Source organism: Ranitomeya imitator, chromosome 10 (assembly GCF_032444005.1).
Source record: "Ranitomeya imitator isolate aRanImi1 chromosome 10, aRanImi1.pri, whole genome shotgun sequence".
Lineage (NCBI taxonomy): Eukaryota > Metazoa > Chordata > Amphibia > Anura > Dendrobatidae > Ranitomeya > Ranitomeya imitator.
The window spans coordinates 6,304,133-6,365,080 of NC_091291.1; the positions used below are offsets into that span (position 1 = coordinate 6,304,133).

Here is a 60,948-nt window from a genome sequence, read left to right on the forward strand (position 1 = left end):
AGGCGAACACAACAGTGCTCAGACCCCTAAACCATGGCCAGAGCACTTTCCTGTGATGGAAAAGGACGGGACTTGGACACTTTTCTGTGGGCATTTGAGAAAGCCTGCAGACATTACCGGCTGCCTGGGAACCAATGGGCCCGATACCTGACCCCAGGGCTAAAAGGCAAAGCTCTGGAGGTGTTTGCTTCTCTCCCGCCAAACCAAGATGAAGACTATGAGGCCATCAAGCAGGCCCTGATAAAGTAGCAGCTTACACCTGAGGTTTACCGTAGAAAATTCCAGAACCTCCAACGTGGCCCACACGACAGCTATGGCGATGTGGTGCATGGACTCAGAACCCGCTTTAACCAATGGATCCAAGGACTGTCAGTGACCACCTTTGCACAGCTGCGAGACCTGATGATCAAAGATCAGTTCTTACATCTTTGCCCAGCTGAGGTGCAACAGTTCATGATGGACAGAGAACCCAAAGACGTGACGAAAGCAGCGCAGATTGCTGATGCTTATGGGACCAACCGTAAATCGGAGGTGTGGAAGCCAGTCAACACCAGCTGGAGAGGGGGTAAGCCTGCATCTAACGCCAGTACCCCTGCCAGCCAACACACCAGAGGCCCTGTCCCCCTTGCCAACAGCACCAAGCCTATCACCGACCTTCGCCAGTGTTTTTTCTGCAAGCGGACTGGTCATATCAGCGCCCACTGTCCAGAGAAGCAGAAGAACCCCCCAGCCAAGGCCCCGGGGCATAATGCAGCAGTTCTTTTGGTGGGTGGGGCAGTTGGGAAGGTGTGTGACAACATGCAGCACGTCACCATAGGGGGCCGGGTCGCTACCGGCCTCAAGGACACCAGGGCTGAACGAACCCTCATCCGACCCGAACTGGCAGCCCCTGAAGAGATTATTCTGGGAAAAACCCTAACTGTCACCGGGATTGGGGGCATCCGCTGTCCCCTGCCAAAAGCCCAGGTGTATATAGATTGGGGTGCCGGGAGCAGAGTGAAGGAAGTGGAGCTGTCCGATAACTTGCCCACTGATGTTTTATTGGGGACTGATTTGGGGAGGATGGTTGCATATTATGTCCCTGACTCCCCTCCCCTCCCCGCTAGAATGCTGATGATAGCAATGGGAAATTGCATGTGTTATCGTGTTATCTGACAATGCTTTACCGGGTAATGATGTACATGATAACCATTTTTCTGAAAAGCCGAGCGTAATATTGATGATGTTGATGATGAAGATATGCATATTTTACCTGCTATCCATTTATTTCCTAAATGATGTGTTCACAGGTGCAGGAGTGCTCAGCCACGTCACTCTGCGAGTTGGGACAGCTGAGGAACCCCTAACAGGAGCCAGTGATGGTGCTAAGGGAAATGGGGAGATGCATGGGAACCGTGCGGAAGGTGATGCTGTGCAACTGACCAGTGCCACAGAGGAAGGTAACTGCCCCATTAGTAGCACTGCTTCTGGAATATTGGGGGTGGATGGGGAGGTAGAACCCATAGCAGCGCCGGCTGTGTCTTTGGAAATCCCCAGGGAGACAGTCTACGTAGCTGCTGTCACCCGCAGTCAGAGTGCCCGGAACGCAGATAACGTTCTGCCTTCTGGACCCTCCTAAGTCACAAGTGTGACTGAACCAGAGATGGACCCAGAGCAGGTCCCAGAAGGTTCCCGTGGGGAAGGGACCCTGATGTCGCTTCTGGCTTCCCCTAGCCAGGAGTTCCAGGCTGCTCTGCACTCAGATGCGAGCCTGGAGAGTTTGAGACACCTCGCTGAGATGCCCACCTCCATGACTGATAAGGAGAGGGTGTCTGGGAACAAGGGAGATTGTATCGGGAGACTGTACCCGGAACATCCCAAAAGGAGTGGTTGAGGGAAAGACAGCTCGTCGTCCCAGACCAATTCCGGGGTGAGTTGCGGATTGCCCATGAGATCCTGCTGTCTGGACACTTGGGGATCAGCAAAACCAAGGCCTGGCTGTCTCAACACTTCTATTGGCCCAAGATAGGGACAGATGTGACAAACTACTGCCGCTCCTGTGTCACCTGTCAAAGAGCGGGGAAGGCAGGGCCTGCTATTAAGGCTCCCCTGATCCCTTTGCCGGTGATAGAGGAGCCTTCCCAGAGAATCGCGGTGGACATTGTGGGCCCTCTGGCCGTCCCCAGCAGCTCTGGAAAGCAATACGTCCTCACCGTGGTAGAATAATCTACCCGGTACCCAGAGGCAGTGGCTCTGGCCTCAACTAGGGCAGATAAGGTGGCGGATGCCCTGTTGGCCATCTTTTCACGTGTAGGATTTTCCAGGGAGATGCTTACCGATCAAGGGACCCAATTCATGTCTCGCCTAATGGAGGCTCTCTATAAGAGAATGCAGGTGAAGCGTCTGGTATCGAGTGCATATCACCCACAGACCAATGGCTTGTGTGAGCGCTTCACCGGTACCCTCAAAAAGATGCTAAGCATGCTGGTTGAGACCCAAGGACGCGACTGGGAGCGGTACCTCCCACACCTGCTGTTCGCTTACCGAGAGGTTCCGCAGGCTTCAACGAGGTTCTCCCCCTTTGAGCTCCTGTACGGCAGGCGAGTCCGGGGACCCCTTGGGTTGGTAAGGGAATCCTGGGGAGAGGAGCCGAACCCTTCTGAAGTGTCCATAGTGGAGTATGTCATGCGCTTCCGTGACAAGATGCCGACCTTGACGCAGTTGGTGCATGACAACATGACGCTGGCTCAGGCTGATCAGAAGCACTGGTACGACCAGAACGCCTGGGAGCGGACCTACCACATGGGTCAAAAGGTGTGGTGCTGGTCCCCATACCAAAGGATAAGCTTCAGGCAGCCTGGGAAGGCCCATACGTCTTCCACCAACAGCTCAACCCAGTCACCTACATGGTCACGCTTAACCACGCTCGAATTAGGCGAAAGGCCTTTCATGTCAATATGATGAAGGCTCATCATGAACTTGAAGCCTACATCCTACCGGTCTGCAGCCTGCCTGAAGACAGGGAGGAAGACCCCCTCCTGGACATGCTGGCCCAAGCCAAGGCCGGTGGGTGCATCAAGGACATGGTGCTAAGCACCCTGTTAACCGAACCTCAGTGGTGGCAGTTGCAGACCATGCTGGAACCCTTCCTGGCCGTGTTCTCCAACGGACCTGGAGGGACTGAATTGGCGGTCCACGAGGTGGACATCGGGAATGATGCCCCACTACGGCGAACACCCTATCGGATCACCGACGAGGTGCAGCAGACTATGCGCCAGGAGAACGATGAGATGTTAAAGCTGGGGGTGATTCAATGGTCAAAGAGCGCGTAGGCCTCACTTGTAGTTCTCAAGCCAAAGAAGGATCGGACCACTCTGTCCTGCGTGGACTACAGGGGGCTCTACGCCATTACAGCCTCTGACGCGCACCCAATGCCGCGCATCAAGGAGCTGCTTGAGCGGTTAGCAGGTGCAGAATATCTGACGATAATGGATCTGAGTCGGGAATACTGGCAGATTCCCCTGAGCCCCGAGGCGCAGAAGTCCGCCTTTATCACACCCTTCGGCATGAAGAATGCCCCTGCCACTTTCCAGGGGATGGTCAACCACCTGCTTCAGTGACTGGAGAAGTACACATTGGCGTATATGGATGACATTGCCGTATATGGATGACATTGCCATCTTCAGTTCCTCCTGGAACGAACACATGCAGCATCTTCAGGAGGTGCTCAGGCAAATTCACCAAGCTGGTCTGACCATCAAGCCAGGGAAGTGCCAGATGGGCATGAGAGAGGTCCACTACCTGGGGCACCGGGTAGGTGGGAATTCCATAAGGCCAGAGCCTGGGAAAGTGGCCCACCCCCAGGACCAAGAAGCAGGTGATGTACTTCCTGGGTACTGCAGGATACTATAGGCGCTTCACACAGAACTATAGTAGCCTGGCAAAACCCTCGACGGACCTCACCAGAAAGAAGCTACCCCAAATAGTCGACTGGACCGATGGCTGTGAGGGGACCTTCCAGGCGTTGAAAACTGACCTGTGCAACTCTCCCGTGTTAAAAGCAGTCGACCGTTCCTGGTGCAGACCGACGCCAGCAAGTTTGGCCTCGGTGCAGGATCTAAGGCTCAGGGCACCTGGCTGAGACTGCATGCACTGAGCCAAGTGGAAAGTCATGCACCAGCTGCAAATGACCTCACAACCCGCGGACAGCTTCACAGCAGCAGCCAGGGACCGCACATGAGGAAGGATGAACAACCTGCCAGAGCGGTGTTAACCAAAGCATCACTGCTCACCACTCCACTCACTCGCTACAATAAAGGATCCCAATTACACCTTTTACTCGGTGTGATTAGAAACAATAAAGGCAATCTGGGAAAAGCAATACACCACAGACTAGTTCTGGCTCATTAGCATATAACTAAGGGAGCAAAAAAAGTTTTTTTAACAGTACAGAAGCATTTGTATGACATCAAGCTCCCTAAGCTAGAAGATCGTTGGGTACAGCCGGGACCAGCTGCTTCGAAAGCATCACCAAACCAGGGATTCAAGCTTCAGGAGGCTAATTTGCATATTCCAGGTGCCTTCTGGGAGAAGCGAAGTCTCCCTAAGCTAGAAGATCGTTGGGTACAGCCGGGACCAGCTGCTTCGAAAGCATCACCAAACCGGCCTGTAGGACATTATTGCAAGAGAGCTTGGCTGAGTAGATTACACAAGAAGGAAAACACACAGCAAGTCAGCAGGATCTAGGAGCAACATGGCAGATGTGACAACCTACATGGTGAGCTGCAGCATGTGCTACATGTTCACAGATCGACCAGAAGAAGAATCCAATTTCACCTGTCAGAAGTGTAGACTAGTGGCCCTTTTAGAAGAAAAGGTGCGGGGTCTGGAAGAAAGAATAGCAACTTTGAAACTCATCAAAGAGAATGAAGACTTTCTAGACAGAACAGAAGCATCTCTACTGGTCACAGAAGGTGAAAAAAGTGTCAGAGAACCTCCAAAAGCAGATGAGTGGAAGCATGTGACCAAAAGAAGCAAGAAGACCATGGAGAAATCACCAACCACACAACTGAAGAACCGATATCAAATCTTTGTAGAGGATGAAGATGGCACACTTAAGAATGAAGCAATACCAGCAAGCAAAAAAGAAAAGGGCACACAGCAACAAGTGACAGCAAAAAGTACAGCCAAGAAGCAACGAAGAGTCGTGGTGGTGGGAGACTCACTACTGAGAGGCACAGAAGCAGCCATCTGCAGACCGGACATAACTGCAAGAGAAGTATGCTGCCTTCCAGGTGCGATGATCAAGGATGTGACCGATAGGATACCAAAGCTCTTCAGCTCCAAGGACGTCCACCCATTTCTTCTGATACATGTTGGCACCAATGACACGGCAAGGAAGGACCTACCGACAATCTGCAAGGACTTTGAAGAGTTGGGGAAGAAAGTAAAGGAACTGGATGCACAGGTAGTTTTTTCTTCTATCCTTCCAGTAGATGGGCATGGCACCAGGAGATGGAACAGGATCCTTGATGCAAACAACTGGCTAAGACGATGGTGCAGACAACAAGGATTCGGATTCCTGGACCACGGTGTGAATTACTTGTACGATGGACTCCTCGCCAGAGACGGACTACACCTCAACAAACCTGGGAAACACACATTCGCCAGAAGACTCGCTACACTCATCAGGAGGGCGTTAAACTAGAAGAAGAGGGGACGGGAAGAAAAACATTAGACTTGAACAAAGAAGACCCAGGAAAACATACTCAGAAGGGAGGTAAGAACATTTCTAAAACAATCCACAGTGAGGAGATTGGAACAAAACAAAATCCTCTAAACTGCATGCTCGCAAACGCCAGAAGCCTGACAAACAAGATGGAAGAACTAGAAGCAGAAATATCTACAGGTAACTTTGACATAGTGGGAATAACCGAGACATGGTTAGATGAAAGCTATGACTGGGCAGTTAACTTACAGGGTTACAGTCTGTTTAGAAAGGATCGTAAAAATCGGAGAGGAGGAGGGGTTTGTCTCTATGTAAAGTCTTGTCTAAAGTCCACTTTAAGGGAGGATATTAGCGAAGGGAATGAGGATGTCGAGTCCATATGGGTTGAAATTCATGGAGGGAAAAATGGTAACAAAATTCTCATTGGGGTCTGTTACAAACCCCCAAATATAACAGAAAGCATGGAAAGTCTACTTCTAAAGCAGATAGATGAAGCTGCAACCCATAATGAGGTCCTGGTTATGGGGGACTTTAACTACCCGGATATTAACTGGGAAACAGAAACCTGTGAAACCCATAAAGGCAACAGGTTTCTGCTAATAACCAAGAAAAATTATCTTTCACAATTGGTGCAGAATCCAACCAGAGGAGCAGCACTTTTAGACCTAATACTATCTAATAGACCTGACAGAATAACAAATCTGCAGGTGGTTGGGCATTTAGGAAATAGCGACCACAATATTGTGCAGTTTCACCTGTCTTTCACTAGGGGGACTTGTCAGGGAGTCACAAAAACATTGAAGTTTAGGAAGGCAAAGTTTGAACAGCTTAGAGATGCCCTTAATCTGGTAGACTGGGACAATATCCTCAGAAATGAGAATACAGATAATAAATGGGAAATGTTTAAGAACATCCTAAATAGGCAGTGTAAGCGGTTTATACCTTGTGGGAATAAAAGGACTAGAAATAGGAAAAACCCAATGTGGCTAAACAAAGAAGTAAGACAGGCAATTAACAGTAAAAAGAAAGCATTTGCACTACTAAAGCAGGATGGCACCACTGAAGCTCTAAAAAAACTATAGGGAGAAAAATACTTTATCTAAAAAACTAATTAAAGCTGCCAAAAAGGAAACAGAGAAGCACATTGCTAAGGAGAGTAAAACTAATCCCAAACTGTTCTTCAACTATATCAATAGTAAAAGAATAAAAACTGAAAATGTAGGCCCCTTAAAAAATAGTGAGGAAAGAATGGTTGTAGATGACGAGGAAAAAGCTAACATATTAAACACCTTCTTCTCCACGGTATTCACGGTGGAAAATGAAATGCTAGGTGAAATCCCAAGAAACAATGAAAACCCTATATTAAGGGTCACCAATCTAACCCAAGAAGAGGTGCGAAACCGGCTAAATAAGATTAAAATAGATAAATCTCCGGGTCCGGATGGCATACACCCACGAGTACTAAGAGAACTAAGTAATGTAATAGATAAACCATTATTTCTTATTTTTAGTGACTCTATAGCGACAGGGTCTGTTCCACAGGACTGGCGCATAGCAAATGTGGTGCCAATATTCAAAAAGGGCTCTAAAAGTGAACCTGGAAATTATAGGCCAGTAAGTCTAACCTCTATTGTTGGTAAAATATTTGAAGGGTTTCTGAGGGATGTTATTCTGGATTATCTCAATGAGAATAACTGTTTAACTCCATATCAGCATGGGTTTATGAGAAATCGCTCCTGTCAAACCAATCTAATCAGTTTTTATGAAGAGGTAAGCTATAGGCTGGACCACGGTGAGTCATTGGACGTGGTATATCTCGATTTTTCCAAAGCGTTTGATACCGTGCCGCACAAGAGGTTGGTACACAAAATGAGAATGCTTGGTCTGGGGGAAAATGTGTGTAAATGGGTTAGTAACTGGCTTAGTGATAGAAAGCAGAGGGTGGTTATAAATGGTATAGTCTCTAACTGGGTCGCTGTGACCAGTGGGGTACCGCAGGGGTCAGTATTGGGACCTGTTCTCTTCAACATATTCATTAATGATCTGGTAGAAGGTTTACACAGTAAAATATCGATATTTGCAGATGATACAAAACTATGTAAAGCAGTTAATACAAGAGAAGATAGTATTCTGCTACAGATGGATCTGGATAAGTTGGAAACTTGGGCTGAAAGGTGGCAGATGAGGTTTAACAATGATAAATGTAAGGTTATACACATGGGAAGAGGGAATCAATATGACCATTACACACTGAACGGGAAACCACTGGGTAAATCTGACAGGGAGAAGGACTTGGGGATCCTAGTTAATGATAAACTTACCTGGAGCAGCCAGTGCCAGGCAGCAGCTGCCAAGGCAAACAGGATCATGGGGTGCATTAAAAGAGGTCTAGATACACATGATGAGAGCATTATACTGCCTCTGTACAAATCCCTAGTTAGACCGCACATGGAGTACTGTGTCCAGTTTTGGGCACCGGTGCTCAGGAAGGATATAATGGAACTAGAGAGAGTACAAAGGAGGGCAACAAAATTAATAAAGGGGATGGGAGAACTACAATACCCAGATAGATTAGCGAAATTAGGATTATTTAGTCTAGAAAAAAGACGACTGAGGGGCGATCTAATAACCATGTATAAGTATATAAGGGGACAATACAAATATCTCGCTGAGGATCTGTTTATACCAAGGAAGGTGACGGGCACAAGGGGGCATTCTTTGCGTCTGGAGGAGAGAAGGTTTTTCCACCAACATAGAAGAGGATTCTTTACTGTTAGGGCAGTGAGAATCTGGAATTGCTTGCCTGAGGAGGTGGTGATGGCGAACTCAGTCGAGGGGTTCAAGAGAGGCCTGGATGTCTTCCTGGAGCAGAACAATATTGTATCATACAATTATTAGGTTCTGTAGAAGGACGTAGATCTGGGGATTTATTATGATGGAATATAGGCTGAACTGGATGGACAAATGTCTTTTTTCGGCCTTACTAACTATGTTACTATGTTACTATGTTACACATACAGAGCTCTCAGCTGCAGTTTCCACTGCCTGCCAACACAGGCTGGAATTCTAAGCCACTTTTTCTCCCTTCCCCCTGCTACAGTGGGGCAAAAAAGTATTTAGTCAGTCAGCAATAGTGCAAGTTCCACCACTTAAAAAGATGAGAGGCGTCTGTAATTTACATCATAGGTAGACCTCAACTATGGGAGACAAACTGAGAAAAAAAAATCCAGAAAATCACAGTCTGTTTTTTTAACATTTTATTTGCATATTATGGTGGAAAATAAGTATTTGGTCAGAAACAAAATTTCATCTCAATACTTTGTAATATATCCTTTGTTGGCAATGACAGAGGTCAAACGTTTTCTGTAAGTCTTCACAAGGTTGCCACACACTGTTGTTGGTATGTTGGCCCATTCCTCCATGCAGATCTCCTCTAGAGCAGTGATGTTTTTGGCTTTTCGTTTGGCAACACGGACTTTCAACTCCCTCCAAAGGTTTTCTATAGGGTTGAGATCTGGAGACTGGCTAGGCCACTCCAGGACCTTGAAATGCTTCTTACGAAGCCACTCCTTCGTTGCCCTGGCGGTGTGCTTTGGATCATTGTCATGTTGAAAGACCCAGCCACGTTTCATCTTCAATGCCCTTGCTGATGGAAGGAGGTTTGCACTCAAAATCTCACGATACATGGCCCCATTCATTCTTTCATGTACCCGGATCAGTTGTCCTGGCCCCTTTGCAGAGAAACAGCCCCAAAGCATGATGTTTCCACCACCATGCTTTACAGTAGGTATGGTGTTTGATGGATGCAACTCAGTATTCTTTTTCCTCCAAACACGACAAGTTGTGTTTAGCAGCTGCCAAGGCAAACAGGATCATGGGGTGCATTAACCCCTTCCCGACCCATGACGCCACGTAGGCGTCATGAAAGTCGGTGCCATTCCGACCCATGACGCCTATGCGGCGTCATGGAAAGATCGCGTCCCTGCAGATCGGGTGAAAGGGTTAACTCCCATTTCACCCGATCTGCAGGGACAGGGGGAGTGGTAGTTTAGCCCAGGGGGGGTGGCTTCACCCCCTCGTGGCTACGATCGCTCTGATTGGCTGTTGAAAGTGAAACCGCCAATCAGAGCGATTTGTAATATTTCACCCATTATAACGGGTGAAATATTACAATCCAGCCATGGCCGATGCTGAAATATCATCGGCCATGGCTGGAAATACTAGTGTGCCCCCACCCCACCCCACCGATCGCCCCCCCACCCCCCCGATCTGGCCGGTACACTGCTCCGGCTCCCCTCCGTCCAGTGCTCCGCTCCCCCCCGTGCTCGTGTCCGCTCCCCCCGTGCTCCAATCACCCCCCCGTGCTCCAATCACCCCCCCTGCACTCCGATCCACCCCCCCCCCGTGCTCCGTTCCACCCCCCCGTGCTCCATTCCAGCCCCCCCGTGCTCCGTTCCACGCCCCCCGCGCTCCGTTCCACCCCTCCCGCGCTCCGATTCCCCCCCCCCGTGCTCCGATCCCCCCCCCCGTGGTCCCCCCCCCACCCTATCATACTTACCGATCCAGCCGTGGTCCCGTCCGTCTTCTCCAGGGCGCCGCCATCTTCCAAAATGGCGGGCGCATGTGCAGTGCGCCCGCCGAATCTGCCGGCCGGCAGATTCGTTCCAAAGTGCATTTTGATCACTGAGATATAATCTATCTCAGTGATCAAAATAAAAAAAATAATAAATGACCCCCCCCCTTTGTCACCCCCATAGGTAGGGACAATAAAAAAATAAAGAAATTTTTTTTTTCCACTAATGTTAGAATAGGGTTAGGGTTAGGGGTAGGGTTAGGGGTAGGGTTAGGGTTAGGGTTAGGGGTAGGGGTAGGGTTAGGGGTAGGGTTAGGGTTAGGGTTAGGGTTAGGGCTAGGGTTAGGGGTAGGGTTAGGGGTAGGGTTAGGGTTAGGGGTAGGGTTAGGGTTAGGAATGTGCACACGTATTCTGGTCCTCTGCGGATTTTTCCGCTGCGGATTTGATAAATCCGCAGTGCTAAACCGCTGCGGATTTATGGCGGATTTACCGCGTTTTTTTCTGCGCATTTCACTGCGGTTTTACAATTGCGATTTTCTATTGGAGCAGTTGTAAAACCGCTGCGGAATCCGCACAAAGAAGTGACATGCAGCGGAATGTAAACCGCTGCGTTTCCGTGCAGTTTTTCCGCAGCATGTGTACAGCGATTTTTGTTTCCCATAGGTTTACATTGAACTGTACACTCATGGGAAACTGCTGCGGATCCGCAGCGTGTGCACATACCTTTAGAATTAGGCTATGTGCACACGGTGCGGATTTGGCTGCGGATCCGCAGCAGTGTTCCATCAGGTTTACAGTACCATGTAAACATATGGAAAACCAAATCCGCTGTGCCCATGGTGCGGAAAATACCGCGCGGGAACGCTGCGTTGTATTTTCCGCAGCATGTCAATTCTTTGTGCGGATTCCGCAGCGTTTTACACCTGTTCCTCAATAGGAATCCGCAGGTGAAATCCGCACAAAAAACACTGGAAATCCGCGGAAAATCCGCAGGTAAAACACAGTGCCTTTTACCCGCCGATTTTTCAAAAATGGTGCGGAAATATCTCACACGAATCCGCAACGTGGGCACATAGCCTTAGGGTTAGGGTTGGAATTAGGGTTGTGGTTAGGGTTAGGGGTGTGTTGGGGTTAGTGTTGTGGTTAGGGGTGTGTTGGGGTTAGGGTTGTGATTAGGATTATGGCTACAGTTGGGATTAGGGTTAGGGGTGTGTTGGGGTTAGTGTTGTGATTACGGTTATGGCTACAGTTGGGATTAGGGTTAGGGGTGTGTTGGGGTTAGTGTTGGAGTTAGAATTGAGGGGTTACCACTGTTTAGGCACATCAGGGGTCTCCAAACGCAACATGGCGCCACCATTGATTCCAGCCAATCTCGTATTCAAAAAGTCAAATGGTGCTCCCTCACTTCCGAGCCCTGACGTGTGCCCAAACAGTGGTTTACCCCCACATATGGGGTACCAGCATACTCAGGACAAACTGCGCAACAATTACTGGGGTCCAATTTCTCCTGTTACCCTTGTGAATCTAAAAAAATGCTTGCTAAAACATAATTTTTGAGGAAAGAAAAATGATTTTTTATTTTCACGGCTCTGCGTTGTAAACGTCTGTGAAGCACTTGGGGGTTCAAAGTGCTCACCACATATCTAGATAAGTTCCTTGGGGGGTCTAGTTTCTAAAATGGGGTCACTTGTGGGGGGTCTCTACTGTTTAGGCACACCAGGGGCTCTGCAAACGCAACGTGACACCCGCAGACCATTCCATCAAAGTCTGCATTTCAAAAGTCACTACTTCACTTCCGAGCCCCGGCATGTGCCCAAACAGTGATTTACCCCCACATATGGGGTATCAGCGTACTCAGGAGAAACTGGACAACAACTTTTGGGGTCAAATTTCTCCTGTTACCCTTGGGAAAATAAAAAATTGCAGGCTAAAAGATCATTTTTGAGAAAATAATTTTTTTTTTTATTTTCATGGCTCTGCGTTATAAACTTCTGTGAAGCACTTGGGGGTTCAAAGTCCTCACCACACATCTAGATTAGTTCCTTTGGGGGTCTAGTTTCCAAAATGGTGTCATTTCTGGGGGATCTCCAATGTTTAAGCACACAGGGGCTCTCCAAACGTGACATGGTGTCCGCTAATGATTGGAGCTAATTTTCCATTTAAAAAGCCAAATGGCGTGCCATCCCTTCCGAGCCCTGCCGTGCGCCCAAACAGTGGTTTACCCCCACATATGGGGTATCAGCGTACTCAGGACAAACTGGACAACAATATTTGGGGTCCAATTTCTCCCATTATCCTTGTCAAAATAGGAAATTCCAGGCTAAAAAATCATTTTTGAGGAAAGAAAAATTATTTTTTATTTTCATGGCTCTGCGTTATAAACTTCTGTGAAGCACCTGGGGGTTTAAAGTGCTCAATATGCATCTAGATAAGTTCCTTGGGGGGTCTAGTTTCCAAAATGGGGTCACTTGTGGGGGAGCTCCAATGTTTAGGCACACAGGGGGCTCTCCAAACGCGACATGGTGTCCGCTAACAATTGGAGCTAATTTTCCATTCAAAAAGTCAAATGGCGCGCCTTCCCTTCCGAGCCCTGCCGTGTGCCCAAACAGTGGTTTACCCCCACATATGAGGTATCGGCGTATTCGGGAGAAATTGCCCAACAAATTTTATGATCCATTTTATCCTACTGCCCATGTGAAAATGAAAAAATTGAGGCGAAAATAATTTTTTTGTGAAAAAAAAGTACTTTTTCATTTTTACAGATCAATTTGTGAAGCACCTGAGGGTTTAAAGTGCTCACTAGGCATCTAAATAAGTTCCTTGGGGGGTCTAGTTTCCAAAATGGGGTCACTTGTGGGGGAGCGCCAATGTTTAGGCACACAGGAGCTATCCAAACGCGACATGGTGTCCGCTAACGATGGAAATAATTTTTCATTCAAAAAGTCAAATGGCGCTCCTTCCCTTCCGAGCCTTACCATGTGCCCAAACAGTGGTTTACCCCCACATGTGAGGTATTGGTGTACTCAGGAGAAATTGCCCAACACATTTTAGGATCCATTTTATCCTGTTGCCCATGTGAAAATGAAAAAATTGAGGCTAAAAGAATTTTTTTGTGAAAAAAAAGTACTTTTTCATTTTTACGGATCAATTTGTGAAGCACCTGGGGGTTCAAAGTGCTCACTATGCATCTAGATAAGTTCCTTGGGGCGTCTAGTTTCCAAAATGGGGTCACTTGTGGGGGAGCTCCAATTTTTAGGCACACGGGGGCTCTCCAAACGTGACATGGTGTCCGCTAAAGAGTGGAGCCAATTTTTGATTCAAAAAGTCAAATGGCGCTCCTTCCCTTCCAAGCCCTGCCGTGCGCCCAAACAGTGGTTTACCCCCACATATGAGGTATCAGCGTACTCAGGACAAATTGGACAACAACTTTCGTGGTTCAGTTTCTCCTTTTACCATTGGGAAAATAAAAAAATTGTTGCTAAAAGATAATTTTTGTGACTAAAAAGTTAAATGTTCATTTTTTCCTTCCATGTTGCTTCTGCTGCTGTGAAGCACCTGAAGGGTTAATAAACTTCTTGAATGTGGTTTTGAGTACCTTGAGGGGTGCAGTTTTTAGAATGGTGTCACTTTTGGGTATTTTCAGCCATATAGACCCCTCAAACTGACTTCAAATGTGAGGTGGTCCCTAAAAAAAATGGTTTTGTAAATTTCGTTGTAAAAATGACAAATCGCTGGTCGAATTTTAACCCTTATAACTTCCTAGCAAAAAAAAATTTTGTTTCCAAAATTGTGCTGATGTAAAGTAAACATGTGGGAAATGTTATTTATTAACTATTTTGTGTCACATATCTCTCTGGTTTAACAGAATAAAAATTCAAAATGTGAAAATTGCGAAATTTTCAAAATTTTCGCCAAATTTCCGTGTTTATCACAAATAAATGCAGAATTTATTGACCTAAATTTACCACTAACATGAAGCCCAATATGTCACGAAAAAACAATCTCAGAACCGCTAGGATCCGTTGAAGCGTTCCTGAGTTATTACCTCATAAAGGGACACTGGTCAGAATTGCAAAAAACGGCAAGGTCTTTAAGGTCAAAATAGGCTGGGTCTTGAAGGGGTTAAAAGAGGTCTGGATACACATGATGAGAGCATTATACTGCCTCTGTACAAATCCCTAGTTAGACCGCACATGGAGTACTGTGTCCAGTTTTGGGCACCGGTGCTCAGGAAGGATATAATGGAACTAGAGAGAGTACAAAGGAGGGCAACAAAATTAATAAAGGGGATGGGAGAACTACAATACCCAGATAGATTAGCGAAATTAGGATTATTTAGTCTAGAAAAAAGACGACTGAGGGGCGATCTAATAACCATGTATAAGTATATAAGGGGACAATACAAATATCTCGCTGAGGATCTGTTTATACCAAGGAAGGTGACGGGCACAAGGGGGCATTCTTTGCGTCTGGAGGAGAGGTTTTTCCACCAACATAGAAGAGGATTCTTTACTGTTAGGGCAGTGAGAATCTGGAATTGCTTGCCTGAGGAGGTGGTGATGGCGAACTCAGTCGAGGGGTTCAAGAGAGGCCTGGATGTCTTCCTGGAGCAGAACAATATTGTATCATACAATTATTAGGTTCTGTAGAAGGACGTAGATCTGGGGATTTATTATGATGGAATATAGGCTGAACTGGATGGACAAATGTCTTTTTTCGGCCTTACTATGTTACTATGTTACTATGTTACCAAACAGTTCTAGTTTGGTTTCATCAGACCATAGGACATTCTCCCAAAACTCCTCTGGATCATCCAAATGCTCTCTAGCAAACTTCAGATGGGCCCGGACATGTACTGGCTTAAGCAGTGGGACACATCTGGCACTGCAGGATCTGAGTCCATGGTGGCGTAGTGTGTTACTTATTGTAGGCCTTGTTACATTGGTCCCAGCTCTCTGCAGTTCATTCACTAGGTCCCCCCGCATGGTTCTGGGATTTTTGCTCACCGTTCTTGTGATCATTCTGACCCCACGGGGTGGGATTTTGTGTGGAGCCCCAGATCGAGGGAGATTATCAGTGGTCTTGTATGTCTTCCATTTTCTAATTATTGCTCCCACTGTTGATTTCTTCACTCCAAGCTGGTTGGCTATTGCAGATTCAGTCTTCCCAGCCTGGTGCAGGGCTACAATTTTGTTTCTGGTGTCCTTTGACAGCTCTTTGGTCTTCACCATAGTGGAGTTTGGAGTCAGACTGTTTGAGGGTGTGCACAGGTGTCTTTTTATACTGATAACAAGTTTAAACAGGTGCCATTACTACAGGTAATGAGTGGAGGAAAGAGGAGACTCTTAAAGAAGAAGTTACAGGTCTGTGAGAGCCAGAAATCTTGATTGTTTGTTTCTGACCAAATACTTATTTTCCACCATAATATGCAAAAAAAATGATAAAAAAACAGACAATGTGATTTTCTGGATTTTTTTTTCTCAGTTTGTCTCCCATAGTTGAGGTCTACCTATGATGTAAATTACAGACGCCTCTCATCTTTTTAAGTGGTGGAACTTGCACTATTGCTGACTGACTAAATACTTTTTTGCCCCACTGTATATAGCCGTAGTGTGAAGAATTTATATGGCCCTGTGCTGCGAAAGCCATCTCTCCCTCATTCTCCCTCCCGCCTAATACCGGCCCAAACTGGTACAGCCCCGTTCCAGAAGTTAAAAGTTCTTACAAAGTTATGTATACTGGCACCGATCCGGGCTAGAGATATAAAGTTTATATATTCCGGATGTCCATGGAGAGATCTATAGCTCACTGAAATCGTTAGGAGCTAAGGGTATGTTCACACGCTGCGGTTTTTGCTGCGGATCCGCAGCGGATTTGACGCTGCGGATCCGCATCAGTTTTCCATGTGGTGTACAGTACAATGTAACCCTATGGAAAACAAAACCCGCTGTGCACATGATCCTGAATTTCCCTTAAAAAACCGCGCGGAAACGCTGCGGAAAAAAAGAAGTACCATGTCAATTCTTTTTGCGGATTCCGCAGCGGTTTTCAGCCTGCACCAATAGGAAAGTGCAGTTGAAAACCCGCAGAGGAATCCGCAGAAGAAACCGCATGAAAATCCGCAGTGAAAACCGCATTGATTTTGCACTGCGGATTTTCAAAAACAGCTGCGGAAAAATCCGCAGGGAAATCAGGAACGTGTGAACATACCCTAAACCTGAGTTGTAAGGAGCAGATTTCTCCATTAGCGGGTCATGTATCTATGCCGTGTTTATACTTAAAAGAACCCCTCTGATGTGGTTAACATCCTGATCATGGTATCGTTCTCATGTTAGGTTCATCCAGCGAGTTAGAGTTATGACAAACCATTTCTATACCTAAGAAAGGGGAGTATTCAGCCTCTGAGTGAGGCCACCACAGGGGGAGTGTCTTGGTTTTGGGCACGGAGATAACCGAATGAGCTTGTTTTCACTAGTCTTTGTCCTGAGTCCAGCTGCGAGCAAGATGTGTGATATGCATCTAGATGTGTGCCCATCCTCCACAGCAGACTGTCAGCCATGAGATGAACGAAATATGTGTTTTTCAACTTTAATCCCATTTTATTTGTAATTGTACTCTACTTACGACTTGTCTACTATTATAATACCCTTTATACTTCTGTAAACACTGCCTACATTTTTTTTGGAGTAAAATATATAAAATTACTAGCTTTGTCTCTCCTTGCTCTATAACGAACGGTCACGTCCTCTGAAGTGAATTACGCTACTAAGTGTGTTTGGGAGGCTTTGTAGCAACGGCGGCGTTGATAATTATTGTTCCTGCCTGAGTGGGAGTAGTTACATCGCCCTCGCTGCAGTGTGCCCATTAGTTAGTACAAAGTAAGGAAGCCTTTCTGGCGACTAACAATCCTATGTGAAGTAACCGGTCTGACCTGAGAGTTAGGGGGGCGCCAGAGAGCTTCAAGTTCCAAACCGGAACTGGGAATTTGGGCAACTAAACAACCCAGTCGTGTGAGTCGTGGGGAAGATAAGGGTAGCCTCCCTGCGAGTCCTGACAACAAGTATGTACACAGTGACTGCACTAGCAGAATAGTGAGTGCAGCTCTGGGGTATAATACAGGATGTAACTCATGATCAGTAATAATCTTTATTTTTTATATAGCGCTAACATATTCCGCAGCGCTTTACAGTTTTTGCACACCTTATCCTTACTGTCCCCATTGGGGCTCACAATCTAGAATCCCTATCAGTATGTCTTTGGAGTGTGGGAGGAAACCGGAGTACCCGGAGGAAACCCACACAAACACGGAGAGAACATACAAACTCTTTGCAGATGTTGTCCTGGGTGGGATTAGAACCCAGGACCCCAGCGCTGCAAGGCTGCTGTGCTAACCACGGAGCCACCGTGCTAATGTATGTACACTGACTCCACCAGCAGAATATTGGGTGCAGCTCTGGAGTATTATAGGATGTAACTATAAGTATATATAGGATGTAACTCAGGATCAGTAATGTATGTACACCAGCAGAATAGTGAGTGCAGCTCTGGAGTATAATACAGGATATAACTCAGAATTAGTAATGTATGTACACTGACTGTACCAGCAGAATATTGAGTGCAGCCCTGGAGTATAATACAGTATGTGACCCCAGGATCAGTAATGTAATGTATGTACACAGTGACTGCACCAGCAGAATATCCTGGTAATATTGGATGTAGTTCAGGATTGAGTCTTCAATGTTTAGTGAGTTTTAGTAGCAGATCTATAAATAATAAATATATAGCACCATTAATTCCATGGTGCTGTACATGTGAAAAGGGGTTACATACTGTGTTATAGATATCGTTAACAGTAAACAAATTTACAATGACAGACTGGTACAGAGGGGAGAGGACCCTGTCCTTGCGGACTTACATTCTTCAGGATAATGGGGAAGAGACAGGAGGTCGGTGTGCTGCAGCTCAGGTAGTGTTGAGGCGGCAGCTCCGGCAGTTGATGAGGCTCCGTCTGAAGGAGCTGAGGATGGTGGATAATCGGACGTGCTGAGGCGTGGAATTCCAGAGGATGGGGAATATTCGGGAGAAGTCTTGGAGGCGGTTGGGTGAGGAGCGGATAAGTGTGGAGGAGAGTAGGAGGTCTTGGGAGGATCGAAGATTACGTGAGGGAAGATATCGGGAGATTAGTTCAGAGATATAGGGAGGGGACAGGTTGTGGATGGCTTTGTAGGTCAGTGTTAGTAGCTTGAACTGGATTCATTGGGGAATTGGGAGCCAGTTGAGGGATTTGCAGAGGGGAGCAGGGGAGTAGCGAGGAGAGAGGTGGATTAGTCGGGCAGCAGAGTTGAAGACAGGCTGGAGTGATGCTAGGGAGTTAGCAGGGAGGCCACAGAGCAGGGTGTTGCAGTAATCGAGGTGGGAGATGATGAGGGCATGCACAAGAGTTTTAGTAGATTGTGGGCTGAGGAAGGGACGGATTCTGGCAATATTTTTGAATTCGAGGCGACAGGGGGTGGCAACAATTAGGACGTGTGGTTTGAAGAACAGGGCAGAGTCTAGAGTTACCCCGAGGCAGCGGATTTCAGGTGCAGGAAAGAGCAGGGTGTTGTTTACCATAATAGATAGATCAGGTAGGGGGAATACGCGAGATGGGGGAAAGATGAGCTTAGTTTTGTCTACATTGAGTTTTAGGAAGCGAGAGGTGAAGAAGGAGGATTTGGCTGATAGACACTCCGGGATTCTGGACAGCAGAGAGGTGACATCTGGGCCAGAGAGATAGATCTGAGTGTTATCAGCATAGAGGTGGTACTGGAAGCCATGGGACTTTATGAGTTGTCCTAGGCCAAGGGTATAGATGGAAAAAAGTAGGGGCCCTAGGACAGAGCCTTGAGGGACTCCAACAGATATGGGGAAGGTTGAGGAGGGAGTGGGAAACGCTAAATTTGTGGTCGGAAAGGTATGAGGCAATCCAGGACAGGGCAAGGTCTTTGATGCCGAGGGAAGAAAGAATCTGTAGCAGTAGGCAGTGATCGACTGTATCGAAAGCAGAGGACAGATCAAGAAGGAGGAGGATGGAAAACTGTCTGTTAGCTTTGGCTAGAAGTCATTAGTAATTTTGGTCAGAGCAGTTTCGGTGGAGTGGTGGGGGCGGAAGCCAGATTGGAGGTTGTCAAGTAGAGAGTTAGAGGAGAGGTGGGAGGAAAGTGGACTGTGGACATGCAGCTCAAGGAGTTTGGAAGCAAACGGGAGCAGTGATATGGGGCGATAGCTGGGCATAGCAGTTGGGTCAAGGTTAGCTTTTTTGAGGATGGGTGTGATGGTGGCATGTTTGAAGGCAGAGGGGAAGGTACCAGAAGATAACGATAGGTTGAAGAGATGGGTTAGGGCTGGAATGAGCATGTTAGTGAGGTTGGGGAGCAGGTGGGAAGGGATGGAGTCAAGTGCGCAGGTGGTGAGGTGTGATTTGGAAAGTAGGCGAGTAAGTTCTCCTTCAGTGATGTTGGAGAGGGAGGTTATTAGGGAAGGGCAGAGGTCTGGTATATGGGGTGGTTGGGGTGGTGAAACAGTAAAGGTTTGCCTTGTTTGGTCGATCTTGTTTTTGAAGTAGGTGGCAAAGTCCTCAGAAGAGATGAGGGGAGTTGGAGGTGGCAGTGGTGGGCGGAGGAGGAGAGATAAATGTGCTGAACAGTTGTTTTGGGTTGTAGGATAGTGAAGATACAAGGTTAGTGACATAGGTCTGTTTAGCAGAAGGCACAGAAGACTTTTTACTAGGCACTGCTCCTGATAGCCAGTTTCCTACTCCACACTGATGAGGGGCAAAAACCCCGAAACAGCTGTCTGTGGATGGATACCATGCTTGGCATAGGTGGTTTTCCTTTATTGGATGTTTTCCTTTATTGGATGCTGCCCTTCCCTTGGTTGTTCCTTCCCGGGGAAAGGCCTGGCTATTCACTGCCTGCGTTGAGAAACACGTGATGGAGTCTCCGCAGCTCCTCTACATGTTTAGCAGAAGTGAGGGCTAGTTTGAAGGCAAGTGTCATATTTATTTTATACTCTTATTGTCTGTATATTCTGACACCTTCATTCCTTTAAGTGCAATAAAGGAGTCCACAATAGCTGAAGAATTTTGGCATTTATTTAAAGTTTTTTTTTTCTTTGCTTCTGTTAACAAGAGATAAAAAGTACCACATCCTATGAATCAGACGCCTGCCCCGGGGGGATCTACATGGCATCGCTCAGCAATAGCGCATAGTCCCCCCGAGAGAACACATTATATAACATGTATGGTTCTGTGACTGTTGTAGTTTAGAATGAAAAAAAATATAATAATGGAGAGAACATAATACAAAAGGAAGAACCTCTACAATATAAGAACTGTACAAAACCCGACTCCACAAACCAGACGAGCCCGGTCATATGGGATACCTCATCCATCTGGCTTCAGGAATGTGTGGAGATGCCCCCCATACAGCCCCTTATTTCTGCCACTCCACACACATCTGGTCAGACAGAAGGACCTAGGACGCCTATTGCTACAATTTTTAATCGTCTCCGCCACTTTGTAGCAGATGCAAACTCAGACGACAAATGCATCCGATCAAGACAGAAGAGGAAAAACGCCTCACAAATATAGATCAAGTCATTGATTTCCGCTCTTCCATTCTCCAGTGTCAGTCTACACAGATTGGCTTTTACACCCAGATTTTTCACATTTTTTTTCTAGTTCCACCACATACACTAGGTGGCGCTGGTGCACAGTGAATGGGCTTTTATCTAAAAAGGAACATTCAACCATCTGTATTATTAACCCATTGGGGATTCTCAGCAAATGTCACCGGAGCCGATCGCATCTATCCCCAGCCGGGACGGCGAGCAGATCTCAGCGTGAAACATCGAATATCGCCAATACTAAATCAGAATTTCCTTAAAGCGAATCTGCAAGTAAGAATTTGCCAAGGAAATGAGATTGAGCAGAGTAAGGAACTGGGAACAATTGTAACGATTCCCATTTTGCTCGCTTGTGCTCAAAGTCTTATTTCAGTCATCTGCACCTTGGGCTTGTGAGTGCACGGTGGGCTTGTTCCGTGCTCTTGGGGTCCGCAGCTCTTCCCAACTCTGTGGCGTCCTGAGCGAGGAGAGGACGTCAGACAGCTCAATCCTCAGTCTCTACGGCCATCGAGCAGAGGATCGAGGACCACGCGAGCGCCCATCGATACACCCACAAGAGACCAATGTCAGGGCAGAGTCACTGCGGAGAGGAATCCCTGGAAATGTTTTACCCTGCGCCACTTCTGGTCCCCTAGTGACATTCCTACTGACTGTTTCCCTTGATGAGTGAATGGGCCGATCTTTCTCGCTTCGTTTTCATGCCTCTTATGGAGATACAACTGGGACGAAAACTGAACAGAGAACAATATATTTTAATATTTTTTTTTTTCCTTTTTAAAAAAGTTTTTTTTAATAAAAATAGAATATACAGATTTTGAGTTTATAAATAGATAACAATGAATCTCCCCGGACTACAGATACCCATCACATCCTCTTCTACCCCCTCTATAGTCAAAGCTCTGCTCGTAGCATGCAAAGTAAGACCCTCCGCCACCCGGACCCTATATACACTCCCCCCGCTGCTTACAGGAGGGGGGAGACCCAACATTAACCTCTGGAAATATTGGGGATTTCTTTAGTAGGACAAGTAATGCTCGCAGGAGCACTAAATTTAATGACACTTTCAACCTATTTAGAGGGGCGCCTGTCACTTGTAAGTGGCACAACCTCAAGACCCCATTAGGGACGGTGCCTATTCCCCCCACACCTGTGACTCCTAGGACCACTTTTGGACCCCATCATCACCCTGTTGGTGCCAGGCTTGTCCGCCTTACTAGTGACTAGTTCCCTTTAAATACATTGAAAACAAAGTTCTGAGTGAAAGTGCAGTAACCAGTGTCCAGGAATGGGTTATTTGCCAGTGTCCAGGAATTGGCTATTTGCCAGTAGCATTTTTCTCTACAATAAATATCCATAAATTGGGATCTTTCCCTTAAGAACAAAAAAGTTTAGGAGGGAACTTTAGGGCCTATAATTAGTTTTTATCAGCTTCACATCCATCTAGCGTCCCACTATAATTCTTTTACGGTTGTCAGAGAAGAACCCATCCTGCCCCTATAAAAAGTGTAATAAAACCGTCCTTACAATAGTCTATAAAATGTGTCAATGTGACACGACTATTCCGATAGGAAATACAAAAGAAGTATGTACAGTCTGCTGATACAGAGAAGTCAAAAATGACTCGTAACCCAGCAGGTATTTGGTACGACGTAGAAAAGACGAGGACCCTGGGGTCTATGTACAGAGGCGCCTCGTCGACAAGCTGTGTATATTGGAGCCTCCAGCAGGGGGCAGCGGAGGCACGTGGGGGAGGAGAAGCTTCTGATCAAGCAGAACACCGATGTGGACTCGCAGGCAGAATCCCAGCAAATAATGCAACGGTGGAGAAAGGCGCGACGCAACAACTGACCACCGGATGGCGCCATCTCTACACGCATTAAATGTGGATTTATCCTGGAAGATGACAAGTCTGCTCTGTAGGACGACATCTACTGTAGAGACAGAGCGCCGCTCACAGGTCAGATCATTGCGCTGCGCCATAACAGAAGTAGCCGAGGACGGGCAGAACACAAAAGGTGCAAAACACAAAGCTTCATTCTGGAATACTCGGTTATATAAGCCGCAAACTAAGGCAAAACCACTAGAAATCCTAGAAAAACAAGAAGTCAGAAGGCCACCGAGGTCTGAATAAATTAGAAAATACGACTATACACAGAAATGGCTTCCAAGTATTACAATATATGAGCGCTGCGGCTGCGGATACAGGGTCACACAGCGCCTGTGCATGATAGGGAAGGAAGCGGGGGGACAGTCATGGGGCCAAACAGTGGCTCCAGGTGCTGGGATCAGTCTGAACGCCGGCTTAACAACTGTTGTGGAACTACAAGTCCCAGAGGAACTGGGAGCCCGAAACTGCAATAAACAGGAAGGAAGGGGGGGGGGGGTGTAGGGGCAGTCTGATACAGCAATGAACACGGGAGTCTGGAGACACCATCCCTTTACTTGTGATATAAGGAAACTCTGCTACTTTCTATCCAAATAGATATAATTGTAGCAAACCCTCAGCTCTCAGAAGACAGTTTGCAGCTTCTGCCTGTAAGCAGGTATGCTCTCGCTCACCGACAGTAAGGAAAGATCAATAAAATATAAGAAAGTGATACAAAAAGTATATTACAAGGCTGCAGAGGTTTTCCTTACATTGACTGGTCACTGGCCCTCTATGGACCATAGCCCCCTGCCTAGTGAGTAATCTGCTCCCCGATGCACCGGCCAGGCCTTGTATGGTCAATATACCCCCTGTCCAGTGAGTGATCTGCTCCCCCGATGCACCGACCAGGCCCTTTATGGTCTATAACCCCTGTCCAGTGAGTAATCTGCTCCCCCGATGCACCGGCCAGGCCCTCTATGGTCTATAACCCCCTGTCCAGTGAGTGATCTGCTCCCCCGATGCACCGACCAGGCCCTTTATGGTCTATAACCCCTGTCCAGTGAGTAATCTGCTCCCCCGATGCACCGGCCAGGCCCTTTATAGTCTATAACCCCTGTCCAGTGAGTAATCTGCTCCCCCGATGCACCGGCCAGACCCTCTATGGTCTATAACCCCCTGTCCAGTGAGTGATCTGCTCCCCCGATGCACCGGCCAGGCCCTCTATGGTCTATAACCCCCTGTCCAGTGAGTGATCTGCTTCCCCGATGCACCGGCCAGGCGCAGGAACATTCATACTAAATAAGGCAAAAGTATTGCATAGTCCATCACACGGTGCCGCGTTCTCCTGCCGCTGTCACCCCGGTGACTGTCCAGCCGCCATCTTCACCAGCATCATGACTAACATGATTATTTTGGTTTGTTGCTCAATTTTAAACAAGTGCTTTAAAGGAATCCCTAGAGCCAAATGTGGTAAAGTCCGTGACTGCGGCCCGTGGCCCCGGAAACACAACCGTGACCGTATTCATTTATCTGCTGCTATAAGTGCTGTGAATTACAGTGCACCTCAATCTCGACACACGAGACGGCGGAGCGCCCGACACCGGCCCTCCGTGTGGGCAATGGGTGCACACCGGCCAAGATGCGTTATCCGTGGCATCATCCAGGCGGCTCGGAGCGGGGAAGGCACATTTCATACAGCACGGGGTGTTAGTCTTCTAGAGTTTTTTTTCCTCTTCTATTTGCAGGGTTTTCTGTAGAAGAATAGACATTTACAGCACCAAATCATGAGGGAGGGGAGATCTGAAGGGAAGATCTGAAGGGGCCTTGGAAACCCTCTGATCAAGGTCTCTGATTTATCCGAATAAAAAAAAAAGGTCCATCTGCCGTCACTTATCAGCTGATGGCGCTGTCTCCGTCTGCGTCTTTCTCAAACTCATCCTGCATCTCGTCCGAGTTCCCTGAGTCGCTGCTGGCCACGGAGCTGGTGGACGGAGAGTTCCTGCAAGAAACCGGGAGAGGAGCTTGTGAGGATCAGACTGAGCAGTGTACGGTAAGTGACCGGTTTACAGGCCGGACATCCGTCCAAGAGGCAAGTCACAGGGGTCTCTGCTCTTTGGGGGGCTACAAACAAAGCAGGTATGTAGCAGTGTTTGGCTAGTGCGGACCTGCAGGTAATAACTGTCCGGACACTGCGGGTGCAGGACGCCCCGAAATATGCCGAGAGGAACCTCCAGTGACCCACCTGCCGGCCGATCCCTTTATAAGCCTTCGACACGTCTCCATCTGCACGTCCAGACCCCTCTTCATGCTGCACATTTCCATGTACTCGTGGAGGTGCCGGTTCATGTCGCTCTTTGCATTCGCCAATTCCAGCTGTAAAGGACGGAGATCAGGAGACATTACTGCTAGAAGCGCAGGTTACACAATAAGTGATGTACAGGAGCTACAAATGTGTTTATGCCATTCTCACAATGCAGAAAATAGGAGGCGATAAAAGACAACCCTCAGCAAAAAGAAAAAAACCTGAAAATGTTGTAACTACCAGGGGGCGCCAGAAGGGGGCGCTGTATACCACGGTGAAATCACCCTCTGCAGACAGAAAGGGAAGCCGCAGAGGCCGTATAGTGATATTATGGCAGGAGGAATCTCTGAGCTTTGCTTTGGACAATTGGTAAATTACTGCCGACTTCAATATCACACAAAGCGATTACTCCATTATAGAACGAGAAAAAAAAAAAAAATGGACAATGAATATTCGCTCACTAGAACTCGTCCTCAGATCTCATTGCTGCCATGAAGTGAATCATCTGCTTGCTCTGGGGTTACCATGGCAACAGCTGGAGGCTACCCTGATGCGTATTTAGTGTTAGATGTCCCTTATTAGTGGAAGTGGAGGCCACGTCACAGGTCGCCCATGGGGAGGATCCTATTGATGCTGCGGCGGTAACCCAGAGACAGAGGAGACCGACCCCAGCGATGAGCGGCCATTATAGGGACAGGGCTTTGTTTTAGGGTTGGTCTCTTAGGCAACATCCCAAAATCACTTATTCGGATGATGACCAACATGGACGACCTCGTACCTCGATCTGGTCAATGGTTTCCTGATATTCTTTGTCTCTCGTCTTCAGAAAAGTTTCCGTCTCCTGGATTAAACTGCCCAAACTTTCCTCCTGCAAAAGTGACAATGGGGGATCAAATGGGGGAAGAATCAATGAGCGGCAGCGACTGTGCAGAAAGTAACTCCGTACTGGAAAATGTGATCGGACCCAACGGGGGAGCTGGATCCGCAGATGCCGGACCAGACGGGGGAACTGGATCCGCAGACACTGGACCTGACGGGGGGAACTGGATCCACAGACGCCGGACCCGACGGGGGAACTGGATCCGCAGACGCCGGACCAGACGAGGGAGCGGGATCCGCAGACGGTGGAACTGGATCCGCAGACACTGGACCTGACGGGGGGAACTGGATCCACAGACGCCGGACCCGACGGGGGAACTGGATCCGCAGACGCCGGACCAGACGAGGGAGCGGGATCCGCAGACGGGGGAACTGGATCCGCAGACACTGGACCTGACGGGGGGAACTGGATCCGCAGATGCCGGACCCGACGGGGGAACTGGATCCGCAGACGCCGGACCCGACGAGGGAGCGGAATCCGCAGACGGGGGAACTGGATCCGCAGACACTGGACCCGACGAGGGAGCTGGCTCCGCAGACGCCGGACCCGACGGGGAGGCTGGATTGGTAATACAGACAGTCGTACTGACCTCACAAAAAAAGACCAATTTGAAAGGTTTTTTAGGAATTACCTCTACCATGCTCACAACCCTAGTGGGAGAGCCTTCCAGGCAGAAGCGCACTTATAAGTCGGACACTCCAGCGAGCAGAAATAACAATGAAAATTTGGAGTTCATGTCCATAAATAATAGCAAAATTTTTTTATTAGTATCAAAAGTTACAACCAGAAACATAACGCTACAAACACATCATATTTGAGTAACATCAAACATAAACAAGACAGAGGGATGATGGTAGCAAAAAGATGGAAACAACACCACGAGGATGCACCTAATACCGAAAAATCCTTTTCCTAAAGTGCATAGTGCAATTTAATAGCTGGGCCTAGGACTGAAGCATTGTAATGCTTTCATAATGAATTATATCAATTACTGTACCAAGTGTGTCGAGCCCTGCGCAAAGGCTCCACAAACCGTTAATCAAGATACACTGTTACATAACCATACGTTTCTAATCCTTACCCAGACAGCGGTAAATAGGATGCTACACGCGGTGGCCCCTTTTCCGGACCCGACGGGGGAACTGGATCCGCAGACGCCGGACCAGACGAGGGAGCGGGATCCGCAGACGGGGGAACTGGATCCGCAGACACTGGACCTGACGGGGGGAACTGGATCCGCAGACGCCGGACCCGACGGGGGAACTGGATCCGCAGACGCCGGACCCGACGAGGGAGCGGAATCCGCAGACGGGGGAACTGGATCCGCAGACACTGGACCCGACGAGGGAGCTGGCTCCGCAGACGCCGGACCCGACGGGGAGGCTGGATTGGTAATACAGACAGTCGTACTGACCTCTCCTCCTGCTTGATGGACCTCGATGGACGGGTTACAGTTGGTGAAATCTTCCCACAGTAACAACGTGTCCTCGTTTTCTTCCCAGGTCAGACTGTCACAGTCGTCGTCAAAGTCGTACGTCTCCCGCCTGTTGGAGACAAAGGAGCAGAATGAAGGAAAAAAAAAAATAAGTACAAGGATCAATGGCTGCAAGGTGAAAAATGCCTGACCTCAGCCTGGTCCAGATCTGGCCACCAGGTGGCGATATAACACTAAACATGTGTAAGAATGGAGGGCGATGTGACCCCAGGAATCTGAATGGGAAATATTGGAGGGATTTTTTGTGTCTTCTCAGCAAAAATGAATGTGTCCTGGGTGGGATGCACCATGGAGGAGCCGGGAATGTGATGACTCCAGCGAGGAAATATGCGTCCTGGTTTATGCTGCTAACATTACAGTAACCTGCACATTCCTCTTCCCGTTCTCACAGCAGATGGGTCGTTGCAATGTCAGACGCCCCTGCTGCGAGTTATCTGCACGACTGACCGGTGACTGAAGCCCGAGTTATGGCAGTGGCATCACCCAGGACCTGCTGCGGGCACCGTGCGACCTACGCTGGATGCACAGAACCTCGCGCCTCGCTGAGGTCAATACTCCGCCGTCCTGACCATGGTGCAGACCAGTAATCACTCCGGCAGACCCCCGCACCACCTTGGCCACAGTCGAGTTGGACCATAAATATGACAGATAAGCGCAGCGGACGGATTGGGGCGGAGGTACATTACGTGGTCTTCCAGCTTTGCTCGGCATTCTTCATATTCGCCCCCTCCCCCTCCAGACTTGGCCCGGACCTCTAGGACGTCCGCCAGTCATATCCTTTTCCCAGGAAAACAATCTGGAATTGTGCTAAAGGCAGGAAGCGGCGCTGCTTAACGTGGGGAATAAAGGATGTTCACATCGCTCCGTGCCATGGCGCATTGCCGAGACTGAGGAGCGTCTGGGGTTTCGGGTCCATTTCGGACATCCCAGGTTCTTGCACATTGGCTCTTCAGCCAGTCATGTGTATGGTGCGCTCCATTAAGGAGGATTCTCACTATTGGGGTGCAGTCAGACGGCCATGTAAGTCAGACAGCATTACCCGGACTGGCCGGCGGCTCTACCGAGTGTGATCGCTGCACAGACATAGGATGCCCAGGCCAGGAGAGCCGCCAGCCAGTCTGATCCATACGGCCACCTGAATAGAAACGACACCCAAGAGAGGTCTCAACTGTTAGGACCCCCAGCGATCCCCAGAATGAAGTCTGAGTCCCTAGCACCGATGTTGGTCAGACTGGACTGAGGATTGGGGGGGCATTATCACATACTGAGGATTGGGGGGGGGGGCATTATCACATACATATAACCCCCTGTCGGTGACGTCGGACTTACAATTGGTTGAACATTCGCTTCATCTCATCCGTTATATTGACGGAGCAGCTGACTTCCTCGTCCGAGAAGCGTCCGGCGTCCCCGTCCTGCTCAGAGATGTCGTCTTCTGTCGTCAGCTTCCGCTCTTTCTTTTTAGACACCGTTCCCACCTTAAGGGAGAGAGAATTTAGCAGCCCGCCGTTAATGAGCGTCCTTGATGTGGAGACCCCCCCACATGTACCAGTGCAGCAGAATAATGCATGAAGCTGCAGGGTGGGCCACACAGCACATTCAATGGCAGCCTGCAGCCGGGCTATGCATGCAGTGCACAGCAGGATGTATGAGACAGCAAGCCCTGCCTGCCGGGACCACCTGCCTGCCGGGACCACCACTGCCAAAGAGAGACACCAAGACAAGGTGGACAGAGACCAGAAGAAGCCCTATAACAGAAGCCACAGAGGGGCCGACAGAGCTCACTGAAGAGGAGTCCATCCACCACCACTAGATCTGACACTGACTGGGGTCATGTTATACCAGAAGTACATGGGGGGCTGCATGAGAAGATCGGGGGGATAGAGAAGGAGAGCCGAGGCTCGGTCACCTGAAACATCTTGGATACGTCTTCAGAATTGCGCTGCTGTGCTACATCACACAGCTTGGCAGTGATATCAATCCGCCGGCAGATATCCATGTCCACCTTCATAGCCTTTTCCTGGATCTTTGAGTCGAGATCAGTCATCGGCTGCGGGGGACATTGTACATTATCTTCTCCAGTAATAACGGCATCACACACACACCTCCCCTCTTACGCTACAGACCCCCGGATCAAACACCCCCGGATATTCATCTAGAGCTCGGACCATTCATTCACGTCATGACGGTGTATAATTCACATTCAGAGCTGCATTCAGAGTTCTGCTGGGTTCCAGCTACCAGGGAATTGCGGGGTCTTAAAATGGGCTGTCCAGTACTTGAAACGGGGCATAAGTATCACAGTGGGGGTCCAACACCGGGCACCCCAGCTTACCCTCAACATCCAAGTACTGGACAAGCCCTTTAAAGAGGTAGTCCAATAGTCAGAAGGTCCTCTTAGAAGGGACCCTGCCCAGAACCAGAGCGACTACCGTTCTGGCGGACCCACAATGGCCTTGTGTTACACAGACGGCTGCTATAGTGGAATGGCCACCATGTACCGCCACACAAAGCCCGACTGACTGCAGCGAGCAGGACCACAGCAATCCGCTAACTGCCCCGGGGGCTTCTATATGACAGAGGTAAAATGAGCCAGAAAACCCCTTTAAGGGAATTTATCCCAAGTTTTGAAAACTGGAAGACTGATAAATCCAAACGTCGACCTGTCGTCCTGCAGTGATGAGGCCACCAACTCCTCATGTGACCAGTGCAGCCAGTGATCGGCTGCAGCAGTCAGGTGAGTAATTGGTACCATTTACTGCAGGACGGATTGGCAGGAAGCAATGCCCGAAGTATCAAGTCATTTTCCTGATCAGAAATCCCTCAGTGACCGCTCATACTGCGGTGAATGGAGCACGAGACTATAACTCGCAGCCCCCTGTATCTGTAATACTGGACGAGGGGTCCGTCCAGCCTTATGTTCAGCGTCGGCCCGATGCGCAGCGTTTCACAGCCGGGGATAAAATGTGAAGTGCCCATAAACAACAACCTCGATGGCCGCAGTCGGCTCCTGGGATCGGCACTCGCAAGATGAACCGGCGTCTATAGAGGCAGACCCTCCAATAAACTACTGTACTCGGACAGATGGAGGGAGCGCACGAGTCCGTCCTGTGGTGACCCCGTCCCCCCGACATCATGGCCGTCACCGGAGAGGGGCCGCGTCACATCTCCCTCCATCTACAGCCCGGCACCTTCCTAAAATACGGATCAAGGGCTCCGCTCGCCGATAATGAACGATGACAGAACGCCGATCAGCTGGTTACAATGGATCCGAGCAAGGTCGCCATAACGGACGGTGTACGTGGAGTCACCAACAAGATGAGCCGACAATCTGGGAGGATTATTTTGCATCTCCCCCAGGTAATCCCCCCGCCGGCCGGTGTCTGAGCCTCAGCCTTGGATGACTCCACTAACCTTACATAGGCAAGAGGAGACGGGAGAAAAAAGGAGGAACCAACGGGGGAACGGCCGGGACGTGGAGACAATGGCACCTTGTTTGGGATAATCCGACCATTAACTCATTCAGTGCTGCGGACTGGTGGGAAGCCCCCTATACAGGAAGAATCTGATCTGGCCCCCGACCGTTTCCCATAATCGGCTTGTAGGGAGATAACGCAGCAGACGGACATTTCCTGCACCAGACTCCGATTACGGCTCAGGAGCCGACGCATTATTCATGGTTTTGTTTCTCTTGGCGAGGACCTAATATGGCTGCAGCCATCATCTGGAGCTCGGCCCCGTGAGAACTGGTTAACTACATCGTGGCCATGAGAGATTCCAGCAATATCTGCAGATGAGGGGGATTAGAACCCCTGTTATTAGCCACAAGACGGGGGGGGAAAAGCCTCTGTAAAGACCCCAGCCAGGCACACAATGTGAGGATTTACAAGAAACAAGTGACAGAGGGGGCCGCCGGCCGTTACCCACCAACCGTAGCCGACACTAAAGAGAAGCCCGAAGATTAGTAATGGCCTCTAATCTCTCATCATAAAGCACATGTATATTGGGGGGTCCGCTGACCGGTACGAGGGGTAAGACCCAAGGAGATGATGTGCAGCCAGAGGCACCGGACAGTCTTATTCCCCTGTCCCCTTTAGCGGCACATGAAGGCGAGGCGGACCCCCGTCTACACAGTATGATGGGCTTTAGATAAAGGTCAGCAGTTCCATAGACTCCGGCCTGTCCTATCTGCTGGAAAATAAATATTACTACAGAAGCTCTGCAACTTTCTAATGACTATTTCAAGTGCAATTCCTTCTTTCCTCATGTGAAAAACTTCTCAAAGCCTCAATCTTATGCGCTTCCGGTCTACGGTTATGAAAGAAAGATCCAATTCACTGACTGCTAGCAGAGCGGGATGTTGGAAAGCTTCTGCACTGCTCAGTGTATGATAATTCCCCAATGTGAAGCTGCGGCTCGTAGCTTTAGCTGCTGCCTGCAATGACACAGGTCGTAGGTTCCATCCCTGATGGAACAGAGACCATTTTTTTTTTTTTTTTCAACCTGCATAAATATAAAAAATACAAATCTGTTGCCTTCCAACATCATTCACCTTGTAACCTCAGAGGCCATTGTGTAGAACAACTCAAGCCTGTTTTTGCGGAGATTTTATTAAAAAGTGTGCGGCTTCTTTTCTTTACTGTAAGGTAACTACTGGGAAACCCATCTATCAAACAGGACCTGGCAATTGCTCAAAAAAATGGAGTTAACTTCTAAAATAACATAGCCTGAGCTCCCCTAATTATGTCACTCTTTTCAATTTTGTTCTGTGTTGCTCCATTGCAGAGATATTCACATTTGTTGCTTAAAAGTGCAGCATGTGAAATCTCTGCTTGTCTGGGGCCATTCATCCATCCCTTTTAGATGCTGCCAATCACATGAGAGATAGGCTGCTAGATCTGCTAAGCGGTGATCGGCAGCATCTGGGAGGGATGGGTTAAAGCGCACGGCCCAAATAAACTGAAGAAATGCCCAGTTGCACTGTAAGCAGAGATTTCACATATTGCATTCCAAAACAACAAATGCAAATATCTTTGCAGTGGAGCATCGCAGAGCAAAAAACGGAAAAAAGTGGCAGAATCTGGGGAGCTCAGATGTTTTTATGAGACGCTTCACTCTTTTTGAGAAAATATAAGTCCTCTTTAATTACTGCAGTTTCTCTTAATGAGTATTGGATTTCACGGTGAAGTAGCGACTGTAACGGATTTATGGTGATTCTGGAGTGGCAGTGCCAAATAATCCAGAAGACGACATTCAGCTCAAATGCTCCAACCTGTAACCAAACTACATGACAGTTGGACGTGCAGACCCTTCATGCATGTGCCATCGGTTAGTCACAGCAAACAGTGTTACTTCCCAGGATCTCCCACAGCAAACCTGAAACCAAGGTGCAATCAGCCGATCAGTCAGGAATTTTACAAACAGCCCATTCATGTGCCGCACTGGCTGATGGAGAAGCGGGGAGAGTGGTCTTTGCAACCACTGCCGGGGAGGGGGTGACCAGTACAGCCGCACGCACGGGTCAGTATCTCACACAGAGGAAGCGGTGAGGGTTAAACATTCCGCAGTGGTCGCATTATGGGAAAAGCTTCATGTTGGCACTTACATCACTCATCAGACCCTTGAAGACCACCAGCTCTGACTTCAGCCTCTCAATCTTCTCGTTGAGTTCATCGTGGACATTATAAGCTTCTTGTGCCTCCTGGAAAACAGAGGAGCCATAAAGATTGTGCTAGTCTGTGTGCGGGGGGGGGGGGGGGGGGGGGGGGCGCCTCAGCTGGGACCCCAGATCTTACCTCCTGAAGGGTCTCCACCATTGATTCCAGACTTGTCCTCTTCGCCAGCTCTTCCTCCCACCTGCAAAAGGACAATCATAACATCAGAAGACTGGAAGCAATGAAGAAAGAATCTTTGGTCAGAAAGTATCAGGAGCGATTTATCAGCCCAGTACCGATATATAGAGATGAGGCCGCTGGCTTCCTGTTAGCTCTCAGGCTGCGACCCCTGATCGGCCAATATTTGCATTACTCCAAAAGTTGGATTCTCAATCTAGGCAGGCAAACCGGACTCAGCCCAGACCAGTCACCCAGCAGCTGTCACTCCACGGCTAACTGCTGACCAAGCCGGGGTCCGGGACAACTGCTCCCAGCGGAGTTATGGGCTTTATACCCACTTATTACTGTCTGAACAGCTCAGAAATAACCAAGCGCCTCTCAGAAGTCACCAAGAACTTATATGGGCAAAAACTAGAAGGAACGTCTATAGAGAAATGTCTTGACTACTAGGAACGCCAATGTCTGACAACCAGATCTTGGTCGAAGGCCAGTGTCAGAAAAAAAAAGTCAGACATGTTGGATTGCAGCATGCCCAATCCTTTTGTTCTTAAAGGAGACAGGCCAAGGACATCACATACATGGAGAACCAATAAGTCTGGGGAAAGAAGACCATAGCCGGCCATCACACCATCGATCGTGTGATAAAGTGCTACCCAGATGGCGGTATATAATTACACGAGACGCCAGTGTGCGACGGATCTATGAACGCCCATGGTTAGAAGCGCTCTCGGATGCTAAACTGAGTCTTCACTTGAGCCCTTTTATCATTCTCATGCACCAGAGGGCTCAGGATGTGCAAGACTTAAGGATCAGGTCTGCACCCAGGACATGGAATTGCATCGGGACACAGGAGAGTAAAACTTGGGGTCATCTCCAGTATTGATGCTGTGATTTATAAAGGGAGGGGGCATCACTGAATGGTCGCGGACGACTATACACACCCACATTTTCCGCTCTCCTATTCTGGTCCAGATTCGGTTTCAGAGAAAATACTAAATTTAGAAAAGTCTTTCACTGACACGAAACAAGATGAAGCGATCTCTCGGCTCAGCTCCTGGATGGCGGCCAATGCCCGGGAGGGCAGCAGTCTTCATATTGCGGCATCTGAAATATGGCTCTATTTTAGCTGCATTCCCGGCACTTTATGAGCAAATGATTTTAACAGAGGGGAGATTGGTGCAGCGCTGCTGTGCGATCATCACAGCTCATCCGTGCATCATTGCACCGACCTCCGAACATGGCTCAGACCCGCAGAATCCAAAACCATGTCCGCTCCCAATAAGCAGTCAGTGTATACTGGCTCTCCCTACAGAATACTAATAGACTACAGCCAAGCTGCAGTGGAAAGCATGGGGGATATCCTGTGCCTATAGACTGTGCAGACAAATGGCCGCCTCAGGTAGGACGCGTGTTAGTGCAACAACCTGCACACAAATCGGATATTAAATGTCAGCAGAGTTACCAGATACGAGAACGTGCCGAACCCCACAAGGAGTGTCGCAGCCACACAACATTCACTGACGAGCAGATTTAATTATAGTTAATAAAGGATGATCAGCGGCTCAAGTATGTGATGGGACATTCCTGCCGCTCGTGACTAACCCCCAGCAAGATGCACCTTGTTCACACGATACATAGTGTGCTGGAATGTGAGCCGTCAGGACGAAGCACTTCCCAAACAGAGAGGAACACAAAGTAACAACGATCATAACAGAGCACAGCTGGGAACAAGAAACCGGAGGCGGCCCCAATATAGAGACCAAGTATCACCTGTACAGACCCCCGAGGCACCGCAGATACAGAACACTAACGATATTACACTGCAGAGCTGCACTCACCGTAATGTAATGTATGCACACACTGACTGCACCAGCAGAATAGTGAGTGCAGCTCTGGAGTATAATACAGGATGTAACTCAGGATCAGTAATGTAATGTATGTACACAGTGACTGCACCAGCAGAATAGTGAGTGCAGCTCTGGGGTATAATACAGGACGTAACTCAGGATCAGTAATGTATGTACACAGTGACTGCACCAGCAGAATAGTGAGTGCAGCTCTGGAGTATAATACAGGATGTAACTCAGGATCAGTAATGTAATGTATGTACACAGTGACTGCACCAGCAGAATAGTGAGTGCAGCTCTGGAGTATAATACAGGATGTAACTCAGGATCAGTAATGTAATGTATGTACACAGTGACTGCACCAGCAGAATAGTGAGTGCAGCTCTGGGGTATAATACAGGAGGTAACTCAGGGTCAGTAATGTAATGTATGTACACAGTGACTGCACCAGCAGAATAGTGAGTGCAGCTCTGGAGTATAATACAGGATGTAACTCAGGATCAGTAATGTAATGTATGTACACAGTGACTGCACCAGCAGAATAGTGAGTACAGCTCTGGAGTATAATACAGGATGTAACTCAGGATCAGTAATGTAATGTATGTACACAGTGACTGCACCAGCAGAATAGTGAGTGCAGCTCTGGAGTATAATACAGGATGTAACTCAGGATCAGTAATGTAATGTATGTACACAGTGACTGCACCAGCAGAATAGTGAGTGCAGCTCTGGGGTATAATACAGGACGTAACTCAGGATCAGTAATGTATGTACACAGTGACTGCACCAGCAGAATAGTGAGTGCAGCTCTGGAGTATAATACAGGATGTAACTCAGGATCAGTAATGTAATGTATGTACACAGTGACTGCACCAGCAGAATAGTGAGTGCAGCTCTGGAGTATAATACAGGATGTAACTCAGGATCAGTAATGTAATGTATGTACACAGTGGCTGCACCAGCAGAATAGTGAGTGCAGCTCTGGAATATAATACAGGATGAAACTCAGGATCAGTAATGAAATGTATGTACACAGTGACTGCACCAGCAGAATAGTGAGTGCAGCTCTGGAATATAATACAGGATGTAACTCAGGATCAGTAATGTATGTACACAGTGACTGCACCAGCAGAATAGTGAGTGCAGCTCTGGGGTATAATACAGGATGTAACTCAGGATCAGTAATGTATGTACACTGACTGCACCAGCAGAATAGTGAGTGCAGCTCTGGAGTATAATACAGGATGTAACTCAGGATCAGTAATGTATGTACACTGACTGCACCAGCAGAATAGTGAGTGCAGCTCTGGGGTATAATACAGGAGGTAACTCAGGATCAGTAATGTAATGTATGTACACAGTGACTGCACCAGCAGAATAGTGAGTGCAGCTCTGGGGTATAATACAGTGTTGTTCATTGCTTTCCTATCGGACAGTAAGGTATAAGGTCACATACGGCAGTCTATAAGCGTCTGCCAGTCTTTGTATGGCACTCGGCAGTCTTGTAATTACAGGCCGTCTGAGTGCTGAGCGGCCAGATGCTGAATTTTAATCCAAGCTGCATTTCCTGGCCGTTGTCCAAAGGAAGCATTAAACGGATAAAACCGACCCTCCGCCCTCCTCGCCTGCTGTAAATCACTGCTCAGCAAGTGCACCTGGCCTGACAATGGCGGACTGGGAATATGACCTACCTGTGCAGTCACAGCATAAGAGGGCAGCGTGGCACGGGAGATTAACCACTTCTTTGCCCTCCAGCAAGAGATTCCCAGGGAATAGACTAGACTTGATCAGTGCAGAGTTTAGGCTAGGATTATCTGGGGGTGGGGTGGGGGAGGGCACATATATTTGCAGATTTACTTTTTCTTTATTTCTGTAGTGTTGGTGAACAACAAGTCTTCTCAAGAAGTCTTCTCAAGAACAGAAGGACAATGCCCGGCATCCGGACGAACCAGTCTATATAAGGGCCGGGGCTCTGCTCACATTCCTGCCCCGGGATATTTACCAGACAGCTGGTGCTGTCCCAGCCATGATCCCAAGAGGACGACCACCATGAAGAGGGAAAACGTAACTATTAGGGGCGAAAGACGCACAATCCGCCATGGGATAAAGGGACCGCCATGGGGTAAAGGGACCGCCATGGGGTCCGAACCCTCCTACTCTCTTACATGTATGGGCCCCAGTGGCAAGAAGGTTTAGACATCACTCAATCATTTTGTTCCTCCATCTGAGGAGTAACCACAGCACATTGTATGTACATGCACAGTCAGCTGAATGGAGCATGCAGTACTCTCGAATACTTTCCTGCACAGATTTACTCTCCACTTCGGTGTCATTATAACACAAAGCTCGGGGATAATGGAGACAAATGATGTAATCCATTAAGGAGAACGGAATGAATAGGGGTTTACACACGACTTCAAAGTTTGTCTGTGCCGAGAGCCGAGGAGATTTATGGGGATTTGGAGCTGACAAGGTGTCGGTCGCACCCAATGTAACACACCCCGGTGATGTCAGAGCGCGGCGGCGGATTCCCGATCAGTCCTGGCTCCAGATCGCACTGTCCATAATTATCACCCTACGTTTCCCAATGGCGGTTTCCTCCGGGCACAGAAAGGATTCCCCCACTTCCCCGTGATCTGACCTGTCACTCAGCATTACAATTCCTGCAGCATGACGTCGGCTACGAGCGCCACCGGCAGATATCACATTTGGCGTCTCCCTATCAGTCACACGACTTGCGTTCGCCACTTGCTTTCAGTGAATAGGAACATTCAATATTTACATTCACAGACTGAGAACAATGTATCAGGGCAGGTAAAAAGCAACGGAGTAGAGCAGACCTGGACCAAGTGCGGCAGGGGCCACATCCCACCAGGGACAAAGACAGCCGAAGGGCTGAAAACTCTGCCCACAGCCGCACCGTGCCCTCCGCAATCCCACCATCAGCTGTATCCTGAGGATGCACACCGCCCTGTATACAAATGATGAGGACGGTGGACGACTCCTTCAGCACGTCACTACATTGAGTCCAGTATATGAAATCAGAGACTAAAGCAGAGCACAGGGGGGACGGAATCGAGGGGAGTAGGTGTTTTTTTTCTCTTAAAATGTGTATGGGATGTATGCCTGTATATTGGGGGCTGCGCAGGGGCCCATGCTGCATATAGAGAGCCGCGAAGGGGCTCACGCTGCATATAGAGGACCATGTGGAGGCTCACAGCATATAGAGGGCCATGTGGAGGCTCACACTGCATATAGAGGGCCGTGAGGGGGCTCACACTGCATATAGAGGGCCATGTGGAGGCTCACACAGCATATAGAGGGCCATGTGGAGGCTCACACAGCATATAGAGGGCCATGTGGAGGCTCACACAGCATATAGAGGGCCATGTGGAGGCTCACACAGCATATAGGAGGGCCGCGAGGGGGCTCACACTGCATATAGAGGGCCGCGAAGGGGCTCACGCTGCATATAGAGGACCATGTGGAGGCTCACAGCATATAGAGGGCCATGTGGAGGCTCACGCTGCATATAGAGGACCATGTGGAGGCTCACACTGCATATAGAGGGCCATGTGGAGGTTCACACTGCATATAGAGGGCCATGTGGAGGCTCACACTGCATATAGAGGGCCATGTGGAGGCTCACACTGCATATAGGAGGGCCATGTGGAGGCTCACTGCATATAGGAGGGCCATGTGGAGGCTCACACTGCATATAGGAGGGCCATGTGGAGGCTCACACTGCATATAGGTGGGCCATGTGGAGGCTCACACTGCATATAGAGGGCCATGTGGAGGCTCACACTGCATATAGAGGGCCATGTGGAGGCTCACACTGCATATAGGAGGGCCATGTGGAGGCTCACACTGCATATAGAGGGCCATGTGGAGGCTCACACTGCATATAGGAGGGCCATGTGGAGGCTCACACTGCATATAGAGGGCCATGTGGAGGCTCACAGTGCATATAGAGGGCCATGTGGAGGCTCACACTGCATATAGAGGGCCATGTGGAGGCTCACGCTGCATATAGAGGGCCATGTGGAGGCTCACACTGCATATAGGAGGGCCACGTGGAGGCTCACACTGCATATAGAGGGCCATGTGGAGGCTCACACTGCATATAGGAGGGCCATGTGGAGGCTCACACTGCATATAGAGGGCCGTGAGGGGGCTCACTACATATTGGGGCCCATGTGGGGGTTCACGCAGCACATAGGGGGCTTTCAGCATACTTATTTCTGCTCAATATTAAGTCATTCAATATATTAATATTGAGCAGAATTAATTTCAGCCTATTGGTTCGGCCTCCACAATAGTCACAGTCTCTTATGGCGCCTCAGGAACATTAACCATCCCTGGTTTAGAGGATTGCCCCACTGGATATAACCAACGCACCCTCAGCTGTGAGAAGCCTTCGGTCACCTGTAGGTTCTTTAGCCTCTTGATATAAACAATAAAGGCTCCTGGGCATTAACAGCAAGCAGAGATCTTGCATGAAAGTGTACAAATCGCAGAGGTTTTTTGATGACTAATCTCTAGAAGACAGAACTTTGGTTGGATTCGCTCACTCTGGTTGTCTTGGTTATAAATACATGGTGGTGAGGGTACGACAACCCCCACCCCCCTGCAGAAACCACTTCCTCCCAGTTCATCGCTGCACAGAAACCAGTAATTTCCTCCACATCTGAAATGCTCAGTTATTATGAGCTTTATCAGGTGCGCGCCGGTCACCAACAGCTCTGGGGATATATACAGACCCCCACTGTGTAGGGAGAGTCGCTCCGAGATCTGACAATTTGGCTGCACATTGGGCCTGCTCAGAGCTGACGGTGCGTTACAGTGGGTCAGAAGTAAAAAGGCTCCTTAGTTACTATAGAATTTGGATTATGACACCCAATAGAGAGGAGCTGATAGAAGTGCTGATCCCTCCAATGCGCAGCGGAATACGCCAGCGACAAATGATACATTGTGACGAGTATCAGCTTTTCAGCAGGACAGCCTGAATGTAGCAGTAAATGCTAGAATTTCATGACAGCAAGCAGTGATCCTGAAAACAAAGGAATATACACTGCTCAAAAAAATAAAGGGAACACTAAAATCCCACATCCTAGATATCACTGAATGAAATATTCCAGTTGTAAATCTTTAATCATTACATAGTGGAATGTGTTGAGAACAATAAAACATAAAAATGATCAATGTAAATCACAACTAATATCCCACAGAGGTCTGGAGTTGGAATGATGCTTAAAATCAAAGTGGAAAATGAAGTTACAGGCTGATCCAACTTCAGTGGAAATGCCTCAAGACAAGGAAATGATGCTCAGTAGTGTGTGTGGCCTCCACGTGCCGGTATGACCTCCCTACAACGCCTGGGCATGCTCCTCATGAGGCGGCAGATGGTCTCCTGAGGGATCTCCTCCCACAACTGGACTAAAGCATCCGCCAACTCCTGGACAGTCTGTGGTGCAACGTGATGTTGGTGGATTGAGCAATACCTGATGTCCCAGATGTGTTCAATTGGATCCAGGTCTGGGGAACGGGCGGCCAGTCCATAGCTTCAATGCCTTCATCTTGCAGGAACTGCTGACACCCTCCAGCCACATGAGGTCTGGCATTGTCCTGCATTAGGAGGAACCTAGGGCCAACCGAACCAGCATATGGTCTCACAAGGGGTCTGAGGATCTCATCTCGGTACCTAATGGCAGTCAGGCTGCCTCTGGCGAGCACATGGAGGGCTGTGCGGCCCTTCAAAGAAATGCCACCCCACACCATTACTGACCCCCTGCCAAACTGGTCATGCTGAAGGATGTTGCAGGCAGCAGATCGCTCTCCACGGCGTCTCCAGACTCTGTCACGTCTGTCACATGGGCTCAGTGTGAACATGCTTTCATCTGTGAAGAGCACAGGGCGCCAGTGGTGAATTTGCCAATCCTGGTGCCAAACTGTCCTGCACGGTGTTGGGCTGTGAGCACAACCTCCATCTGTGGACGTCGGGCACTCAGACCATCCTCATGGAGTCAGTTTCTAAGGCTAGGGTCACATTGCGTTAGTGCAATCCGTTTAGCGCTAGCGGATTGCGCTAACGCAATGTTTTCTATGGGGCTGCGGTCGGGGGTCGCGGTAACGTCCCCGCTCTCGCAGATCCCAAGCAAGCAAGCAGGCACGTCCGCGGCACGCCAGGAATCACCGGCGCGTCGCTAGCGCGTGCCGAACATGGCACGCGCTAGTGAAGCGCGTTCCCATTAGCGTGAATGGGCGCGTTAACGGCCGCGTTGCATGGCGTTAATTTCGCCGTGCAACGCTGTCCGTTTAACGCGGTCCCATAACGCAATGGGAACCCAGCCTAACCGTTTGTGCACACACATGCACATTTTTGGCCTGCTGGAGGTCACTTTGCAGGGCTCTGGCAGTGCTCCTCCTGTTCCTCCTTGCACAAAGGCGGAGGTAGCGGTCCTGCTGCTGGGTTGTTGCCCTCCTACGGCCCCTCCACGTCTCCTGGTGTACTGGCCTGTCTCCTGGTAGCTCCTCCAGTCTCTGGACAGTACGCTGACAGACACAGCAAACCTTCTTGACAGCTCACATTGATGTGCCATCCTGGATGAGCTGCACTACCTGAGCCACTTGTATGGGTTGTAGCGTCCGTCTCATGCTACCACGAGTGTGAAAGCGCAACCAACATTCAAAAGTGACCAAAACATCAGCCAGAAAGCATTGGTACTGAGATGTGGTCTGTGGTCCCCACCATGCTCCTTTATTGAGGGTGTCTTGATAATCACCAATAATTCCCATCTGTTGACTATTCCATCTGCACAACAGTATGTGAGATTGATTGTCAATCAGTGCTGCTCCTAAGTGGACAGTCTGATTTCACAGAAGTTTGATTTACTTAGGAGTTATATTCTGCTGTTTAAGTGTTCCCTTTATTTTATTTTTTTTGAGAGGTGTACATAAGCAAAAATAAATAAATATCATCCAAGGATTCATCCTTACTTCCAGGGACGTTTTATAAAACAATTTGTAAAAAGGTGGGAAATTGGGGAAATCGCAGAACACAGGAAGCCGACTGCAGCCATAATGCATCACGCCGAAGCGACAGATGTGGAAATGTTCGGGAGATTCTTCCACACGATGATGTTCCATGAGGTGGATCCACAAATATGCAGCCGGCTGGTTTCTATACGTGGGATCCAGGAAAACACGATGTCAGGAGTTTACATTGACGTACAGTGCCGGTACATTGTCCAGCTCCTCCGCGTGCGGTGTACAGAGCGCTGCCTGGCAACAAGGCCGCCGACAACAGGTCTGCGTTCATCAGACAAGGCTGCGAGCTAAAGCACAGAGTACCATAAAGAGCCCCGGTGCCATACCAGGTGCAGCCTGCGGAGGCGCTGTTTGATAGAAATCTGCATGTAATCCTGGACAGCTCCTTTACATAAAATCAGACACTGATAATGCTGATACTATCCCTATAAGAAATCAGTTTCCCTATATAATCTATAGTCCCATAATCGGCTCCAGGACCTGATGTCAGCGCCGACATGAGTCTCCCGACTTTATAAGCATTGGGGTGTGTGCAGGCACGTCCCGCCGCCTCTCCTCGCCCGCAGGCCGTCTACAAACTTTCTGCTAAATTGAAACGTAAGTAATTGAGCAGCGATTAATCACTAAGTGTTTGGAGCAGATTGTGTTACTTTATGGAGCAATCAACTTTTGGGATGATCCAAGGGCGATGAGGCCCCCGGCGAGAGCCATGAGGCCCCCCCCCGGCACGAGCCATGAGGGGCCCCCCCCCGGCACGAGCCATGAGGGCCCCCCCCCCGGCACGAGTCATGAGGCCCCCCCCCGGCACGAGCCATGAGGGGCCCCCCCCCGGCACGAGCCATGAGGGGCCCCCCCCCCCGGCACGAGCCATGAGGGCCCCCCCCCCGGCACGAGCCATGAGGGGCCCCCCCCCGGCACGAGCCATGAGGGGCCCCCCCCCCCGGCACGAGCCATGAGGGGCCCCCCCGGCACGAGCCATGAGGGGCCCCCCCCGGCACGAGCCATGAGGGGCCCCCCCCGGCACGAGCCATGAGGGGCCCCCCCCGGCACGAGCCATGAGGGGCCCCCCCCGGCACGAGCCATGAGGGGCCCCCCCGGCACGAGCCATGAGGGGCCCCCCCCGGCACGAGCCATGAGGGGCCCCCCCGGCACGAGCCATGAGGGGCCCCCCCCGGCACGAGCCATGAGGGGCCCCCCCCGGCACGAGCCATGAGGGGCCCCCCCCCCGGCACGAGCCATGAGGGCCCCCCCCCGGCACGAGCCATGAGGGCCCCCCCCCCCGGCACGAGCCATGAGGGGCCCCCCCCCCCCGGCACGAGCCATGAGGGGCCCCCCCCCCGGCACGAGCCATGAGGGGCCCCCCCCGGCACGAGCCATGAGGCCCCACTGCACAGTATGAGGCTTTGGATGTGACTGGAGTAGGAATCCTGGCTGCTTCAGCATCTTTCCAGAGTAAGCCCAATTGTGGAAGATTAAAGATGCAGCTCTGGATGTGACTAGAGCAGACGAGTCCGGCGAGGTCCGTACATTACACGCAGGCGCTCGGTGTCTCAGCTGCAGCCCATGAATAATGCAGCACTGATGATGGCGGCTGCAGCTCTCCTGATCAATAATGGTTTGTCTGTGTAGAGCCATTAGTGGAAGGTGCACAGGTCCGATGCTCAGGACCCCCTGATATTCGGCTTCATACCGAGCAGCACAATGTGCCAGTGTCCAAGTCATGAAAGTGATCTCCGGGCGATGGCGGAACGAGAGCTAAAACTATCCGGAAATTAACAGATTTAGCGCAAAGCTGAGGAGCTTAACTACCGTAACTGAGCCATCACCAAAAGGAGCAAACCCCCCCGGAACGCAAGGACACACACGGCCCCCTTCAGTCAGGGTGTCAGAAAGTTGGGCGACAACCCATGCGGCCATTATCACTTTTAGACGGGTTGTCATCCAGACTTTCCATAAGAGAAGAATCAGGATGGACCTGCATCCATGGGGCGGACCCCCTTAGGTATATAAGGCCACCATGAATGAATGAGTTGGGTGGGATCCTTCGCACGCACCAGAACAAGACTGGGCAGGGGATAAATTCTCTTCAGACCACCAGTGAACAGGATGGAGGATGATAAAAATAATCACATTTCCCCCCCAGGTTCCTATTCCCTCTGTCGGAGGAGCGGCCCCCCAAACATGATATCACATGTACACTACAAAGGGCTGAACGAGGAGCCCCCTGCCCCGCAGCCATATGACAAAAGCTTCATTTACTGAGAAAGAGGGATCAAAAAGATGCAAGCCCCCCCACCCACCTCAACTGGGGAGACCATTAATGTCCTCCAAATCCAGCAAGCAGCTGCAGGCTGCGCTGTCAGCGGGCGAGCGATGGAGGGCAGCGGCACAAAGCGGCTCTGCAGTAAGGGTTACTGTATATATAACCGCAGCGTTCTGCAGCTTTGTGCTTCTTCATCGCTGCTTGCTGTCAGTGAACGGCACCATTTATTTTTATATATTCACACATCCACATGCAGAAAAACGGATCAGTCTCCGGTCCGTGACACTCAGCGCATGTCCTAATATCGGACGGAGACCATTAAAGACTATGGGAGTCGGCGGAAACCAGATGACACATCCGAGCTTCATACATTTTAACAAATCCATTGTTAAGAATTGATGAATATAAACATGTCCTGGGTGCAACTAGAACAACACCCGAGAGAAGAGAAGGAAGGGCCATGTCTATTTCTGGTAGGTGATTGCTACATTGTATCCAGTCTGGAGAATCCTCAGACAACACCCGCACACTGATACCATGTGTCGGGAAAAGCAACAACGTATCAGGACAGAAGGATCCAGACATTATTCCCTCCACACGGGAAAAGCAACAACGTATCAGGACAGAAGGATCCAGACACTATTCCCTCCACACGGGAAAAGCAACAACGTATCAGGACAGAAGGATCCAGACATTATTCCCTCCACACAGGAAAAGCAACAACGTATCAGGACAGAAGGATCCAGACATTATTCCCTCCACACGGGAAAAGCAACAACGTATCAGGACAGAAGGATCCAGACATTATTCCCTCCACACGGGAAAAGCAACAACGTATCAGGACAGAAGGATCCAGACATTATTCCCTCCACACGGGAAAAGCAACAACGTATCAGGACAGAAGGATCCAGACACTATTCCCTCCACACGGGAAAAGCAACAACGTATCAGGACAGAAGGATCCAGACACTATTCCCTCCACACGGGAAAAGCAACAACGTATCAGGACAGAAGGATCCAGACACTATTCCCTCCACACGGGAAAAGCAACAACGTATCAGGACAGAAGGATCCAGACATTATTCCCTCCACACAGGAAAAACAACAACGTATCAGGACAGAAGGATCCAGACATTCCCTCCACACGGGAAAAGCAACAATGTATCAGGACAGAAGGATCCAGACATTATTCCCTCCACACGGGAAAAGCAACAATGTATCAGGACAGAAGGATCCAGACATTATTCCCTCCACACAGGAAAAGCAACAACGTATCAGGACAGAAGGATCCAGACATTATTCCCTCCACACAGGAGATTACTAGATGTCAATCTCATGAATGCCAGATTATTCACAACATGCAGATAATGCTAAAGGAGAAAATACGCAGAAACCTGGGAATTGTAGTCCCACAACAGGGAGAAAATTACAGTTGTTCATGTAACGCAACATTTACATTTATTCCTTGGTTGAAATCAAATCCCACAAAATATCCAGTTAGTGAGGACCGACCGCAGCACGACACGAACGGCGGGATAAATGGCGGCCACTGACCGCACGGATATGTGGTTCAGTCACATTCTTCAGTATTTGGCCGCCATTTCACATTAGGAAGACAAACGCGTCGGGTGTTGTGTTATTAATATGGCTTGACATGCCGCAATAAAGGTTTTCGATCTTCTCTTGTGGGTTTGGCCCGCCGGAGTGAATCCCCCTCTTTTCCACTGTAACATAAACCAGTCACCACTTCTGTACCATCACCTGCTGATGTGAATACTGACCGTGTGAACGAGGCCCTATGGAAAGTGACGACTCTTGATCTCTCCGGGATTCTTGCTGTCAGGAGACGTCTGATCACATCGGGAACATAGAGACCCTGCGATCATCATCCTGGAGTCACCGGACGTCTGGTCACTTCCTGACGCTGTGTCCCCCTCTGATCAGACGCTTCTTTGTCATCTCTGACTTAGAAGACCGCATGGCTCGGCTGCAGCCATCTTGGCCACATACAAGGGGCCGCTCCGGTGTCCTCTGAGAGCTGCTGAAAGACGGACAGTGACTTCCCATCTACAGCAATGAACACCACATGATAGTCTGCTAAACTGAATAATTCCTCCTCCACACTGATCTGTAAGGAGTTATAGTCCAGATTCTGCAGGCAATCCGAGCTGGCAGAGCTGCAGTGTAAAGCATGGAAGAGCCACCATTGAGGAGGCAGGAGGTGGAGCACAGACCTCCCCGGACTCCCTGGAATCGACGCACGTCACAGCCAAATCCTAATGAAACCAAGTAAAAAAAAAACAGTGAGAAAAGGATCTAGCAGAGAGGGAACGCCGCGGGCCGTACACAGGGACGTCCCCTTTAAGGATCATTGTGTCACATTAACACTAGCGGCACGATGTGATCACCATGTGACAACATCTGAAGGTGCAGCTGACAACTTTGTATGCCGTGTGACTCAAAACACAAAAACACCGTCCCCCAACCATAGAAATATCTGATAAAAACCAATCATGGGGACTTGCGGGATCCATTGTGATCAGCCACATACGGTAAATGTTATACACAAATCCATTAATCGCATACCTGCAGGACAAATAATAAGTGAATGTTATGGACAACATTGTGGCTCAGTGGTTAGCAGCACAGTGGCTCAGTGGTTAGCACTCGCCTGGCAACACTGGAGCAATGGGCTTTAATCCCACCAAAAACCACCTGCGGGGAGTTTGTATGTTCTCCCCGTGTTTGTGGGGGTTTCTGCAGACATCGTGATGGGGACAGTGATGATCAAGCACAAAGTGCTGTGGAATATGATGGCGCTATGTAAGCCAAGCATAACAGTAATGTTAGCCGAGGGTCTCACCTAGACCCCACACCGATCACGAGAATGGGGTCCGCCAGTAAATGGAGCAGTGGTCGCCATCACTGCACTTCTCCTGATCGGCACAGGTTGTAATCCGCCAGCCCCACCGATCACACATCGATAATCCTGGGAAAACGCGTTATAATATCCCTTTAAGGCTGCACATACACATCCCCTATAGATATTGCTGACGTAGACTCATTCCAAGCTTTGATTTTTACAAAAAGAAAAATGAAGAAAGTCAAGTGAAGAAAAACAAACAAACCAGCAAGTCGTCAGAATGTGGCCGGCAGATAAGTCGGATGTTTTTCCAGGGCAGAATGCGAGTTCAGGTATCCGGCCCCACCACACCCCATACACAGGTACGCCCGCCCGGGTCACCGCTCCTGTCCCCGGGATGTGGGGGACGCAGCCACAGTGAATGTCGGGGTCACAGCTCCTGTCCCCGGGATGTGGGGGACGCAGCCACAGCGAATGTCGGGGTCACAGCTCCTGTCCCCGGGATGGTGGGGGACGCAGTCACAGCGAATGTCGGGGTCACCGCTCCTGTCCCCGGGATGTGGGGGACGCAGCCACAGCGAATGTCAGGGTCACCGCTCCTGTCCCCGGGATGGTGGGGGAGACGCAGCCATAGTGAATGTCAGGGTCATCGCTCCTGTCCCCGGGATGGTGGGGGAGACGCAGCCACAGTGAATGTCGGGGTCACCGCTCCTGTCCCCGGGATGGTGGGAGACGCAGCCACAGTGAATGTCGGGGTCACCGCTCCTGTCCCCGGGATGGTGGGGGAGACGCAGCCACAGTGAATGTCAGGGTCACCGCTCCTGTCCCCGGGATGGTGGGGGAGACGCAGCCACAGTGAATGTCGTGGTCACCGCTTCTGTCCCCGGGATGGTGGGGGACGCAGCAGTGAATGTCGGGGTCACCGCTCCTGTCCCCGGGATGTGGGGGACGCAGCCACAGTGAATGTCGGGGTCACCGCTTCTGTCCCCGGGATGGTGGGAGACGCAGCCACAGTGAATGTCTGGGTCACCGCTTCTGTCCCCGGGATGGTGGGAGACGCAGCCACAGTGAATGTCGGGGTCACCGCTTCTGTCCCCGGGATGGTGGGGGAGACGCAGCCACAGTGAATGTCGGGGTCACCACTCCTGTCCCCGGGATGGTGGGGGACGCAGCAGTGAATGTCGGGGTCACCACTCCTGTCCCCGGGATGGTGGGGGACGCAGCAGTGAATGTCGGAGTCACCGCTCCTGTCCCCGGGATGTGGGGGAGACGCAGCCACAGTGAATGTCGGGGTCACCGCTCCTGTCCCCGGGATGGTGGGGGAGACGCAGCCACAGTGAATGTCGGGGTCACCGCTCCTGTCCCCGGGATGGTGGGAGACACAGCCACAGTGAATGTCGGGGTCACCGCTTCTGTCCCCGGGATGGTGGGAGACACAGCCACAGTGAATGTCGGGGTCACCGCTCCTGTCCCCGGGATGGTGGGAGACACAGCCACAGTGAATGTCGGGGTCACCGCTCCTGTCCCCGGGATGGTGGGGGAGACGCAGCCACAGTGAATGTCGGGGTCACCACTCCTGTCCCCGGGATGGTGGGGGACGCAGCAGTGAATGTCGGGGTCACCACTCCTGTCCCCGGGATGGTGGGGGACGCAGCAGTGAATGTCGGAGTCACCGCTCCTGTCCCCGGGATGTGGGGGAGACGCAGCCACAGTGAATGTCGGGGTCACCGCTCCTGTCCCCGGGATGGTGGGGGAGACGCAGCCACAGTGAATGTCGGGGTCACCGCTCCTGTCCCCGGGATGGTGGGAGACACAGCCACAGTGAATGTCGGGGCCCCGACACCAGATCTGTCTGGGAATCCGGCAATAAAGCGAATTCCACAAGACAAAGGGCCTAAAGTTCAGCCAGAAAGACACAGAAAGGAGAAAGTCTGTGATTCTCGGCATTCAGAAGACTCAATGGGGCAGAGCAAGACGGGGAACAGTCACCCACCGATGACATCGCCATGGCGATCATAAACATTTGTGTACACGGTGCAATCAGTCCTCAACAAATGTAACAAAATGTAGCAAAATGTCACATGTTCAACCAATACCAGGGTGTCTCCGCCCTAGGACCACCCCACCCGCGGGGGCACTGCAGCTTTAAGGCGCTCTGACCTGACTGCTAATTCCTGACAATTGCGCTGACACAGGGAAACCACTGAGCCCGTGTCACTCTGCAATGCTGCAATCTCACCGCCGCCTTCATACACAGAGGGGGCTCCGTGCCAGGGCCGAGAACAATGTCGGGACTCGAGAAGAAAGGAACACAGGCCAATTAGTTATTAATTACCCCGGATCAGCAGCCCCGGCCGTAACGAGGGTCAGGACAGGCCCGGAGGGTCGGACAAGGCGATACATCCATAGAGGGCGAATCAAGATGGACGCATTAATGGGGGAGACGCTCATGGACGTATTACAGGGAAGATTCACAGTGATGGGGGGACAGTCCATGGTAGCGGATGCTGGAAAACGCACATACAAGTGCACAAGGGAGAGAAGCCGGAAACGCCGCCGCACTGCAGACATACATCAGTGGTGGGGGGTTGGGGGGCCCTCTCGTGACCCCTAAGTGACTTCGCTCAGCCCTGTTTACTTACATAAGGATGTTTGGACATTTCAGGGGCAACGGCCTCAATACAATCCCCAGAATAAGGGAATGACCCAGAGGTGAAACTGCACGAGGAACCTCCATAGAAGCAAAGAAGGATGAATAGAACCTAAAAGTACAAGGTGTAATCCTGAGGGATCACTGAAGACGGCAGAGGCGACCCCCGGACGGTGGAGGAGGCGCAGCCACAATGAGCCGCGACTCCGGTAACCACAGGGCCGAGGGAAAGCAGCATCAGATCTGACCATTTATTACAGCGTAACTGGAGGGGGAACTTTCTCCTTCATAAATCTGTAATACAGGTGAAAATAAGAAACTTTGTAACACATCCGATCGGAGAATCTGCTCCTTTCTACTTCAGTAATAAACGTTAAATACTCAGTTTACAGGAGATATCTGTCCAGTGAAGGCGAATTGTTACATTACTAAGAGATGACAGTTAGTGCTGATAAGATTCTATGCGGAAAGGGGGAGGAGCTACAGACAGCTCCTCCCTTCTACGTAGAATCTAACCAGCACCAACCGTCATCGCTGGACAGATTCACCTGTAAACTGAGTATTTTGGAAATTAAATATCAGCTCTGAAAAAAAGATTTCTCTGATACTAAAAAAAAAAAAAAGCTTCTTATTTTCACATGTACAATAGATTTATGAGATCAACATTAAAATGACGTTACTCAGTGATCACCGCTGATCAGTCGCTGCCAAATTGTGGGTGCAGAGACGTGTACAGACACCCCCCAATATCCAGTAATCGCCTCGTCATCCACAAAGCTCGTCAGCACCCACGGAGCTCACATCCCGGCATTCCTGCATCGTGCCTCACTGACAGGTGGGGGACGGATGAAGCCATGACCTAACGTAACACTACTGGTCGCCAACTGTCCAATGCTAAACAATAAGTGATACATTTGTGTCAACAAACGGAGGCGAAACAAGACAGGAGAAGAATCAATACCTATCAATACCATGGATGGCAAGAACAAGTCACTGGAAGCAAGGATCATCAATCTAGGACTTGTGGACACATCATACGAAGAGAGCAATCACTGGAGAAGGACATCATGGTTGGAAGAATAGAAGGAGCAAGGCGAAGAGGAAGACCTGAAACCCGATGGCTTAATACTATCAAGATAACGGCAGAGAAGACCCTGGAGGACCTATCTAGGCCGCAGAAGATCCATCTCCCTACAGAGAGTTCATACAGAAAGTCGCCATGGCTCAAGATCGAGCTGAAATACATTAAGGAAAAAAAAATAAGTGATACGTTGTAACAATCAGACTTGTGCAATGTATTCACAGATTGTGTCGCTATGATTGCGCCATTTACCTCCATAGTATGAAGGAATAACAACGACATCTGCACCAATATTCAGAGGGTGACAATCATCTCCAATGCGATAAATCAGAGGCTGCGACAGGAGATGGCGGCGGCGACAGGATCTTTCCTGATACAAAGCGCCAAATCCCCTGCACAGGCTTACACTGGACTAAAGTCTGGCACCAGGGCTTCTAGGAACGCTCGTTTCCCCGATTATCGCCTATCCCACAGGATGCGAATCACGACAGGCATAATGCTTGTTTGTCAGGTGACAGATTGCTTCAAAATAATCGTCCTCGGCAGCACGTCATCCCGTGTAAACATGTGCGGCCCAGAACTATTTTCTATGCGCACGGAATAACCTGCGGTGCGCAGAAAAGTGCAGTCATTAAAGCCAGCGGTCTTCTATTAACTGCAGTCAGCCGGTCACCAGTAGGGGGCGCTCGGGACCTCACTGCAGACACGGGGTGTTCACCGTCAGGACAAACAAATCCGGGGCTAGAAAACAAGCTGATGGTTTTATAGAAACAAGAGACTTTGGATCCTTTTCCCATGGGGCAGGCGGCTTTTCGGTTTGAAGGAGCAGTCACGAGTTGGGGGCCACAATGATCAGAATCACAGGTCGCATGTGGCCCCTGGACGGCAGCTTGTATACGGGCCACTCGTTAATATCTGTATACAGATGGCTGCTGAGCTCCCTCTAGTGGCGGCTGCAGACAGTGCGAATCATCACAGAACAGCTATGGAGACAAGCAGCAATAGAATGTTGGATCCCTGCAGACAAACCATAAATGGGGGGTGCGGGGGTACGGACAGTTCCTTTAAGGACAGGGATATTTTTGTTAAAAGGAAAATGCCCTGTAACAGGCAGCTCTGGATGACGCAGTCAGGGAGGTGCGCCCTGCAGTCGCCTTCATTGATAATGTGTCATAACATTTATTTAGGAGGTGGATGGACAATACAGCGATAATGACAGCTGAGCGCGGATGGGTGGGACCCCGGGGTGACCAGGAACAGTCATCACCGCCACCCCAATACTCTGTATATACCTCCGCCTGAGGACAGGGCAGCAGGGGACAGCCCCGCAGCACATATGGCCACCAGCCGTGACACTACGGCCCCCAGCTGCAGAGTGCTGGGGTATGCTGGGCCCTGTAGTTCCACAGCATCGCAATAGACAGAAGTGAGGTGCGGACAGACGTACAAGTCCGTTGTCACGGAGCAGCGGAAATGTTGTGAATGGGAGTGATCGTCTGACGGCAGCGCCGGCATTTACAGGCGTGGAGCAGCCCCATGTAAGGACCAGCCCTGGATCAGCAGCTTTACAGCGAGTCCCTGCAGCCAAATTACAGGGAACGGAGATTTACCAGCTGCCGAAAGCCCAATAAACCGCTCACGTCCGCCAGAAAGGAACAACTTCTGAGAAATCATCATCCACACGACCAACACGTGAATAAAAGGGTCTGAAAAATCAGCTGAACTCTGGTGCCAAGGGCAAAGCGGGCAGAGAGTGGGCACAGACCGGAAAGGACGTCTTCCCGAAAATAAGGGAGACAGTCAGCAATTCTAGCATCACCCACCTCAGCAACCTACAGAGGTCACATGTGCAGAGGCAGAAAAAAAAGAGCAGCTGTATAATACATCACTCCAGAGCTGAAATCTCACAGCACTACCCACTGGATCAGTCACTGCACAGAGCTTTGCATTCTGGGAAGTGTTACCCAACGCAGGGGCTGTATACTAATCTAACAAGAAATAACCTAGGGGCTGTCTGTCCGCAGTCTATCCACTCCCAATAACAGGCGGCAGAACAGTGAGCACAGCTCTGGGGTATAATACAGGAGGTAACTCAGGATCAGTAATGTAATGTATGTACACAGTGACTGCACCAGCAGAATAGTGAGTGCAGCTCTGGGGTATAATACAGGATGTAACTCAGGATCAGTAATGTATGTACACAGTGACTGCACCAGCAGAATAGTGAGTGCAGCTCTGGGGTATAATACAGGAGGTAACTCAGGATCAGTAATGTAATGTATGTACACAGTGACTGCACCAGCAGAATAGTGAGTGCAGCTCTGGGGTATAATACAGGAGGTAACTCAGGATCAGTAATGTATGTACACAGTGACTGCACCAGCAGAATAGTGAGTGCAGCTCTGGAGTATAATACAGGATGTAACTCCGGATCAGTAATGTAATGTATGTACACAGTGACTGCACCAGCAGAATAGTGAGTGCAGCTCTGGAGTATAATACAGGATGTAACTCAGGATCAGTAATGTAATGTATGTACACAGTGACTGCACCAGCAGAATAGTGAGTGCAGCTCTAGAGTATAATACAGGATGTAACTCAGGATCAGTAATGTAATGTATGTACACAGTGACTGCACCAGCAGAATAGTGAGTGCAGCTCTGGAGTATAATACAGGATGTAACTCAGGATCAGTAATGTAATGTATGTACACAGTGACTGCACCAGCAGAATAGTGAGTGCAGCTCTGGGGTATAATACAGGATGTAACTCAGGATAAGTAATGTAATGTATGTACACACTGACTGCACCAGCAGAATAGTGAGTGCAGCTCTGGGGTATAATACAGGATGTAACTCAGGATCAGTAATGTAATGTATGTACACAGTGACTGCACCAGCAGAATAGTGAGTGCAGCTCTGGGGTATAATACAGGATGTAACTCAGGATCAGTAATGTATGTACACAGTGACTGCACCAGCAGAATAGTGAGTGCAGCTCTGGAGTATAATACAGGAGGTAACTCAGGATCAGTAATGTAATGTATGTACACAGTGACTGCACCAGCAGAATAGTGAGCGCAGCTCTGGAGTATAATACAGGATGTAACTCAGGATCAGTAATGTAATGTATGTACACAGTGACTGCACCAGCAGAATAGTGAGTGCAGCTCTGGGGTATAATACAGGATGTAACTCAGGATCAGTAATGTAATGTATGTACACAGTGACTGCACGAGCAGAATAGTGAGTGCAGCTCTGGGGTATAATACAGGATGTAACTCAGGATCAGTAATGTATGTACACAGTGACTGCACGAGCAGAATAGTGAGTGCAGCTCTGGGGTATAATACAGGATGTAACTCAGGATCAGTGCAGTGTAATTTTCCATGTGATCACGATTGCGGCAATTCTCTTCGGCCACCGTACAGAATGTATATGTAATCCGCAGATTAGGATGAGGCAGATATTCTTAGCACTTCACGTATTACAGAAGGAAATGGCTGACCGTTCAGACAGGAGAGATTTGTGCTGCCGAGATCAGATCTTAGAGGTTGGACGGCACTTCACACAGTGTAACAAACCCTCAGCTGTGTTTCTCAGTTACACCAACAGGTAACTGACATTTTGTACTCGGATTTACCTTTAGGGAGAGAAGCCGACTATTTTTGTAGGGTTCCTGTGCGTACATCCTCCTCTGTATAGGGGTCATTGTCAGCGCAGGAAGCAGTGAACGCTGCACATTTCCCCCTGTGCAGGGCATAAAGTACAGATCCTGCCATAGGCACAGAGCTATTGTTCTCTGCTGTCAGCAGCTTTCCCAGGACAACTCAGAGGCTGAGGTCAGAGAGTGACACATGGCTGTGATCATATACTGAGGTTGTGCAGCGTCCGCCCCACCAGTGCTAAACATCCCCCCAGAGTCTGACTGTGGGGTCCTTACATGCAGCTCTGGGATGATGGTTAGATGGAAAGTTTCTATGGAAAACTGTCTGTACCGACCTCATCGCAACCGTACGTGAAATTCTGCAGCTAGAAAACCGCAGCAGAGCAGCCAGGGAAAGCCGGGGGCAGAGAGCCAGGAATGGGGCGAGAATACACTCCTGGCCGGCTGCTCAGTCTACCTGGCCTCCATTGCCTTCTATGGGAAAACTGACCAGCCTGAGTGAACAGGGGACAGATGAGGGTCTTTAAGGCTGGCACTGGGGGGGGGGGGGGGGGGGAATCACTATTTGGGTCTGCCGGATTCTGGTAGGAGATGTAATCTCCAACTCCTCAGGTTTTATCAGGGCCGATACATTTAGCGCCTATGCTGCGAGATCACACAGAATCCATTTTAGATTAACACTTCGTGGTGTCAAATTGTAGCAAGATATTAAGAAGTTCTAAGACCGAGGCCCCGATTAATCATGGACTTCTCTCCACTTATCCAGAGACATTTTCCCTTTATTAGCAGATTTCGTTTTTGCGGGGTTTTTTTTGTTTGTTTTTTTAGGCACCTTGAATAGTCCTCAGCAACTTGACTTTATCTAGATGTTTTTAGACCGATTCGGTGAAATGTTGCAGGTTTTCTGGTGACGCTCGCTACAGTCCCTGCACGTTTCAGGCAGATATTTCAATTTGGAGCGACTATTAAAAAGATTTTGCGACTTTGGAGTAAAAACGGATGAAGACAAAAAGAGCATTTATGATTTTGTGCCAAATCCGGGAACAGTGAGATCCATTTTATATACGGGGAGAAGTGATAACAAAAAATATTAGCAAAAATAATAATAATAATAATAATAATAATTATTATTATTATAATTATTATTATTATTATTGCCATTCCCAGTATTCAGCTTCCGGACAATGAAGGGAACGTTCTTCTTCCACTTCCATGTTCCGATTCCGCTGATTGGGGCGACTGCGCCCATTACATGGACTCCATCTTTGCGGAGGCCGCTGCACATCCCAGGCAGATTTCTGCTGCGGACCCTCCATTGCCATGTCTGAAGGTAAACCTCCCCCTATACTTCTCGCTGGCGGTTTGTTACAATGTATCGGTGTAGACAATGCTCAGACAGGAACATTCCCGCAGCACTATTATCCTGTTTGTTACAATGTATCGGTCGGATCTTGCTCGTTCTGCGCCATCTCTGGAGCTCTTCTATTTAGAAGGGAGGAAATTTATAACCTTCATTTCTCCTTACAGAACAGTGGGTCAGGATCCGTTAATAACGCGCCCCCAGAGGTCACCGATACGTGCGCCACTTATTCACGAGGCGTATTCACCGAATCTCCCACATTCAGGAGCGCGGCGGTTACGTCACCAGACGGGGGGGGTTATTACAGCGCCTCCGTCGGTCCGAGGACGCACATATATACCTAGATACTTAGATTTCGCAGTCTGGTCCTATGTCATCCACGGTGTGACCTCCCCTTCACTCCAAGGCCACACGCCGCGGTCAGGCGGACGAGACCCCGACATTGAGCAGAGGCAGGAAATATTATATTCTGGTTTCCGAGGCCCCAAGTCAGATTTATGAACCAGACAGGACATGAGGAGAGGTGGGCGATGACCCAGATAATGGAGGATTCAGAACCGTCCTGTTCGCGGCAAGCCCCCCAGAGTGACCGGCCTCATGATGGCGGTGATCCAGGAGCAGTGTTTGCACAAGGCATTAAGTCTCTTTGATGCTGAAGCCACGTGAGGAGAGGCGGCCATCGGCCCCCCAATCCGGGCCCAAACAGAGGAGTCGCCCCCTGCTAGGACCATGAGGCCTCTGGAAGACCCCCTTCTACAACCTCCGTTAGGGCCTCCAGTGATAAGGGGGAGGGCGCGCTACCAATCGTGACCCCCATTAGTGCCGACAGACTGAGCTTTACCTGGACACCTACTGACTGCAGCGGCCCATGTGTAACAGCACAATGACACCGGCCTGATGCCCATAGGGGCCGGGCGACCAATGCCAACAGTGGGTTATGGTACTAGTTACACACCAGCTGAAGGTTTATGGGGGGCACCGACTTATTCCACCGCCTCAGTTCAGGGATTACATAAAGTAGCTGCGTGAACTTTACCGACAACTTCAAAGCCTCTGACCCCCTCTGCCCTCTGGGACGACGACCTCCCCGGGGCAAGGACAGAACAAACCAACTCCACAGGAGGGGCACCCACTATCCAAATCCAGCCTGGAAACCCCCCCAATAATCCCCCAACAGCAGCAGAGACCTCCGAGGACGCAGGATATGAGTCAGGAGAGTGGGAGACGTTTCCTGTACATCCCCGGGGTGCAGCGTTGTGCCCAGAGCCCGGCGGGGGGAGGGGGCGCCCGATTTATCTGCACCGTCACTTTAAATATTTACTCTACAATGGACTGTGTGTCCCTGGCCAATGGCAAATAATATCAGGCCATGAAGGGTTAACAGAAATCCAGAGAGAACGTGTGGAAACGGCAGCTGAGCTGTAAACCCAGAACCAGGAGGAGATCCAGGAATAGCCGAGTGCACAGAGCCAGGAGGCTGCCGGGAAAGCCGAGCACAAGCCGCACAGCAGCTACAGTGTATGAGGACCCATCATTCCAGGGGCCGCGGAGGTGGGATCGCCATCATTCCAGGGGCCGCGGAGGCGGGATCACCATCATTCCAGGGGCCGCGGAGGCGGGATCACCATCATTCCAGGGGCCGCGGAGGCGGGATCGCCATCATTCCTGGGGCCGCGGAGGCGGGATCGCCATCATTCCTGGGGCCGCGGAGGCGGGATCGCCATCATTCCTGGGGCCGCGGAGGCGGGATCGCCATCATTCCAGGGGCCGCGGAGGCGGGATCGCCATCATAACAGGGGCCGCGGAGGTGGGATCGCCATCATAACAGGGGCCGCGGAGGTGGGATCACCATCATTCCAGGGGCCGCGGAGGTGGGATCGCCATCATTCCAGGGGCCGCGGAGGTGGGATCGCCATCATTCCAGGGGCCGCGGAGGCGGGATCGCCATCATTCCAGGGGCCGCGGAGGCGGGATCACCATCATTCCAGGGGCCGCGGAGGCGGGATCACCATCATTCCAGGGGCCGCGGAGGTGGGATCACCATCATTCCAGGGGCCGCGGAGGTGGGATCACCATCATTCCAGGGGCCGCGGAGGTGGGATCACCATCATTCCAGGGGCCGCGGAGGTGGGATCACCATCATTCCAGGGGCCGCGGAGGTGGGATCACCATCATTCCAGGGGCCGCGGAGGTGGGATCACCATCATTCCAGGGGCCGCGGAGGCGGGATCACCATCATTCCAGGGGCCGCGGAGGCGGGATCGCCATCATTCCAGGGGCCGCGGAGGTGGGATCGCCATCATTCCAGGGGCCGCGGAGGTGGGATCGCCATCATTCCAGGGGCCGCGGAGGTGGGATCATCTGTCAGAGGGGGATCAGGGGCTCAGACTGCGGCCCATGCATAGAGCCATATGGACGGCAAGGAGAAGACTGCACAGCAGTGGTGCAACCTACAGGGGCCACAACCAGATCCACAGGAGCCCGGGAGGTGGGGGCCACAACCAGATCCACAGGGGGCCCCACATTGTTGGACCCCCTCATTTGTCATTTTTTTTTTTCATTTTTTACATTTTCGAAGCTTCAACCCATTTAATAATCGCCACATAATGCAGAGATAATACCGCCACACACCCCTATATAACACCAGCATATAGCACTAAAGAGCCCACACACCCTATAGAGCTTACATACCGCTCCACACACCCTATATTACAGCCTATAGTGCTATACACACCCCTATATAACACCGCCACACACCCTATATTACAGCCTATAGTGCTATACACACCCCTATATAACACCGCCACACACCCTATATTACAGCCTATAGTGCTACACACCCCTATATAACACCGCCACACACCCTATATTACAGCCTATAGTGCTATACACACCCCTATATAACACCGCCACACACCCTATATTACAGCCTATAGTGCCATACACACCCCTATATAACACCGCCACACACCCTATATTACAGCCTATAGTGCTATACACACCCCTATATAATACCGCCACACACCCCATATTACAGCCTATAGTGCTATACACACCCCTATATAACACCGCCACACACCCTATATTACAGCCTATAGTGCTATACACACCCCTATATAATACCGCCACACACTCCATATTACAGCCTATAGTGCTATACACACCCCTATATAACACCGCCACACACCCTATATTACAGCCTATAGTGCTATACACACCCCTATATAACACCGCCACACACCCTATATTACAGCCTATAGTGCTATACACACCCCTATATAACACCGCCACACACCCTATATTACAGCCTATAGTGCTATACACACCCCTATATAACACCGCCACACACCCTATATTACAGCCTATAGTGCTATACACACCCCTATATAACACCGCCACACACCCTATATTACAGCCTATAGTGCTATACACACCCCTATATAATACCGCCACACACCCTATATTACAGCCTATAGTGCTATACACACCCCTATATAATACCGCCACACACCCTATATTACAGCCTATAGTGCTATACACACCCCTATATAACACCGCCACACACCCTATATTACAGCCTATAGTGCTATACACACCCCTATATAACACCGCCACACACCCTACATTACAGCCTATAGTGCTATACACACCCCTATATAACACCGCCACACACCCTATATTACAGCCTATAGTGCTATACACACCCCTATATAACACCGCCACACACCCCATATTACAGCCTATAGAGCTTACATACCGCCACACACCCCTATACCCCAATAACACCATTACCCGCCGCTGTACACACATACCCCACCACCGGGCACACTGGCTCCTCGGGTCCCGCCCCCGCGGATCACCCCTCGCCCCCGGGGGAGGGGGGGGGGCACTTACTTTCTCCGGTACTCGTCCCGCTCCCGCTTCACCTTGGCCAGCACGTTGTAGAGGGCGCGGATCTCGGGGGTGATGGTGTCTATCTGGACCCCCACGCCGTCCGGATGCGTCCAGGTGACCCCCGGGCCGTGCAGGGTCTGCAGGCCGCCGCCGCCGGTGCGCCGCACGTGGGTGTAGCTCCAGATGGTGCCGGGCAGGCGGCTGTAGCGCCGCTGGTTGGCGTTGGGCAGCTGGTTGGCGTTGGGGGGCTCGGTCTGGACCCCCTGCTCCCGGGAGAAGCTCCTGCGCTGCTGCAGCCGCCGCTCCCGCTGCTCCGAGTACTGCTGGTGCAGCTGCTTCTCCAGCAGCCGGTTCCGCCGCTCCAGCTCGTGCACCTTGGCCAGGAAGCAGCGGAACCGCACGTTCAGGGTCTTCAGGACGTGGATGTTGGAGCCCAGGTCATTCCGCAGGGCCAGGGTGACGGCGGCGCCCGGGGAGGAGGCGGCTGCGGCCGGGGACAGCGGCGGCTCCAGCTCCCGCATCATGTCCCCGAACACGGACGAGTTCATCATCCTGCCGCTCATCGAGGCTCCTATGCGGCATAAGGCACGGCCATGGCGGGCGGCGGGTCCTGCGGCGCTATGTACGGCCGCCCCCGGTGCAGGCACGCCCTATAGCGCAGAGCGGCCGCCCCCTGCCGGGTGACATCAGCACCCGCCCCCTGCCGGGTGACATCAGCACTCGCCGGCCGCGGACAGCCCGACGGATGGGAGGGAGAGGAGTGTGGGGGGCTGCACAATACAGGATGGGGGGCTGCAACAAAGTATAGGAAGATGTAACATAGTAACATAGTTAGTAAGGCCGAAAAAAGACATTTGTCCATCCAGTTCAGCCTATATTCCATCATAATAAATCCCCAGATCTACGTCCTTCTACAGAACCTAATAATTGTATGATACAATATTGTTCTGC

General features: G+C 50.0%; 1 protein-coding gene across 1 annotated transcript; it reads right to left on the reverse strand.

Moving 5' to 3' along the window:
• Nucleotides 1–21,703: 21,703 nt before the first annotated feature.
• IFFO2 (intermediate filament family orphan 2) lies at nucleotides 21,704–60,622 on the reverse strand. The gene is made up of 9 exons (XM_069741451.1): nucleotides 59,998–60,622; nucleotides 33,285–33,345; nucleotides 33,095–33,190; nucleotides 29,399–29,539; nucleotides 28,819–28,967; nucleotides 27,409–27,538; nucleotides 25,893–25,982; nucleotides 25,055–25,185; nucleotides 21,704–24,811 (listed from the first exon to the last, which is right to left on the reverse strand). Exons 1-9 carry the CDS (start codon nucleotides 60,558–60,560, stop codon nucleotides 24,706–24,708), a joined length of 1,467 nt encoding a protein of 488 aa, XP_069597552.1. The 5' UTR covers nucleotides 60,561–60,622; the 3' UTR covers nucleotides 21,704–24,705.
• Between the last annotated feature and the right edge of the window lie 326 nt (nucleotides 60,623–60,948).

Excerpts from the sequence above, each read along its gene's own strand:
- IFFO2 (XM_069741451.1), bottom strand. The coding sequence starts at position 60,560 with ATGAGCGGCAGGATGATGAACTCGTCCGTGTTCGGGGACATGATGCGG. Across the intron at positions 33,346-59,997 it reads CGGGACGAGTACCGGAGAAA|GTGGGAGGAAGAGCTGGCGA; the intron begins GTAAGTGCCCCC and ends GTCCTTTTGCAG. Across the intron at positions 24,812-25,054 it reads ATAAAGGGATCGGCCGGCAG|GAACTCTCCGTCCACCAGCT; the intron begins GTGGGTCACTGG and ends GGTTTCTTGCAG.